At 35.2% G+C, this 72089-nt stretch overlaps 1 protein-coding gene across 1 annotated transcript; it reads right to left on the reverse strand.

Annotated features, from left to right (window-relative positions):
• Positions 1-386: 386 nt before the first annotated feature.
• Positions 387-39379, reverse strand: LOC123670820 (autophagy-related protein 16-1-like). Its single transcript, XM_045604380.1, has 6 exons — positions 39360-39379; positions 38920-39040; positions 20071-20250; positions 12496-12580; positions 4363-4509; positions 387-1083 (listed from the first exon to the last, which is right to left on the reverse strand). The coding sequence occupies exons 1-6, from the start codon at positions 39360-39362 to the stop codon at positions 990-992; spliced, it is 630 nt and encodes a 209-aa protein (XP_045460336.1). The 5' UTR covers positions 39363-39379; the 3' UTR covers positions 387-989.
• Positions 39380-72089: the final 32710 nt, after the last annotated feature.

The raw sequence follows: 72089 nt of genomic DNA on the forward strand, positions 1-72089 counted from the left end.
AAACCAAGAGATCTAGTGATCGAATCGCCACAAGAACCTTGGCAGCCCCACGTTGGGCGCCAAAATTATGTGTAAATTTTTTGTTATCGTTGTGATCTCTTAATTCACCACATATACAGATAAAAAAAAATTTTCACAAGGATTAGGACTTCTCTGAAATGCAAGTTTTGAAATAAAAATTGAGTAATTTTTTTCGTTCCTATTTATAAGTAATCTCAATGATTTCCTACTTTTGGTAGACTCAGAAGCCAAATGTATGTAGATACATCAATGATGAAACCATCATTGTATGAAAAGTGTTTTTATTTGACTCTATTGGTTTTTTGAATTTTATTTGAGGATACTTGGATGTCAATGGGTAGGTACCTTATGAAAAACAATTTACAATCGATGAACGTCCTTTATTGTTACAATGATTTATATCTACAATTAATCACAACGTTTCAAAGTATATTTCCAATATAATGTCGAATGTTAAAATGATGTAAAATTTTCAATAATACCAATTACAAAGGCACTGTAAGGTACATTTTTAGGTTGAGAGCCAAACGTCAGAAATTAAGAAATCTTAAAAAAATCATTGATTAATTGAAATACTCAAGAATTCTACAATTAGACTCCTCGATTCCACATTCACAAATAATGTACAAAAACGATCATACAAATGAGAAATAATTCACAATATTTTTTTCGATGATCGATTTTTATTTATTATCACAAATAAAAAATTCGCCATATAAATAGAGCTCAAATTACAATAAACGAATATTAAAACAATTAAATCAGATGATCGATATTCGTCCACTTATACACTGATAAGAAATAAAAATTGACCCTTATGGTATAGGAAAACAATATATAGACATCTCGGTTTACTCAAAATAATTTCGATGGATATTAGTGATCTAATTTGTTCGTGATGCTTATTTCTAATGTTAGTTCCTGGAATTATACAAAAATTGTCGAGAAAACTTCTCTCAATTTGAACATCATTGGTCTCCCCATACTATTAGTTTTTTGGATCGATCCACCGTTGCCAAATAAGTTCCGTACGGTTGCCAAGCTGTTGCTGTCACTGCAGACCTGGAGAAGAGGCCAACAGATCTTCAGGGATCATGTAAATAAAAATAATAACCAAGCACGCATAAAAAAGCATAAATAAAAAAAATCATGCATAAAATCAAACCATACAGAATAAAAATAGGGAATGAGAGGAGAATGAATGATAGTGGATTCAAAAATGTGTCTCGAAAGGTAGTTTGTATTTGTGTAGCTTTATGATAGCCTGGCACTCATTGAGAATAGAAGAGATCGTTGAACGGGTTACTCAGTTCATGATGATCCCGACCTCTGTGTTTGAAAACGTACAAATTTTTTGAATGTGCATAAAATGACTGCTACATTGCAATTTGCACATTAATCTTAAGGCACTATAACATTCAATTGGTGTAATAATTGAAAACTCTTTATGCCATTCAGAGATTTTTCCAAGCTAATACTCTGGAAATTCAGTTTTGTATTCAATGAGTTTCGTTCACGCAAGGGTAGACATTTGGACGACATTTTTTTTAAGTAATTAATTCCCAAATAGTGTATTTCAATAATTAATGAAAATTCTTTTGACATACGATTCAATTTTTATGAAACGCTTGTTTACATGACACTTTCTTTTGAGACATCTTGTATTCATAGACCCAAATTTATTTCATTGCCACATTTTCTTAATCTAGTTCCCAACTGAATTACTCGAGGTAATAGTGTAATTTTTGAATGAAGAAAAATCTGCTAGCGCCACATCAGCCCAACATGGAGGTTCTTCAATAAAATTTAAATATTATGCTTGAGATTATTCATGTTAGTTATTTTTCTTTACGACTCGATATGAATGCCAAATTTGGAATCTCTAATGCGGTTTGAAGTACCTACATCCCAAAAGTTTCGATTATTGGAACCTAAAATTTGGCCATTGATTCAATTCGACAATTATATCAAATCTACCACCTGTAAATTGGGGAAATTGGTATTCGAATTTTCTGCTGAATTATTAATATCACCGCACAAAATACATGCATAATGCATATTCATCGTTTCAACCGATAACGATGAGACCCAAAAATCCACATTACTGTCGGAATAGTCCAACAGATCCATTAGTTTCTGGCATTCATAAATGGATGATATTTCATGATAATTAAGGACGAAATTGGAATAATTCAATGTTAAAAAACAATTCTGATGCGTGATTGAACGTGCGAATAACGCTGGCAACAAATTGAATTGATGGATGTGGTGCTGGAATGAACAGGGTCAAAAAATTGGGGCTGTAAAGCGAAATCAGGATTTTTTGAAAAGGTTTCCCAATATCATTCAATATGGAAATTCTTCATATAACTTATTGACATTTTTTGTGTCATTGATGTACAGTTATGCCAATACTGTTTCAATACTTTAAATGAATACACTAAATTCTTATGTTTATAGCCTGAATTGATCCAGGATTCAGAAATTCTTCATTTCGTAGAAAGTAATTTATACTTTTGATAGTAAATTAGGAGGTCATATTTGATTTTCATTTTCATTTGCTTCGTATCCATTTTATTGATTCACCTACTTATATAAAACATATTGTGTTCAAAGCGGACTGAATTGAATATTTGTATCGACTGATTAAAAAATTTCTTTGTTTCAGATCCTGCTCAACAATTCTCAAGGATATATTGGACTACCTGAAAACGTCCATAATGTGGCTTAAATTTTAGATTCAAAACTGGTTTGCACATAAGGGAAATTTCCAGTTGGTTCAAAGTCCGAATAGAAGGGTCTACAAATTTCATCTATCGACAGTCCTTTTTAGTACAAAAGATATCGGCAGTGTAAATTCAGTAGTTTCACAACAAATTTCAACCCATTTTATAGTAGCAGCATTGTATATTTACTCCCGAAGTGTTAATCAAATAAAATATTTGGATGAAACAGCTCCACAATATTTTGATACACCATAATGGAATTTTATGGGGATACAATTAATTGTAATAGTTTATCTTCAATTATGGGCACACAACAATATTTTATTTCGATTTTAGTTGAATGTTAGTTAGGTGTATAAAGAGTAATAATGAATTTTGCAAATGTATGAGCCATCGCCAATTTACTTCAATGAATAAATTTCAACCAAATAGCTTAGTTAGATTTATTTATTCTTCTTCTGTAGCTCTACAACCCTGGGTGGGTTTTGTATTTTAGTTGAAAAAACCCAATTAAGCATGAGGAAGTGAGTGAAGTAACCAAAACGTTTAACTGTTTGATGAGAATGAGAATTTTTGAAGGAATCATCGGAAGTTTTTTTCAGAGACCTCCAAGGTATTTTATTTTATCATGCAATGATAAACCAGATAATTGTAGTATGAAGTGGTTTCAGCAGTACTCTGCCAAGCTACAACAAACAAATAGTTAGCTGTCTTCCTTCCCAATTGTCATCTTCTAATTTGTGACAAGAATTGTCTGTCATGCTATTGAGATTTGATATTCTTGTAATTTTCATTATGAGGTTATTTTGAGTCAGATACTTATACCACCAAGGTCGTAACAAGGTATTGAAGATCAGATTCTTTTTGACCACTAAAAGGTGATCCACGTGTGTAAATGGATATTGTTATCGGAAAAGAGATTACACATCTGTTAGCATAGTCTTGGGGGCGCTCCCAAAGATATATTGTTTCAAGAATATAACACTGCTTCGCTACAGAAATTCAATAGACCACTAGATTCCCAGACTCTTTGTTTGGTTATCCCCGTATCAGTTGAGTTTTCAGAATCCTGAAGCGAATATTATAGGAGAGAGTCTTAAGAAAAATACTCAATAATCTGAGTACTGGCTTGAAATATTAAAATTGCATGTTCAAAAGGGTTACATGAAGTGAATAAACTAACAAAATTTGAACAAAATCTGATTGCCAAGTTATAGAGTTCAGAAATTTAGGCCAATACTCATGAATCATTCCGCATCTCCGAATCTAACAACATAGGATACAAAACAAGCTACTTTTCTGAAGGTCCTGGATGGCGAGTCACTCATGTTACACGCTGTTGTCACTTGATTTCTAATGCCTTTTGAGCAGGTTGGTACTATGCTTAAGAGGATAATCGCAAGCTCAATAATAGGCAACACAAGATGTCCTCCTTTATCTTTGAAATTGGGGTTTATGAAACATAATGGGATATTTGCATGCATGGAATTTCTAGGTCTAGTCAACTTTATTTTCTCAAATTTCTACTCGCAACCCAATGAAAAAATCAGCTTAAAACTAGGATGATTAAACCTCAAGCAGTTGCAAATGAAAAATAACCATCATTAACACTTACACATGTTCCTTTAAAATGCTCTCCACTTTGGCAGTGTTGACTCCCCACAGATAGACGCTACCATCCGCTGAGCCCACAGAAACATACTGTCCGTCCGGACTGAAGGTGGCCCTCGCCCAGTCACAGCCAACTTTGAATCCATCACAGCTGCAACAAGAGAAAGGAATATTTATCAGAGATTACGCTGCACGACATCTGTTGATCTCGATATCTGAATATCGAAACTTTGAATTGGCGAAATTCGCAATGGGGTTTGTGGAGATTGGTTTTGTAGAAACTTTTGACGGAAATATGGTTGTTTTAATTTGCTAAATTACGATTTCGGAAAGTTCACCCGCAGTATAGTTCATTTCTGGGATCAAATGTGCCGGGAAAAGCAATATACGATATACGGAGTTCATTGTATTGGTGGAGTTCATGATGTATATCGTTTTGGGTGAGTTGAGGTGTGGTTGAGAGTTCTTGAAGGATTGGAATAACCGCTCAAGTTTCACACTAAAAATCAGAGTGCTGACACAGCAGTAGAGATGCAGTTGAAAGAATTTTCGTTGAACGAATATTATGATGAGTGACCGCATGCTCAAAATGTTTAGTAGGTGGACGCCATTTTTCTGGACGACTTTAAATTATACTCACTGAGCGAAACACGTGAAAACTGTCGGAGCAAATGGTTTTGGAAGTTAGGTATTTTCCAATCATCCTGAAAAACGCTCGTTTATCACTTTAGGATATTTGATATCTCAGGGATCAGATTTTTATTTATTTATACGGACAAGCCATTTTACATTATAATAAAAAAATATGAAAAATACTGTTCAAAACATAATATCAAAAATGAACATGAATTTCCAAAATTCTAGTTACTGAATTTTCATATAGTAATCAAGCCTTGAGATTCAAAATATCGCTTCAGTGAAAAAATTGATCAGAGAATAGATCCATGTAGCAATTCAACGAAGTGCTCTATTGATCGGACCATTCATAGTGCAGTTGGTAGGGTTGAACCTCACGTGAAACGTTTCCCTGGATCTCAACAATGTTGGCTACAGTTTAGTCCTATTCGATTCAATAGGTAGATATTCACTTTCGACAAAGTTCAGTTCGGTTTGAACAATCTCGTAACTTTCTGTTGATAAGGGAAGATCCAACTTGAAGGCTATCCATTTTAAAAATTTTCTTTGTACACGTTCGATATTTGCAGATTTTTCGCTGAACGAAGCCATTAGGTGCACCTGATAGGCAAACAAAAATACTTTTCTCATTCAATTAGTTCCGAGCAACAAATTTATTAATTCTGAACCTGTGGCGACGCCAACTCTCAAAAACAGAAGTGGCCAAGGAGGGCCACAATTTTTTTTTAATTTATTGCCAGAAACAGATTTTTTAGAATTTTTTTTTGTTTCGATTCTGCAAACACGTAATATTATAAGACTTTTTGCGATCTGAACCAAAAGTGTACAGGGTGTTCATGAGAAGATTATGAACATTGACATCTTAAACTCATATATCAAGATTTTCAAAATAGAACCGATATTTTGATTTTTTCAGTCGATTCGACGTACAAAAGTAGTGCGGGTTACTTAAGCAAACCCTTAACCTAAAACGAATACTTCAAGAGTTATCAAAAAATTACTTTAACCGAGGAAAAACCGAAATTTCTCACTGTGTGGAGTAGTCTGTTACTTCGATGTTTGGATAACTGAATTTTTCATTTCATGAATTATAATTAATTTTTCGTTGGGATTGTTGAGGAATCCCTAAACCAATACAATTTTAATCATGAATAATTGATTACAATTCTTGGACTGTCAATTTTAGTTATGAAAACATCGAATTTTAGTTTTTTTTTCTGTTTTCCGGAAGTCACAGACTACTCCACACAGTTAAAAATTGCGGATTTTCCTCATTCAAAGTTCTTCTTCAAAACTCTCAAACGATTCATTTCAGTACTATTTTTGTGCGTAGAATCGACTGAAAAATTAAAAAATATAGGTTTTAATTTGAAGATATTGAGTTTCGATGAATTTGAGTTGTCCAAGTTCATGATCTTCCTATAAATACCCTGTACATTTTTGGTCCAAACCGCAAACAGTCCCATAATACGGCGTATTTGCTGAATCGACAAAAAAAAAATTTCGAAAAAAGCTCTTTCTGCCGAAAAATGGAAAAAATGTGAGTCCTCATTAACTCCTCCATTAACTCATGAACCGTTGAGTTTTCACTCAAAGTATGGCATATTGCCAAAATTGTCGTTAAAAAAGCTATCTAATGATGCAATAACATACTGGGGGTGCTATTTGAAATGAGGAAGTAGTAGTCTGTTTCCGGTATAACCGGAAGTTGTAGAGATCTAAAAATATTTCAGGGAGAAAGATCATTGTCTCAAACCCGAATATGCAAATTTCCAGCTCAAAATTATGATTAGTTTTTCATAAACGTCTAAAAGGCCATCCCAGCGTAGTTTGCGAGAAACACCAGTGGGTGTAAATTTGTATATTTTTCTTTAATCTCAAACCAAACAAAAAACGAACAAAAAACTGTAAATGTAACAGTAGAGAGCAGAAACAAGACGCTGAACGTCATAGCAAACACTGATAAAAATCTCTAGTGGCAATTAAAATACTGAAATTCCTTCGACGCCGCATAAAGCCAGATTTATGTCTCCGCTGAAAAATGAACGAGTACAACGCAAAAACTAAGCCCGACTTTATGAAAGCCCCGTCTAGCGGGATAATTACAAACAGGAAACAATAATGCCCTTCCTCGGAATTTTATCAAAAGGGAGACAAACACGTTCGGGCCCTTGATGGGAACATTTGTCTGGATTTGCGGGCGACGCGGCCAGATCTAGATTAATGTCTCGCTCAAAATGCGGCCACTATTTGTTTTATTCAGATGAAATTCGGATAAAACCCGATTGAATTCTCGGAGGTAATTTGTTCCGGTACGGATGCACCGTCTCTAGGAGACTTATTTTTTCTTCGCGTTGCTCTAGCGATATTTCAAAAACGTCTTGCTGTCGAATCGGGCGATTACGCGGGCGTATTGGGGTGATGAATTATTTTCTTGGATCGGTTCTTTGCTTGGATGGATGGAGGGTGGGTTTGCACACCGCGAGCTATGAGGAAATTGATGCAAGCGTCGCCTAGAGAAATTGCTACTTTGGAGTTGGTTCCAGCCAGTGGCGGATATTTTTCACCATATCTAATGTATTTCCTTCGTTCCGTCATTGCTTTATGTCTAAGACCACTTTGAAGCTTATTCGAAGTGAAAACCTAGTATACTTTCTGCTTTGGATTTATCCCCATAACTACCTTAGACTTGTTCCATGTCCCGGGAATTGTTACATAGTGGAAGGTTACCTTTCGAACATAATGTTTTTATTATTGTTCAGATTGAGATTGGGGCTTCTCACTTGGACTCTCTATTGGTTTTCCCCCTTGGAAGGCATTTATCTTGACATATCATATCTTGCCAAACTTTTTTTTCTCCAATGGATAAAAGTTATTCGTCATTACGAGTCTGATGTTTCTTCCACATTCTTCACACCTTCTTTCATCTACCAGTCCACTAAGCATTAGTATAAAGATCAAATTGTCTGCTGCAACACAGACCACTTCTACTTCCTGCTAGGTCTGTTTATAATTTATGAGTTGAATCCCAATAATTGGGGTTTTCGTAGGCTACTCTTGTCATCCTGATCATTCTGTCGGTTGACACAGTGGTCGAATATTGAACATGAATTTTACGTCATCTTTTATCGAGTAATTTGAATATTGTCGACGGGATACTGTTGGTAACGATATATTCTGCACTATATAAATTTGTTAGCCAATAAAATTTTTATACTACAAATTCGAAGCAATTGAACATACACTCTGCAAATGTTCAGAATTATTCACGCTAAAGAACATACTCCTGGATGACCCTGTTCGAAATAATAACAAAGTTAGCAGATTTGCCGATATGGTTGAATGGTAAGGTGAATGGTAAGTTGGCAATCAATTTGCCAATATGTTCTGTGAAGAATGATCCAACTGATTGCGGGTAATCTTCTAGCAAATCGACATCTTATTTCAATTTAATACAACCTAATCAACATCCCAATCAAAATTCAGTTTCAAATTCAATTGAGAGGGTTCTTCAATCAGATGGTCTATTGTGACCCCATCAGAGCTTTTCTTGCAATAAGTTGGTCTATAGCTCGCCTTCCAGTGCCAGAATTCTAATGTTCGGTATCTGTGATGACTCTCAGAAGTCTACTTCTCACTTCTACAAGTTTCTTGTACAAAGCAGATTTTGCATTGGCTAGTGATGGCGAGGCATTCCGTTACCAAGTGATTCGTAGTTTCTTCCTCCTCCCCACAGAATCTGCACCTGTCATTTTCTGCTACAACCATTCTAATGAGGTGTTAAATTCAATGAGGAGGTGCAGTACATTCTTGCTACGATTCAGATACTTTTGGGATCTCGCAGTGTCAAAGTTTCAAAGAGTCTTGAAACTCTTTTTTGTAAGTAGGTCTAGAATACTAGAAGATTCAGATTCTAGACCGGTCCCTTCAATATTTATATCAGCATTCATTTCTTACAAAGAATCCCATTGTTGATCATTTTGACTGAGCAAAATCTCTTCAGACACTTCTTCTTTATTCTCCAATGTTGGCAATTTGCCTGTTCATTCTTCGTCTAGTACTCACGTCTTAGGTTGAAGTTATATCTTTTGCTCGGTCGTCCAATACTCCTACGACCTAAAGGCGATTTTCACTATTCGGTTATCGTTCGTTGTGTCTGTTCCATTCGAGCTTTCTGTTAATTATCCACTCGTTTATACTCCCCATTCTACATTCTCTCGATCGTCTCTCCTCGCTCTCTTTCCAGCAATGTCTTCCCAGTAAGTAATTCTTCTGAGCAACCGCATTTCTGCCGTTTCTAATAGTCTTTGCCGTATCTGGTCGAGTTTCAGCAGTGTAGCTCATTATCAGTTTTATTGTAGCCTAATGAATTCTTGAATTTGTCCGGAGATATTTGTTCCACCAAATGGAATTCTTAAGGCATTATGCTAGTTTAATGACTTTGTTGGTCTGTTCTTGTAAAGAGTTTTTTTTTCGAGGTATATAACTTTAAGTTGGCATTACTGTTCAAGATAGCGATCGATTTAACAGCTGTCAAGTGATTTGTTCTCAGATTGATTTGGCAATTCATCAAATTCAGCCTAACGATCATCAAGTTAGGCGTAGATTTGTCGAATGGGAACAAAATGAGATTGCTGTTGTTCCCGATTTTCATAAGCCAATTTTGTTTAGCGATAAAGCGCACTTCTGGTTGAATGGCTACGTCAACAAACAAAACTGCCGCATCTGGAGTGAAGCTAATCCTCAAGTGTATGTCGAAACACCGTTACAACCAGGTAAACTGTGTGTTTGGTGCGCTTTATGGGCTGGTGGAATCATTGGTCCGTACTTCTTCAAAAACGATGATGGCCAGAACGTTACAGTCAATGGTGATTGGTATAGAGCCATGATTACTAACTTTTTCATCCCTGAATTGAACAACCATGATGTCCAGGAGCTGTGGTTTTAACAAGACGGCGCAACATGTCACACAGATCGTGCCACAATCGATTTATTGAAAGACACGTTTGGTGACCGCCTGATTTCTTTTCACAACTTTCTATGGGGCTATGTAAAGTCATTGGTCTATGCGGATAAGCCACAAACTCTTGACCATTTGGAAGACATAATTCGCCGTGTTATTGCCGATATACGGCCACAAATGTTGGAAAAAGTCATCGAAAATTGGACGTCCAGATTGGACTACATCCGAGCCAGCCGTGACGGTCATATGCCAGAAATCATATTTAAATTGTAATGCCACTAGATTATCTTGCGGATAGATAAAATTCATGTCGATCGAATAATCCATCGTTGTTTTATTGCAATTTGAAGTTTTATAGCTCTAAAAAAAACATACTTTACATCCGCATATATCCTGGCATTTTTTCACTTTCATCGTCAAAAGCCAGCTTGCTCCAGAAACTCACCACCAAAATGCAGACAGGCACTCTGTGTCTCGCCCTCTATCTTACATCATCCAACCAAAAAATACGAAGCATAAATCAGCTCCCGAATTGCCGTAAGTTTATGGACCCATTCGCCAAAGTGCGAAGTCCCATAATCGTCGAAGTTTCGCAAAACAGCCACGGTGGGCCGCTCGCCCGTCAAACCCCCGATAAATCATGCGGGAAGGGGGGGGGGCTCGCTCATTTTCCTGCGTACTTAACGCGTTAAACACTCGGTCCTTTTTTTCCTCCCCGGAAAAGAAGAAGTGGGTTAAGTGGCGACGCCAACAGGTCCTCTCCTTCGAACAGGCGTTATTCGATAAGTTGCGTAGGGCGATATAACGATATCAAGTCGTCGTTTTTATCTGGGGTAATTTATCTTGCGTCCGGACGTTTATGCCGGTTTTTCGTTGCGTGAGTGTCGGCGGGGCAGGTTCGAATCTGAATGAATTAGGAAGAGATTGGTCTTTTACGGCGAAACAAGAGTTTTCGTTAGCGATAGGGATTTGGAAAATTGAATATTCAAAATATCGAATGATTTCAGAACTGCACTCATAAATCTATAGATACTTACAGCTTTGTCACAACGTTGATGTAATATTCAAAAACGAAAAGTTACGCAATGTTTTATTTTGTGTCTTCCAATTGACAAACGATGAAGTGGATTTCGCTATTCTTCGATTGCTGTATAATAATTAACATGAAATATATAATAAATTAGATGGAATACAAATATGATGGAAAAGATATGAAGGAAAAAAATTTTTCCATGAAAATATATGATGAAATAGAAGAGAGGGAAAGCAAATAGTTGAATCAAACATAATTCAGTTCTAAGAAGAAAACATATATAAAAATACATTTCTATGAAAATATATGATGAAATAAAAGAGAAGAGGGTAGTTGAATCGTGATGTGATTCAGTTCTAAGAAGAACCATTTCGTCGACAGTTGTTGGATACCAAACGCTCTCAATATTCCTAACAATCCCCGTCCAAGTCTAGATACGCAATGAAAATCGGAGAGCGTAGCTCGGTATTTATTCTTATCAATGATCACGCCACGCCCACTTCATTTGTAGTAATGACAATGATAATACTAATAGATTTCCAGATGCAAAGATGATCAATCGACATGAAAATATAAAATATAATGATTTGATGAAACCTCACTTAGTCACAAGTTGCGGATTTTATAAGAATTCCAAAACCTATGCCAATTCTTGTGTTGATTCATTTATTCAATTTCAACTTTTCCTGAACATGTAGTTTATATCCATTATCTGCTTCGATTCATATAATAGTTAGGTCATTGGTGGTCAGCCACAGTGTGATAACTAATCACTTCCCTTTCACTCAGTTGTGACGTTAGTTTCTAGCGTAAAATAAATCAATCGTTAAACCGATTTGGTATAAAATTCGATTTCTAATGCAACGCATCAAAAGCATGTGAAGAAATATGTCTTCAAGGTTCAGTACTGCTGAAGCAGTTGAATCAGAAACCTCAATCTTTTTTCAAAATCATCCATGCAATCCCTGCGAGGTTATCTTTTATGACTCCAAAACTGACATTTCTTCAATTGATTAATAATTGCAGGTTATTTTCTGTTTCAGTTGTCCACATCCGAACAACTCTACTACTATCATAAGTGATACTTGATGTCGCTCAATGGAAATTATATCCAAGTGAAATTAAGAAAATATAAGTTGTATCGGTATTGAAAATCATAAAAATTCAAAGAGTTGGAATTTATCACAGAAAATATGTATGTATCAAAAAGAAGGAATCTATATAATTCAATTTTCACTGGGACTGTTAGTACGTGAATATTCAGTGTCGAATTATAACATGAAGGAATCTTTGAAATATCCAACGTTATTATGTAGACGAAAGTTAGGTGTAAAAACATTTGCAACTTCTTGATCATTGAAATTAATCAATTATTCTATAAATGAATGATTTATCAAAAAAAAATAATAATTTTCCGAATGAAAATAACAATATATCTTCAGATGGAAATTTGTGGACAATTTGTGCCGAATTTTCAATCAATTGAAAAAATTAAAATCGCTCACCTGAAAGAATTAACTATTTGATTCATCCTGAGATCCAATAGTTTCAAGGTGTCATCTCTCACACAGCATAGTAAATATTTCGTATCTGAAATAAATGAATATAATATAAGAAACACAGCTATTATTCGATCAGCTACTGAAAAACTTCGACCACACCACCTTTCAACCATTATAATTATATATTATGTTCGTTCTATTAGATATTTCAACTCAATACATTATTACTCAAAAATATTCAATTAAAGAAAAAACAACACTTTCACTTTGCTAGATATTTTCATTGGGTGAATACTCGATTCCTACGAATAATATAGAAATTTAAGAAATCCATGTTTACGAATGTATATTATAGAGGATCAACTCCAAATATTCCCTTATATAATAATATTTATTTATGTTTTGTCTTATGTCCGTTACAAACTCCACGCACATACTCAAGCTAGCAGTCAGACATGTAATCTAGTTCGGTGGAGAAGAATTGAAACTAAAATTGTGACAAAGAATTATTTGGTGGAAAACGGAAGCGGATGATGAAATGTCCCCATCACTTCAATAATTCCGACGACAGGGAAAACATTGGATAGTCATATCGGACTCCAAATGAAGCCATATTAAAAACAAAACCTGTAGAAATTATTTCCGATTTAGTAGTCTAATTTTTATGATTTACACGTATTCATCGTACAAAATATCATAAGGGCACTAATAAAAGAAAAACGTTGTAATTAATATTTCAACAAAAAACATGGTGGCACCAAAAATTCGAGTCCAAGACTTGGATTTTTGCACGTGAACGAATGCATTTTTAAAAAAAATAAAATTGTGTAAATTACTAAATTATTGCAATAATTTGATGAAACTTGAGTTATGGAATACGAAACAAGCATTTATTTCATTATGAATTACGAAATGAATCAATATTTCCATAAAATAAAATAACAAAATTGGGATATCCGCCATGATATGTTGAATACCAATCAGAGCGAATGGCGTCATTCAGTAGTAGAAAAGTAAACAGACGTCTCGTCCTATTGTCTGGCAGATCAACTTCAGGTTATATCCATGGTGGAAGAATATTCTTCCAACTTTCTTGTAACTCTTGGAATTCATATTCATCAACTCAAAATGACTAACATATTCAATGAACGTCTTAACGTCTACAGTGTACACTCTGTCCCTCCACAACGTCCAGTAATTACGTTTCATTTGACTACATCGTCCGCTACTACCATTTGACTTCACTAGTGACGCCATGACACTTCCACGCGTTTTGGTGCAAATTTTAGTTCTGAAAACTTGTTTCCTACTAAAACTTTACTATCTGCAGGAAGATGTTCGTTCTTATGAATAATCATCATTTCTGAACATTATAGGATAAATTAACAAAAATTGTCATCATGGTTAACGACAAAAGATTCCAGACTCTGCTCCGGCCAACCAACTTCCTTATAAATGTAGAAAAACCTCCAGCACTGTAGAAATGTCGTGAGATACCTTCTTGGAACCACGCTATCAGAAAAGAAGAACTCTGTCTTCTCAGCGTCCAACGACCAACTGTCCGACAGCAGCGTTCTCCACGCGCTTGAAAAAAAAACTGCCTGATCGAACATTATTCAACGATTACTACACGGAGGCAGGGGTGTTGAAGACATGACCGATAAGCCGAACGCTTTCGATGCCTAATTAATGCAAACAGAGTAAAACGACCTATAAATCACCAGAGGCGTCACAATTAGATTCGCAGGGACTTAATGCAGCGAGCAAGGTGTTAATGAGGAGACAAAGCTAGGAATGGTAATGGCTTCGATTTGTTTGAATAATTCAATTGTTGTGCTGCGGGGGCGGGAGACGAGGATAGGGGGGGAACACAATCGTACAATAATGGTGCGGATCAAAGTTAGACCTGGAATATTGAGGGGCAACTGCTGATTGAAATTCTGAATCAATGCTATGGTATTGATTTCTGAATTTTCGGTAAGAATTTTTGGTACAATCGAAGTGTTATTCACCAGGCGGTTTTGAGCGAAATTAATCACAATTGTGGGATGGAATTTTTAGGACATATTTCAAAAATTAATTGTATTTTTTTCCATTCAAATACGTTTGAATTGAGCTTTTTTTGTCACTTGGTATCATCTCTCACATTCATCAATTTCGAGCTGATTGCAGCTGAATGTTGACAAGTTTGTTTTTTCGTATTATTTACGGAATGTATCAGGACAATACTATACAGAAAATAGATAATAGTGAATATTAGTATAATTGTTGTTTTATTGGGACAAGGGGACTTTTTCGACAAGACTGAATGCTTTACAATTCGATTCAAATAAAAAAAAAATGTTTTGCTCTGAATGAATGGGCAATTTTGTTACAAACAGCGTTAGAACGAAAAATTCTGAGAGAAGATCTTCAAAAAATTGAAGAACAGTAGCATTACTGGAGTTTTTAGTTTAATGGCTTTTCAAAATCCAATCTCGAATACAAAGTAAAAAAATTCACATGAAAATGTGAAGAAAAAAAAAAGGAATTTCTCGAGTAAAATCAAACCAAGAAAATAAGTTCACGAGTGAAACCTCAAAAAAGATTACACAATACTTTTTTTGATCATTGAGAAAGTATGTTAAGAAATATACTCCACGCTACGATAACATTTTAGGTCATTCTACTTTGTATTATTGATACGATTACAAAATGGAAGCTGGAGCAGATTTGATGGAGATCTTCTAGGTGATGATTCTACTGAGCGCATTGGAACACTTATAACGAAGAAGATCCCCTCAGCTTGAATTCTAGAATTATTTGACATATATGAAAGAATATGAACAGCATCGAATATAATAGTCTTTTCAAACTAATACACAAAGGTGCTCAGTGTTGTGGAAAAGAACCTTGAGGGAATTCAATTCAATCAGACCTGCTGCCACTGATCATTTGTTTTAGTAAACGAAGACTCAGTACTTGAAATTCAAAGAGTTTTATAAACCAGTATTTTACTTTTCATAATACATTCGCGAAATGAATACCTCTGTAATTTGTTTTTGTTTATAGTGAATAAACATTATATATGATTATTATTATTATTATTATTTATTTCGAATGTGATGACATATTCGTGTCCAACTGTATTGACTGAAACTTTTATTCATAAGAGAGTCAAGCTTACTTACTTATTTTCAGTTGAATCAATACTCCTTCTGTCTATTACGTATTCTATATAACACTGTATATAGCATACGTAACAACACCATTTGACAGAGGAAGTGTCAATTCTCCTGAAATTGTTGTGATAAGTTTGTGTAAAAGATGAAGAAAAAGAAAAATCTTTCTTGTCCCAGAGCGCCAATGTCGGCGCTTTACGAGATAGCTTTGCTTCCAGACGTCTAATCGCCAACCAATTATTTGGTAGAAGAGGGAGACAATAACATTGTGTAAATTTTATAAGTCGTTCGAATTTTTTTATACCTCGCAACGAGTATTTCAATTATCACGAGAGAAGAAAAAAAATATTTGACTCGAAATCTCGGTTCTTAAATTGTTCAACGATGCAGAATAACATAACATATATCAATCAAATGAATATAATGAGGAAATTAATATTATGTGCTATTGCATTAATGATCCTCTAAATAACCGCCCTTTTAATAATATTTATCTATTCTCCACCTGAAGCAAACCACTTTCACAACTTTCGAATAATCCAATCCAAACCTGAAATTACGAAGCGTCAAAACGGACCGAATCGATATGGGAAAATGTGCACGAGACCAGAACGGGAATAAAAATAAAAAGGGCACGGAAGAATACTGGAACGAGCTAATTGTAAATGTAAATTCCTCCTAATGCTGGGAAAACTTTGCAGTTTTAGAGGCGACCGAATAAAATCGCCATTATTGGAGAGCTCATTGTCTGTGTTTGGAAGGAAGGGATGGCACTGCTTCCAGATTCCGAATCTAATGCAAACCAATTATGTAAATATTGTCACCTGATAAAATAAATCCTTCCTCCGGGCTTCCTTCTGGCATTCTGGAATATTGGAGAGAGGGGGATGGAAGTTTGAAAATAAGAAGATTTTCAATTTGATACATAATAAAACTTGAAGAATACCAGGAAGGGGAGGTGCGTAGGAAGGTTTGTTGTGAGGGGAAAAACAATGAGGAGTGTTTCATAAGATAGCAATGTTTGTTCTGTTTTGAATTGCCGGCATGGTTTTGTCAGGTACTTAGAGTGACTAATGTTCTTGAGAAATTCATTCAGATGGAGATTTTATGACAATCCTAATTAATGAAATCGTACTCAAATTAACTGTTTAGAACTGAGACATCAAACAGGAAAATTTTGAATAATAACTTTCAAATAGCAATGTGCTTATCTCAAGATAATGTGATTTGACGTTTGCCAAAACAATTCTCTAACGAAGGAACTTCAAATTGACACTCCTAATAAAAAGATTGAATTTTGGCCCCACGTAGGGCGCCAAAATTATGTGTGACCTTTTTGTTACAACTTCATATAAAATACAAATTATATACGAGTGAAGAGGAGAAAAAAATTACAACTTACACCTTTTTTGAGGGTTTTCTGACTATAATAAAAGAAAGTAACTATATAAATTCCGCTGCGATTATAAATAACATTCATTCGAGGGAACCAGGAAAAAAAGTTATACAGGGTGGTCACTTTTTCAATGGGATTGTATTGTATTGGTAACTTTTGAACCATAAGAGTTAGAAGGTCGGTCAAATGAAGAAAAAGTTGCATTCATAGAAGCATTATCGAGCTGTTCAAACAAATCGAGATTATCAGGGCCAATTATCGAGATATCATAAAAAAAGTAAATTCTGTCATTTTGATTTTTCTTTTTTTTCCACTTTATTTCAAATATTATCAAAAAATGTTACAGGAATTTTTTATTCGACAGTAAATTGTTCTCAATTTGACGTAATCAGATTTCGTATCCAACTTTTCGTACTCTCTAGACCACCCTCAACCTCATTTTTTTCAATACGGACCTGCATATTTTATGACATTTTTCGAAATAACTTTTTTCGCTAAATTCGACGATATATCATACAATGTCAACTTGATATTCAGGTGATTTTGACACTTATCCAAATTTCTTTGGATCGGATCTGTATTACATTTAGGTACCTTTAGTTTAATTAACAACATGCAATACATTTCGATGAGAAAATCAACATACCCATCTTGAACTAAATGAAACATATCAGAATCAAATCAGAAACAAGTAATAATTATTTACATATTTCAATTCATAATAATTAAACGAATTATCATTTAATGAAAGAAAAATCGAATGATTATTCGAAAGTAAATGAAGTGAGTGTTCGAAATGTCCACCATTTTATAAGATGCACTTAACGGTTCTGGAACTCATACTTCTTATACATTTGCTTATTTCGTCTTCTTGAAGGTATTCAAGAAGAAGAAATACATTCTCAATCTTCTCGCGAGAAATCACTTTTGTTGAATTTGTCATTTGTTCCCTTGAAACAAATTACAGAATCGAACTTTATTTTGATATCATTACGATATAAGTTTTGGAAGGCTTGGTATTCAAATTTAAAATCATTGTATTCGCGTCTCTTGACTATTTTATTAACAGCAGTTTTGGATAATTTGCATTCACTACAGATCCGACCCAACGAAAATTGGATAAGGGTCAAAATCACATGAAAATCAACTTTGAATGACATTGTATCATATATCGTTGAATTCAGCGTTAAAAGTTATTTCGAAAAGTGTCATAAAATATACGGGTCCGTATTGAAACAAATGAGGTTGAGGGTGGCCCAGAGAGCACGAAACGTTGGATACGGAATCTGAATTCGTCAAATTGTGAACAATTTACTGTCGAATAAAAAATTCCTGTAACATTTTTTTGATAATATTCGACATAAAGTGGGAAAAAAAGAAAAATCAAAATGACAGAATTTACTTTTCTTATATCTCAATAACCGGCACTGATAATCTCGATTTGTTTGAACTGCTTGATAATGCATGCAACTTTTCCTCCATTTAACCGACCTTCTAACCCTTATGGTTTAAAAGTTACCAATACAATCCCATTGAAAAAGTGGCCACCCTGTATGTCAGTTTGTTTTTATCGGGTACACATGGAGGAATATACACATTGGCGTATGCCCATACATTCTTGTTTAGTTGACTATTCAATTGTAAATGTATAGCACGCTACAAAGAAGGAAAATAATATAATAAATCGCATTTCATTTATGCTCATGTGGCCTACTGGTGTGAAATTCAAGTATGAATTCTCATTCCACGCTTTCCACAGTTCTAATATTTTATACTTCTACCATAAAACCTGTACAAATCGCAGATGATGAAATTTTCGTTTCCTTTCTCCCTGCCCACTGATTGAATATACGATGAGGAATCGATAATCTGAACGGATGAGCGATGAAACAAAATAATGCTTCCACCCATCCCGTGATCATTTATCGAAAAAAATCACGGAGAAGGTAGTAATGAACCGTTTGTGTTCACGTCTGATACAGCCCAAATCGCTAAATTAACCGTACAGATCCAATTTCAAGATGGAATCAGCCCGGCTGATTGTGAATGTAAATTTCGATAATGCTGTCGGGATAACGAAATTTTTTCATTCGGAGCTCGGAAGATCCTGAATAATGAAAAGGATGAAACCCTCGTGAATTTGAATAAACGACAACGAATTTTCCGAAAAATATTATCATATTATCGGTGCCTACATTGATTCCATTTTGAACTTTTTCGAGAACGAATCAAAATTTAAATTCATTGCTGTATAATAAAATCCTCACCCTCATATTCGTGTTTTATCAAGTTGAAGTGCTTTTGAGATCTCGTTCCACGGCTAAAGCACCATATCATATCGTTACTGTATGTGTATTTCCAGATTTTCAAACCAAGAAATGATTCTCGTTTAAGGTTTAAGGTGACAAAAAAATTAATAATTGTTGCTATGTTTTTGATCGCAAGTTCCATATTGCTATCGTTTTCTTCGCGATGAGGGATTGCATTATGCCTTACAAATTTCGTATATAATAATAAATGCCAAAACAAAGGTATTATTTTTCGATCACAAATAAAGTATTGGTTGTTCACTTTATCTTTCAATATATTTCTTCATCTACTCCTTTTGAATTATATATTCATGATTCTACTGCTTTCGAACAAACAACGTGAGTTATAATTTCATTCCATTATAACTTTTTATATGTAACTTTTGTAGTTTTTCAATAACGTTTAGTATTTATTGTTATAGTCGTAGATTTAGTATAGTATTCAACTTGCGGTAATGGTCATATCTCACTTGATGAACTACAGCACATGCCTGCGGCTCATGCTCCAAACTTCATCTGCGTGAGTTATGACCTGCATTACGCTCGTTGAATATTATACTATTATTTTTGGCTTCTATCACAACTAACATCAATTTATCTTCATCTCGAAAACTAGAGATACCTAATCTAGTGGCGTGTTTGGAATCCAGCACCACATTTTTTTAATTTTGGAGGCTTGTGTTATTTGTACATCAGAACACTAGGTACTCACCTCTAGTGAGATCCAAAGAGGTCACTTTTCCATTGAAAATGATACTATTGGAACACGCTTCACCTCTTGTATCCCAGAATCGTATACTCTTGTCGAAATGACCGCTTATGATTGTGGAACCACTACTGTCTACAGTCACCAAGTCGTTACAACTTGAACCAGCGAATTTGGTTTCTGTACCTGTAAATAAAACACACAATGAAAATGATTATCGGTTATTCTTTCGATTTTAATGCAATCGCTATATTATTTGACTCCGGAAGTCCTGCTATATACTGAGTTGGCATTTCATCCCAAATCTGGTGTCTTTCTGATACATAATCTTGTGAACATTTTGTACTGTGAAGCGCATTCAGGCGGTAAAAAACCACAAAACTTGTACTGAAGAATACTACAAATTTCTGCGGTCCCAAATTAGTAAGTTATATTCTCTGTTACTCAAATTGACAGTGATTTTTCCTTTATACACCCAGACAATTCAGAAACACGTTTCATTAATAAAATAATGTGTTTTTTTATGAATAGTTATCAGGTTCTCCATTAAAAAAATATTATTTAAGAGCTGTGGAGAAATACTTTCCAGAAAACTTTTACGGAGTTAATTTTTTGAAGTATTAGAATATATACTAATTCCATATGTAAGTATAAAAAAGAAATGATGAAAAGCGATGTAATTCATCATGATGGAATGGAAATCATTATCTCCTTAATACAAGTGCTGATTATGAGCATATGACTAAAAATATTCTCTATACATTCAGAAACTAATTTCAATACGAAAATACAGGAAACGATATATACTTGTCAGTCTATTGACACTAAATAGTCTCTATCGGATGGAAATATACCTATTAACGAATAAATGTAAACACTTTTTGCTTCTTCTTCTTCTTGAAGCGCCTATCCGTTGGGGATGTTGGCGATCAAAAGAGCACCTTATACTTCATACATATATGAGAGAACCTTGATGAGTTGATCCAATTCCAATATTGGCTGCTGAAATTATTATCTGAATAAGTGTTCTGGTAGAATTAGAACCAGTATTTTCTTCGGAGAGTACGATGCAGAGAAACAGTATGCGAAAAGCATATAACCTTATATCAAGCATTTTCTTCTCACATAGATTGCTACCTATCAAAGCTGAAATTTGACGAAACTACTCTTGTGGAGAGAAGGCCAGAAGTGGAATCTGGTGGGTTTATGTCCATTTAGTCAACATAAGCTAGAGTTCATAGATGAGAAGGCATGTTTCGAAAAAAACGTAGTCTTAATAGATAATTTTCCTAGATCACACCTCAAGCATGTAGGTTTGTGGCGAAAAAAAGCAATTAGACATAATTTCTGTCTGTAGCTGCATTTTTGTAACAATGTTCTTTCGTGTTACTTGTGCATACAAATTTCTCATTCATAGGGTTCTCGGAAAGATAAAATAGAGAATATTTTCGTCCTACCTTAATAAGTGTGCAGGCACCACGATACCATTGCGCAGGCATACAACTTAGAGAATAAGAAAAGGAAGATGAAATTTGATTTCACGTTTGTAACCCAGGTATATATATTCTTTTGAGAAAGAGCAATACAAAATATTAATTTCAAATAATCAAGCATATGTGTCGATGAAACTCAGTATTAGCAGAGGAAATGTAACGGGGCATCATACATTTCAACGTATGATACAAGAGAACAGATAAAAACCTCAGCAAAAACTCTGTCTCCCCGTATCGGTGTAGTGACTGGTTTGTGTAAACGTTTACAGAATAAGCTAACATAATTTATATTGAAGGACTTCCTCTTCAACCAAAACAAAATTTTCTTCATCCTCTCTTTTCGGTTGACGACTCTATAATCTCCAATTGGATCCTAAAACAAAAAAAAAAGAAGCAGAAAGGAGTACTAAATATAACTTTTCATTATATCGATTTGAAGTTAACTACCCATTCTAAAAAAGAATCTGAAACTGAATGGATAGCTTGGAAACCATCATGAAATTTATAAATCGGACAATCATTCACCAAGTGGTCAATGGTCTCTTCTACACCACACTCGCATAATGGGCTATGAAACTAGGAAAGGAGAGTTCAGTGGAATAAGGTACGAGGTGATGACCAGTTGAGTTAGTAGAGTGTTCAAGTATGTTTCAGAGTGCTACACCACAATTAAGTTCCACCCTGTCGACCATCAGTGTTTCAATAATCTCCACAAAAACGTGAAACCCCAAAGGTTTATTAGGGAGTTCTGGTCAGATATCTGAGATGAACTATATATAACCAAATAACTATCTATAAGGAAACAAGATGAAGATGTACCAAACAGATAATGAGCAACGTGAAATGGAGATACTGAGATAATTGGAAACTATAAGACTCTTTGAGTCAGACAATAATATCATGAAAGTTATGATCAGAAAAAGTGTAACCCGATACATAAGATTTTCAATAATGCCCACGTTCTGTACAGGGTGGGCAAATAAGCGAGGTAAGCGGCTATATCTCAGGAACCACTCATCGTAGAGACTTGCGGTTAAAAATTTTACCACTAAAGTAAACAAAAGAAAATACTGGAAATTATTTTGAAGTTCATACCTCCACCGCTAGGGGGCGTAATAGCTATCGTCGAGTAGAAAAATGCATTTTACTCGAAAAATTTTCGTATCACGTTGGAAAAAAAATATCATCAGTGTAAACCTTGAAAAATTCTCTATCTGTTTGAATTGTCACTTTCGATTTGGCGACATCAAATAAGGGTGGGGGAAAGATAGAAATCTGACTGATTGAAATGTCTGTAACTTCAGTTTGGCTCAACATTTTTGAGTAAATTAGATCTTATTTGAGAGACAACATCTTCTTGATTAAGGAAAAAATATACTCATGATGAATTTGATTCAGCTGCTTTCGATAGGGAGCGCTAAGTCAGAAGTTCATTGTTTTGTTCATTTTTCTCTGAAATTTCAAATGTAATGATAGGATTTTCTCAACAGAAACAAAAATTTCATTGAATTTGCATGAAAAAACCTGAAGGTTGCAAAGCGATAATTTCAGGCGTTCTGAAGTTATGGCCGAAAGAAGATATTCTTCAACTGATACACTGAGAGAAACCAAATTGAGTTATCGCTTTGCAACCTTTGGTTTTTTCATACAAATTTGATGGGATTTCTGTTTCTGTTAGAACTTGAAGACTCAATTTGGTTTTTCTCAGTGCATCAGTTGAAGAATATCTTCTTTCGGCCATAACTTCAGAACGCCTGAAATTATCGCTTTGCGACCTTGAGGTTTTTTCATGCAAATTCAATGAAATTTTTGTTTCTGTTAAGGAAATCCTATCATTACATTTGAAATTTCAGAGAAAAATGAACAAAACAATGAACTTCTGACTTAGCGCTCCCTATCGAAAGCAGCTGAATCAAATTCATCATGAGTATATTTTTTCCTTAATCAACAAAATGTTGTCTCTCAAATAAGATCTAATTTGCTCAAAAATGTTGAGCCAAACTGAAGTTACAGACATTTCAATCAGTCAGATTTCTACCTTTCCTCCACCCTTATTTGATGTCTCAAAATCGAAAGTGACAATTCAAACAGATAGAGAATTTTCCAAGGTTTACAGTGATGATATTTTTTTCCAACTTAATATGAAAATTTTTCGAGTAAAATGCATTTTTCAACTCGATGATAGCAATTACGCCCCCTAGCGGTGGAGGTATGAAAACAATTTCCAGTTTCTTTTTTTGTTTACTTTAGTGGTAAAATTTTTTACCGCAAGTCTCTACGATGAGTGGATCCTGAGATATAGCCGCTTACCTCGCTTATTTGCCCACCCTGTACATTAAAATGTTCGAAAAAATAGTTTAATATTCGACCAGAATAGAATAATGAATTGTTTAATAAGTCAGCAGTTGAAACAAAATGGCAAAAATAAATGAAAAGAACAAGAAAATGATCCCTACTAGATGGACTAGTATATGTAAAATCAGAGCACACTAATGTAAGATCAGTCAAAGAACGAAAGAAAATTTGGGTGGAGATCAAAAACCACAAAGAGGAATAACAAGGAAAAACCTAGTCATGTGAATGAGAAACATATCTGTGGGTTTTTCTCAGTCGGTACACTCAACTGCGCTGAATCTGCATACTTAACAATCTCGACATCTAGAATCATAATTCGACAAAGCATAATAAACCCTATTCTAATTCTTCCAGTCCTAACACCCCTTGTCAATCCACCACAATCTGCTCAAACCGAACTTCCTCTAATCCAAACTTTCCACCACAAAAGGAACCAACCTCGCCGCCGAAACATCGCCGAAAACTCCCGAAGAAATGCAAATTGCGTCCGCTCATTTTCCGACCGTTCTACTTTCATATTCGACCCCCCGCCAACTCGGAAAAATTAAGAGTGAAGAAGTGGAAATTGTCTGGTTTTCCAACGTCGGGCCCGCTCATCGCCCGGCTTTGTGGCCTCTTCCGGCGACAGGATACGTCTCTCGGTTCCCGTAAAAACTTCGGGATCTCCCGAATGTCTTTTGTATGTTAATTTCGAGTTTTCGAAACTATACGTTATTCCCTTCCCTCAACCTTTGTGCCGTGAAATATCGTCTCGGAATTGAAAAAAGTTGTCCGTACTTTGGGCTCGGAACGGAGTCGTGGCGGTTAATGAATTCAGGGAGCACTAGATGAAACTCCACTTAGCCGGAGTCCTGGCTGCTTCATTGGGGAACTACGTGGTTGAGCTGAGGCAAAAATGCGAGAAACGTAGCTTCTGGGGCCCCCGCAGGGTTCAGAGGATGAACCTGACGGTTTTCGGAATGAGCTAGCCTACTAACTGTCGGAATATTCTATTGTACTGACCTACATACACGATTTTTGTAGTGGAGTTATTCCCTTACACGATATAAATATTAGAATTTTACGTGTAATAATTGGTTCATCAGAATATAGTGACTACAGTCAACATTGTGGTTTATTCCTGACGCTACGGAGAGTCCTTAGAAAAAGGTAGTCATGCGGAACCAAACCTAAAATCTTTGAAATATACACATAGTAATTTAAATATACATCTTCAGTTGAATGTCGATTTTTCATGTAGTGTGTGAGGTCTTTGACCAAGATGAATGAACCCCGAATAAGCAGCATTTTTCTTCTGTATAGTGTATCCCATTTTGGGTGAGACAGCCAGGTTTCTCGCTTGTTATTCAAGATAGAGACTTGCGGTTTTCACGTTACTGTTCTACTTTTTCGTGAAACTCAAGTTGGTCTAATCAGATTGTGCATAACTGTTTCCGTTCGAAAGATACCGGGTGATTTTGGAAATTGATACTTTTTGGACCCCTTCTTTATCTCCGAAGTTATTAGAAATAATGCTGAGGTAAAAACTACGTCTGAATCAGAATTCTGCGTAGAATCCAGTGGCGTACTCAATATTTTTTTTCGGGGTATGGTTTTGAAGATTCAACACAAACTTATGTTTTTTTTAATGGAACACCATGTGTATCATTACTTATCGTTGAATTCGTAATTTTTTTCCCTTCAAAATGATATATGACACTATGTGGGTAGGATGTTCAGAAATGTTAAAAAAACACTAAAACATCAAATAATGATGATTTTTTGTTAATGGGCAATGGATTTCCCATAGAAAAGAAGAATCAATAATGATAACAATAATTTATAGCGATGACAGCTAGATCAGATTGGTTTTTTCCCTCCAATGCCTACTTGATAAAACAATGCTTCCAAATGCATAGTAGCCATAATAACAACAAGGATGTTTATGTCATCAATGACCTACTACTTTTAAAAATCGAAAGTAATAATCCTCTTATTGAAACATAGAAAATTCATGGCCCATTCACAAAAAATCATCATTATTTGACGTTTTAGCGTTTTTTTTTAACATTTCTCAACATCCTACCTACATAGTATCATATATCATTTTGAAGGGAAAAAAATTACGAATTCCACGAAGTAATGATATATAGGGTGTTCCATTAAAAAAAATATAGGTTTGTCTTGAATCTTCAAAACCATACCCCGAAAAAACATATTGAGTACGCCACTGGATTCTTCGCAGAATTCTGATTCAGATGTAGTTTTTACCTCAGCATTATTCCTAATAACTTCGGAGATAAAGGAGGTGTTCGAAAAGTATCAATTTCCAAAATCACCCTGTATATCTTGAACGGAAACAATTATGCAAAATCTGATTAGACCAACTTGAGTTTTACGAAAAAGTAGAACAGAAACGTGAAAACCGCAAGGCTCTATCTTAAATAACAAGCGAGAAACCTGGCAGTCTCACCCAAAATGGGATGCACTGTACATACACACCACAAAATGGTCTAGGGGACTTCTGGTTATTTGATATTTTCTTGAATGAAAGGTATCTCAGGATGGAAATGTGGTAGATATTGGCTTTCCATATTGTTTTGAAAATGCAAGAAACGTTTTTTTAGAAATTCGTTGTTTTTACTGATTATTGAATTGATAGCGGTAAAAGATGTTGTGTAAGTTCAACTGATTTCAGATTTCATTACTTCAATATTGGAGTCATACGCGTGATTTGGTTCGAATAAGCTAATTTTTCACAAATAATTGGTATCACAGTTGAACGCAATTGGTAACATACAGGGTGGCATGATCATGAAAAATGTTGCTGAAATGGTAAGCTCCTCAAGAAGTGAGATTAGTTGTCTGTGGCAACGTATTCAGGAAACAGAAGATGTCCAAAAATGACATGATGGGGAAGAAACCTAAATTTGACTGGTAATCAATTAAGAAGCGAACTGCAGGATTTTCATAACAACAACCCAGTGTTCTTTACCTGTGGGAATTCGTATACTAGAATGAGGAAGAGTATTGTTCACAGATGACTCCACATTTAGTTCGAAACCAGTTCCTAGAAGAGGAGGAGTATAGAGACGACTTTATATTGTAGCTCGTTCCTGTACATGAGGTACCCAGGTGGAACAGTGGTGGTTTGATGTGGCGTTGCAATAGGCAGTAGAGAAAATCTCGTTTTTGTAGAAGATTTTGTGACAGCTTGGTTATACCAAATCGACATTCTGAAAACTGTTATTGCGCTTTTGCTGATTTCGGTGAAAACATCCTTTTGATTCACTAAAATTTTTGTCTTCATATAGCGCACACAATCACTAGTTTCACAAGCCTCTATTCTATTTATATAATCTTTTCCTTTGGTTTGCCACAGGCAAAGATTACTATGAATTAAAGCTTGTTGTGGCATTGTAGTGACTGTGTCTGCTCACATATGACGTTATGGGTTTTCGCGCTATACATACTACAGAGTCACTTCTCCACGATGTTGTGTGAGGGTGTGTGTGTCTTAGACAGAGATCGCTGGATTGCCTAACTGGAGAGTCCAAGAGCGATCTCGGGACGAAACACCAAACGCCTGGAAGAGGGTGCACCTCGTAAGTGACGACACGGCTCGTCAGCGTTTTTATTGGTTGCAGCCCTGTCGGCCATTAAAGGTCGAACTTTCATCAGAAATCTCTTATTTTCACTATTCACATTCGAATGCCGGGCTGTTTCACATGCATTGAAGCATTCTTGTTTGACTTGTTGGTGATTGTGACTGGTTTAGGGGGGTTTAAACCCCCCAAAATATAAAATTTCATCAAAAGAAACCAGCAATCGACCAACCTTCGCGCAGGCGCAGTCGATAATCTGAAACTTGAAACACCGCTTAATGTTTGAATCTATTATTTCTTTTCGACCTTTGATGGCGGATAGCCGGAGTTGTCGTCACTGTAGTATATACAGTCACTGTAGTTCGAGAAAGACTCGTCAAAGCATGTTTCAGGCCAGTCCGTAATTACATATGTGTATCATACATATGTGTTGGTTTTCATCCATACACTGTCGAGCATCACCGACCGAGCAAGAATGACATTCAACTGTGACGAATCAATGAAAAAAGAAACAAATTCACTTAAAATAAGTTTCAATAGAAGCTTCTATGATAATATCTTCTCTCCCGAATAATGCCTTAACATCATTGCATTTTACGTAACAACCAACCTATTTCCTGCACAACTACTATTAGAAGCCTAATTAAACCTCAGCGAAAACAGATATTATTATCTTACATGGAGATTTTTTCAGCTAGCGTCACTTTCGCTGATGTTTTGACAGCTGAATATCAGCGGAGCTCAGATAGGTGGGTCATTTACGTAATAACACGATGAACATTTTTCGGTACATGCAAGAACAATCTCGTACTGTATTAAGCTGTCAAATGATAATTGCATTCCCTGACGAACGGAATTCCAATATTTATTGCGTTAATGTGCTACATCCGACAGTTGCTTAATTGAAGGGGGAAAATTCGAACTGGAAAATATAACGCGACAATCAAATGACAGTGGCGGCTCGTGAAACGAAATGTTTTAATGAGAAATAGCTCCTCTCCATATTAATGCTATTAATCATGATGGACGCATTCTATGGTTTAGACTATGTAGAGGTTAACAGCCAATGCTGAACTGATGTGAAAAGGAACTATTTTTGGATGTTTGGCTCTATTCAGGAATCAAAGGGGAAAATTGTTGAGGGGTGAATTCTTTGAAATGAACGGTCAGAAATGGAGGTTTCTTGTTAAATGCTGATTATCTCGAGCTGTTACTTCTTTCTCTCCAAGTGCTCTCCGCGGCGTAGGTCGGCAATCGTCATAACTATCCTGACCTTTGAGGCAGCTGCTCTAAAGAGTTGTTTTGAACTGCACCCATACCCTCAGATTTTTCAACAATGAAATGCTGTTACTGATACAGGATAAAAAAACTGAGTAACGCATTAAAAACAGATGTCTCTACTGAGAAACGTCCGAGCCTGGACAGACATTCGAAATGCTGGTCAACTTTCCCATATTGTAGAAGATCGAGAAGCCTTTGCTATGATGATCGCTAACGTCGGATAACTCTGATTAGCAGAGGAAATGTAACGGGGCATCATACATTTCAACGTATGATACAAGAGAACAGATAAAAACCTCAGCAAAAACTCTGTCTCCCCGTATCGGTGTAGTGACTGGTTTGTGTAAACGTTTACAGAATAAGCTGACATAATTTATATTGAAGGACTTCCTCTTCAACCAAAACAAAATTTTCTTCATCCTCTCTTTTCGGTTGACGACTCTATAATTTCCAATTGGATCCTAAAACAAAAAAAAAAGAAGCAGAAAGGAGTACTAAATATTAGTTTTTATTATATCGATTTGAAGTTAACTACCCATTCTAAAAGAGAATCTGAAACTGAATGGATAGCTTGGAAACCATCATGAAATTTATAAATCGGACAATCATTCACCAAGTAGTCAATGGTCTCTTCTACACCACACTCACATAGTGGGCTATCAATAGAATGCCATTTGAAGAGGGTACTATTACAACGACCATGACCAGTTCTAAGTCGATTTAAAATACACCAAATTTTCCTAGGAAGATTGAAACCTAGAACTTTTTCTGAGGGGTCAACGATAAGACTTTTATTGAAGACGTTAGAAGAAGTCCATCCCGAACGCCAAATTTCCTTGTCGCTTTCATTGGATTCAAGGAAGGTGTTAGTCCAAAAAGGTTTGCGTGATTTCAATCCAGCAGTTCTAGAATCTGGGAAATAGGATACAATTGGAAATGAGTTCGGGTAGAAATGAAATTCATCCCAAGATTTCTTGACTGCAACCTGTCTACGAATATGAGGCGGAACTATATGTGATAGCACCGGTAACCAATCTAAAGGAGTAGATCTAATAGTCCCACTAATAATTCTTATAGAAACGTTAAGCTGTGCATCAATTTTATGAACATGAGCACTATTAAACCAAACAGAACAACAGTATTCAGCAGCAGAAAAAACCAAGGCCAATGCTGCTGTATGAAGAGTGTTAGCATCAGCACCCCATGAAGATCCTGCTAATTTTTGGAGGATATTATTCCTCGACTTCAATTTCAAACGCAAATTTTCTAAGTGAACCTTGAAATTCAAAGAAGAATCAAGTTTAACTCCAAGATATTTGGGGGCGAAATTATGATTCAAGACGGAATTATTGAAAGTTACTCTCAATTTTCTGTGTTTTTGTTGATTATTCAAATGGAAACAAGATACTTCTGTTTTATTTGGATTAGGGCATAAGCGCCACTCAAGAAGATAATTTTCCATAATTTTTAGATCTTCATTGAAAGTATTTTCAATAATTCCAAAATCAGAATGACGAAACAAAAGAGCAATATCATCGGCATAAATGAATTTCTCAGATGAAGTAACTGGGATATCACACAAATAGAAATTGAAAAGTATGGGAGACAAAACCGATCCCTGCGGACAATTATTCAATGTTTTAAAACTACTCCTTTTATCATCAACAAAAACACGAAGTCTCCTATCAGACAACATGTTTTCGATTAAACGAATCATTTTTCCACAGTTCAAATGATCATGTAGTTTTTCAATTAGACCATCCTTCCACACAGTGCCGTAAGCTGCGGACAAATCCACGAAGACAGTTTTCAACTTATCATTGAAACCTGATTCAATGAAGGTAGTTAAACTAAGTACTTGATCGGAGCAATTTCTATTTTTCCTAAAACCTCCTTGTCAATTTTGGCACATAAAGAAGAAGAACGCATTGATGTTTTGTTTGAATATTTTGAGCGCTCGTTCATTCACACCACTTGCGCTTTTCGCAACCACGAAATATAAATGGACGAGCACTTGAAAGCTTCTGATTTCACGTCAATACTCACTTTTATCCTAGGATATTATGCTCGAAATTTCTGCGAGTTTGACAATACGATGAACATGAAATTTTGCATGTAGCTCTTGTTCTTTTATGTTCACTAACGAAATCTCAACTGTGTTATAACGGAATTGGTGATAAATTTTTTACGATATTCCGTTTAATTTGAGATTTTGAGCAGAACTTGAAATCTTGAATTGTTCTCTATTCACCTATAGAATCTGAAAAAGATCGCAACTGTAATAACGCCAATATTATGTATTTCATTTGCAATATTCTTTGTGAATTTCCTATACTTCTGATTATGTGATCAGCTTAAATTCATATGAAGGTTTCATCAATATTCAAATTCTCGACTGCGTTGGTAGTCACGGAAATATTGAATAATTTTCTTTATTTTTTCAATAATTTTCGTTAATGCTGGTTGAGGAATCAAAATTAAATTTTGCTCGAAGCTTGAAATTGTTATTTTTCATGAACAATCAAAATCTGAACTGTTGGTATTTCTCAATATTTAGACATGATATTCAAATGTAAATTTTTATGAAGATTGAACTTATGAATTACGAGATCTGAACCTACACTAAAAAAAGATTCGACTACTCCGTCTTCTCATGCTTCATTTCCTGACAATATAGAAGTTTAATGCAGGGGACGAATTGGTTCAAAGAGATGATATTCACCAAGAAATTCTCCGATTCTATTAATTTTCCGACGAATATTGGTTCAATGTATTTGAATTTGAACCATAAGTGTAAAAATTGATATATACCTCATATCGAGTAAGATTCAAATATATTTATTTATGTTCTTTGCCTGAGATCTTTCTTCGTTTTTTTTATTTTTTGAATGAAGTTTTCATTATTTCAATGGTGAGTTTATTCGTTCAGTATGTTGCAATTTTCTGGAATATCATAGCGCCAATTTGCAATTTGTTATCTCTCTCAGCTGTTTGAATCTTGTGATATTTATATTTTGAAATTATTGCTCCAATTATGTAATCATTTGAATGATCTATTCTATGAAGGAAAATTTTGTAATCAATTATTTCTTCAGATATCTCTTTCATTCTTCAGATCGAACTATATTATGCTATTATTCTTGCTAAGCTATAATCATTAGTGATATTGATAGTGATAATTATATAAAATCTGTATATTTTTGTATTTTTAGACCGAAGAATGCTCAATGAAGGAGCCGAAATGACGCTGAATAACTGATACTAGTGCTTTCAAAATTTATTCGAAACGATACTCATTGTGACTTAGATAGATCGTTCAGGAATTGTGGTCCAAAATTTTTTTCTTAAGTGGATTGGAAATAAAATAAATTTCATCTTACTCCAATGAGAAGCATTCTTATCTTGATACGTCGATAGAAGTTAACTCAATTATTAGTCTATTATCTCCATTCCAGCTTCCCCATGGATTACAGACGGCTTTCAGTAATGGAAGGGGGAGAGGAAGAATATCGAGCAGAATATGCTTGCACCCCAGATCGTCTATAAACTCTCTTTATTAAAGCTCAACATAATGGCTAGATTTATAAGCGAAAGACATTAATGTAAAAGTAATAATGGATGGGGGTATAGATATCATTAAATGTCCCCGTTGTTACCTAATGGAATTCTTAGGTTCAGCGGGAATAACAAAGGATGCAGAAAATGTTGAATCACATTCTGCGATCCTTTTTTATATTCAACTGAATTTGTATAAGATTTGTTTCGAAGGAATCGAAACTCACACCCTCAAATAAATGAAAACCAAATTTATAGTTTGATGATTTTATTTTGATGATACTACTATTTATGTTGAAATTATACAAATTCGCAGAATCCTAAAATTGGAAAATCTCCATTTGAATAAAAATTGGTCTCAATAATTCAGTCATTAATTCTGAATTCTTCTGTTTTGTATTATAGTGCGCTCATGAATTCAACAAGCAGATTTCCATCAATTCAGAAACAATTGGAACGTTAACATAATGATTGATGCTTTGTCAGTCCGTTATTTATATAGAGAAATTATGATGTGAAGTCTAAAAAGCTTTCTTGTTCTTATTGGATCTCAAATTCCTGATTATGTATGTATTTATCGGGGATACTCAATCAACAAGTTATATTGATATCACCAAGGGTATTGTTTTCCTAATACTAGGTTGGGAAAAAACTATTTCATATTCTATCTAATTTTATTTATTTGCATTATGAATAATAATATAATGGACCAATTCAAGTCTTATATGTGCCAATATGTTGAATAACTTGTTCCCAACTAGAACCAACTTCATAATGCTCTTTTCGTAGAAGGCCTATAAAAGCTGTGAATGCAAGGAAAAATAGAAGATAAACGTGGAATTGGCATGGATGCAAAATATGAAGAACTGGAAAGGATTGAACTTTGAGGTCCATTGATATTATCCGAAACGTATCGTTTCAGACACCAAGCGAATCGATTGTCGGAACGGAGAGCGCGTTCATATACTCATTCAAGGAGCGTTTCACTTTGATTCAGGCATTGAATTAATTGAGGTGCAAAAAAATGTTAAAACTTTCACGTAAAAAACTATGTGCTATTGCATTATTACTGGATGAAGTAGAAACAAGAGAAAAGTCAGTAAGAAGGTTTAGTGTACACCCAATATTCAAAAACAGAACCATCTTGTTTCAATTTCAATTTCAATTGCCCTCCAAATTTTTTCCTTTTCATTAGTATCAGGATACAATCTTTGATTAAGAATTTAGATTATATAGAATTTCCTGCTCACGCACCAAATATATTAATTTTCCGGAATCCATTACCAACGAAAATTACGTGTTCTAGAACTAAGCGCAACTGTCTGCTAATTCATATTATCCGTTCAGACACGTTCGGACACGGTCATACAGACTCCGCCCATAAGACATCAGACAAAATATTCACTCGAGGAATACTGAACAGAACGGATGGCGAATGACACGATCGGTGACGGACAATGTGAATTACTTCAAATGAAACGCATCAAATGATATTTGTCGTAAACGATTCGCTTGGTGTCTGAAGCGATACGTGTCGGATAATATGAATCGACCTTTATGGCGTGATCGCGCTAACGTCCAATGACAGATAAGGCACTAACAGAAGAAAAACCAATTAACTAAAAACTGCCGAAGGATCACTCCAACTGAAGCCAGATCGCAATTCTTGAACAAGAACTCATCAATCGAATTCCATCAATAAAATAGACGATCAAAAACGCGAAGAAATTTTTTATTGCCTCACTTCTATAAATTTCAAGGTATTCCATTTTGAGGGACTCCGTCGTAAAACAGGATACCTCCTCGCTTCAAAATCCCCATCTTACAGGTGTGCAGATACAGATGAGCAGTGTGCGACCCCCAGACACCCACATTAATATCGCACTTCTCGCCCCCTAGAGGGCGCGCTCCGTCATAATTCAGGATGAAATTGCAATAAGACTCGCAAATCGACCCTTCGAATTTTATGACACCCGTGAGGGCAGACGGTGGCCTCTTCATTGAACTTTTATCATCTTCCAGATATATCACACACCCCTCCTGCAGAGAGGCCATTATGGGCTCTTTATCAAAAAGATTGTCCTTCTTATTGACATTCTCATTAATTAGACTTTCTTTAATGATCTGAATCAATTTCACACGGAAAAATTCAGAAACCACTGACGTGAAAAGAGCAATTTTAAAGCGCCCCTCAGTTTATTCGTCAAATTGTTGGAATGAAAATATTTAAATATAACTGCTCTTATTATCTCTTTACCTTTCGTAGCATTATAGAATTATTGTACTGAATGTCAAGTTTTAATTAAACAATTTCGAAGTTGATCAATTCGTACTCTATCTAGTACTTAACAACAGGTTATGGGACCAGGCATTCATTTTAGTCGAAATGAATGGCGTTCTGACGCCAGTTATTTAAAAAAAATTTTTCTGTAAAATATTGATGTGAATTATTCATCATAATATGTGTTCAATACACATCTCAGTATAATTTGAGAGTATTTGAATAATTTTTTGGAAAACCTCATGTTATGGCCGCGACAGTACGACGCATGGACGGACGTAACTACGGCAGTATAATTGCGTTATTTTATATCTGGAAACGGTGTAATTGAGTACCTGGGGTAGCTTCGTGGGAAGTAATGGCTGTTTGATAGTTCCATACGACTCTCGATTATCGCGGATTAATTAATCGGTCGTGAAAATGCCGCGCGTGAGATATTGTCTAGGGCGCATATGAACTTACGGGAATTACGATCAATTTTCGATTTTCTATTTATGAGGTATATTTTATCGCATTTCCTGGTGCCGTTTTCTCATCGTTTCTTGTGGTCATAAAGTTTTGGATGAGTAAAATTCTTGAGCAGGAGGAATTTATTCATATTGAGTTCATAGTGTAAGGTACTGTAAGGCATATTAACAACACTCTAATCCACTTAAGATTAATAAGCGTTTAACGATATTCCCAACAAAAGTTTGTACATTTGCATAATCTGAAAGTTCCTCAGTAATTTCTAGTTTTTAGAGAAGACAACATCGTTATCCAAAAATTCGTTAAACGCTTCTAAATCTTATGTGTATTAGATTTCAGCTTCTACAACTTCAATTCAATATAATAATGTTGATAATGTGGCCTGGCGTTGCCCTGATGGAACACAATTTTCTCCTATTGGCCAAACCTGGCCGCTTCTGGGCAAACCGTTTTCACTTGACGTTGTCGTAAATGATCCACTTTTCATCACTACAGCTTCAGAAATGGGTCGTTTCTTGCGATTACGCAGTGATTCGCAGATGGAAATTCTGTCCATGAGATTTTTTTGCGTTTACTTGTGTGGTACCCATACATCTAGCTTCTTCTTGAGACTACCAATATGCAAATAGTTCCTGACGGTTTTTGTGCAATCTTTAGCTCTTGTGCAATCGAAAAGGTCTTGCATTCTCACCTTTATCGAAGAAAAACTGTTAAATATAGCTCATTTTCTCTTTGCTAGTGTCCATCTTTGTCGCGCTCTCAAACTGAACTGAGTCAAGTAATATCAAAACTGTCGAATAAGTTTTTGTAGTATGAAATCTCATCTTTCTAACGCTATCTAATATAACTCGTTCGCACAACGCGAGATAGAGATAACTGAGTCCTGAAAGAGTTTTATAATTCTCTCATTCATGACTTCTACACATATTTCTTCATTGACCGAACAGCTTCTTTCATCACATGATCTGTTTGCCTGTAATTCTCAATTTTGAGCAGAAAATGATCCAAAATGATGAAGTTCGACTAAATGATTACGAATTTTTCTTCAAGTTTGAGTCAGTTGAAAACACAAAATCTCTGGAATGGAAAGACCCACTGTGAGTTCGATCGAGAGGAAACTTTGCATTTGGACATAAACGAACAATTTTTAGCTTCATGAGACATTTTATGCTGTTCGCATATATAGAACCATTGAAAAAAAAAGGAAAAAAAAAACGATTACATCCGTGACTACGAAACTGACAGAATTTCAAAGGTTGATATTAACAATTTCAAGCTCTGTGGAATATTTCAAGCTGATCGTATCATCAGAAACATAAAAAAAGGAGAATATAGAAAAAATACGCGATATTTCCGTGATCAGACATCATATTTATGTAGGTATAGAACCTTTCAACTTTAATATCTTCAACCCCTACAAGAAGGTTGTCACCCGTAACATGCTCTTAATGAGAAAAAAACTGGTCACCATATTCAATAATACCATGTCTGAGATGGCATGGTCTTTCAGTTTTCCAATGATGAGTTAAGTGTTAACAATCAATATTAGTCAGTAACTTTTAGAAGAAGATTTTGATTCTTCTTCGGAAATGTTCGATTTGTTCGAACCTAGCATAATCGAAGGTCAATTCGAGGTCATTTTTATTCATATTCATAGAAATGCTCAAAGCTAGGACTAAATAACAACTATTACGTGTCACCTTTGTCATCATATTTGTTCTAACTGTTGCACCATCTACAGCTCTATGTCCAGTTCCAGAGTTCTAATCATGGCCTGTATCTGGCATGGCTTCAATGAGGTTAGCTCATTGCATTTTGGAAACAGGTGATCTGGAGTTTCTTCCTCATTCCACCTCAATCTGCACTGGTCATTTTCCAAAAACCCTATTCTATCTAGGTGCTTTCTAATTCGGCAAGATCCAGTAAAGGATCCAGTGAGGAGGTGTTCTAACTGAGATCTAAATACTTTTTGGATCTTTAAGCACTAATGTTCCGAAGAATTTTTTTGTAGAGATCCATCTCTGTAAGATTCCACCAGAGTATTTCTTTTTCGATTTCTCTATCTCTTAAAGATGCATGCAACTAGGACCAGAAAGGTGGACAAATGGAGCTAACATTCATATCCTTTACTTTGTTCCATGTGTCTGCATCGAGGACCCTCAACGAACAATCAGCTCCGACACCAGGTCTTCGATTACACCCGGAGAATGTGACACTATTCTAGGTCAGACGCAGAGACCCGTCCAGAATCGATAGCATCCACAAATCATCTTGTCACCGGGGTGTCATTTGCTCCCCGTAAATTGATTCTGAATTAAATTATGTGCAAACATTTTTCAACGCTTATCTACGCTTCCCACACGGACTCTCCGGTGTTGCGAGTCCGACGTATTCAAATTAATTGTTAGGGATCAGACGACCTTCGATATTGCTTCTAGTATGCGAAACATCCATTCGGGTGTAAGGGCGACGTGTTCGGTAAATTGAGTGAAAGTCTATGATCTCATGCGATTGTGTCGGATGGAGATTGACTATAGATAAATTGTTTGATATTGAGGTTACAACTGAAGCTTCGGTTGAGAGAAGCTTCGGTTGAGAAGCTCGACTTAATAGTATTAATCATAAATGAAGGGAGCAAACGTAATTTTCAGTAAGCCAATTTTGTCTCCAACTATCAATTTTGACATAAGAAGGAAAAAGAAAACACATATACAGGGTGATTCACTGGGATGGCCTATTAGACGTTTATGGAAAACTAATCATAATTTTAATTCGCACATTGGGGTTTGAAACAACGATCTCTCTTCCTAAAATATTTTCAGATCTCTACAGTTTCCGGTTATACCGCAAACAGATTAGTGCTTCCTCGTTTCAAATGCCACACCCAGTATATTATTGCATCATTAGATAGCTTTTTTGACGACAATTTTGGCAATATGCCATACCTTGGGTGAAAATTCAACGATTCATGAGTTAATGAGATTTCTATGAAAAAAATTATGGCGATGAGGACTCAAATTTTTTTCAATATTTCGGTAGTATGTGACGAAAAACATAGAAACAAACTAAAATTCAATGTTTCCTTAACTAAATTTGACATTTTAAGAATTGTAATGCATTATTGCTAATTGGAAATTGTATTGGTTTGTGGATTCCTTAACAATCCCAACGAACAATTCATTATAATTCAAGAAATGTAAAATTTAGTTATCCAAACATCGAATTTTAGTTCCTTTCTGTGTTTTACAGAATTCACTGACTTCTCCACACAGTGAGAAATTGCGGATTTTCCCCATTTAAGGTTCTCCCTCGATAACTCTTAAATTATTAATTTTAGGTACAGGGTTTGCTTAAGTAACCCCCGCTATTTTTGTATCTAGAATCGACTGGAATAATTTAAAATATAGGTTCCAATTTGAAAATCTTGAGTTTTGATGAATTTGAGTTGTCCAGGTTCATGATAGTCTTATAAACACCCTGTACATTTTTGGTCCAATCGAATTTCTCGAATTTGGTAGAATTGTTGATTCTGGTGATACGATCAACATGAAATTGGGTGTGAGGTTTTAAACTTTCATTTTATATATAAATGCGGAATTAGACCTTGCTCAAATTCGCTTTTTTGAAATTATCAAGTAAACAAGTTTTCAGGGATTCTGGAATTCCCTCATCATTCAGCAGAGAACCTGTGGTTTCGAATTAATGCACCCAAGACAGGAATATTTTGGTGCCAAGAACACTCGCAAAAGCCGACATATAAGACTAGGTACAATGTTTAGTCATTCATCTCAAAAATAATTTTGTGGATTGGATATATGAACAGATAATTGTTACTCACAAGCTCTACTCCTCAAGTCCCAAATTTTCAAAGTCCTATCATGACTTCCAGTCACTACTTTTGATGCTTCTCCCAGGAACTTAGCAGCCATAACTTTTCCGGAATGTCCAGTTAACGTATGCTGTAACATAAAAAAAGAATGATAAAAACTCGTCATTATCAAGCTATTATATTTCTAAAAAGAGAAAAATACTCCAGAAGGACCAAAATAAAGGTCAGAAAAAAGGAAGAAATATAATTCTTATCTTATTCCATTATTAATAAGTTCATACCCATTTGGAAAATTCTGACCATTTGATATTTTTTTTGTGTGGAAACAATTCCTCATATTGATTTTGAAGCATATTTTCTGATTCGGAAACATCGAATGTTCAAGATACCTTAATCCTACCCAACTAAAAAAATGTTCATTTCACTTAATGAAGGAATATTGTTGTTACCATTGAAATGGACAAGAATGGACCACCCACGTTCCATCGTTCGATGGAGGAAGACACGGCACTTATGCCTGCAGTGTTGAAAATTACTAATTAACTAGACTAATTACAAGTTATTTAGGTACAGGTTCGGTTCACTCTGTTCACAATGTTAAGAATGACTTCGTATGAAGGATAAATAGATGGACATTTCATTCAGAAAAAATTTAAGCTAAAGTATCACTGAAATGTAACCCTTTCTCCTTCCTCACATCCTCCTCCAAAGATGGTCTCTTTGGAGAGGGATTTCAGAGATAATTCAAACATACATAATAAATTTCTGCGGTCTTCAAGAGGACATTGTTAAGACCACCGTTATGTAAGCACAGATTCGATTGCCCAAGAGCTGAAGATTGCACAAAAAATTGTTTTGAACTATTTGCATAAGGCAATTCTCAAAAAGGAGCTCGATGTATGGGTAGTTACCCATCAAGGAGGTGCATGTCTACATCACCACTGATAGCCAAGCCACGCTGAGATCCCTGGAATCGTGCTGCCAGGCGACTTGGGAGTGCCGTAACACCATAAAGCAACTGGCCAGAGGCAATAAAGTGACTCTACTATGGGTACCAGGGCACTGTGGTGTTGAAGGAAATGAAAAAGCTGATGAACTTGCAAAAAGTGCATCAAGGTTAACACCTGCTGGACCTGAGCCTTTCTGTGGGCTAGGAAAAGACCAATATAAAGCTGCGGTCCAGCAGTGGGAGTTGGATAATAGGATAACCCACCGGACTAACTCTCCTGAACTTGCTCAGGCCAAGAGATTCGTGATGATTTCACCTACATATGCCAAAAAGCTCTTGAAGCTGTCACAAGCCGAGCCTCGGGTGATGGTGGGACTGTTGACGGGACACTGTCGGTACAAACATCATGTGTACCGTATGGGAATGTCATTGCCGACCTCCTTGGATTTCCATGAATGAGTAGGGTAGAGAACAAAAGATCTTCATGGTCGCAGTTCCCGGAAGGCTTACCGAGCCACAACGATTCCGGTTCAAATAATAATGGGAAGGTACCACACGAATTAACGCAAAAAAAATCATGGACCAAATTTCCATGTGTTAAAAACTGTTAACTGTATTCTCAAAAATTGGACTGTCTGGAGGGAGTAATGTCTTAGAAACGGCCAGCATTGCCAATAGGAGATGAATTTTGTTTCATCACAATAACGCCACGCCAGGCATTATACATCGATAGTGTCTCGCCAGAAGCTCTAAGAGCTTGGTTGGGAGGTTTTTAGGCATCCATTTTATGGCACCAATTTCGAACCATCTATTCTTGTCTATGGGGAACAATTTTCCGGTTAAAAAATTTTCCTCGCGACAGAGGCATGTGAAAATCTTTTGCCAATAGGGACGAGAGCTTCTATGAGAAAGGTAAATGATATTACCATCAAATTTGCAACACTTGGTTGATCAAAACGGCTCATTTCAGACCTAAATCGGATCATTTCAGATAGGCTAATTAAAACCTTGTTTTTCATTCAAAAATATGGATTTCTTTTCACTACACCTTATATCCTAGATGGTGAACAAGGTGTTCAGAAACGGAGTAAATGGTTTGAGATATAACTGCGGATATGTACTTGCAGTTTCATTCAGAGCATTATCCACTGAAGGCAATTAATGGTAGTAATTGATTTGCCGGCTACAATAAAGACGGTCAACATCATAATTTACTACTTCTTAATTGTTTCGAAAAAGCTCAGTATCTACCGCTTAAGAAAATAGTTATTGCTTGCAACGGGCCTAATTTGAATGTTCTACGACTTATTCTGAAGATCGTATATCAGTCAACGATACTCTTCGAGCGACAATTAGGGCGATATTACTCTAATTTTTACGCTAATTAGATAATTGCTGTTTTTATTTGCTTAGTAATTTGAAGGAGGAAGATCTTTGGGTGAGTAGTTTAAATCTTCAGTTGACTGGCACAACATATCAATTCATAGGGGAATGTTGGGCTGTTTCCGACGTTTCAGAAAGTATTCGCCTGCCGTCTTCAGGTTGGTCCTGAGAAGGACTAATTGTTAGGTTCTGAGAAGAAGCGTTTGCCAAACTTGGTCTGTCTGGAGTGTTTCCTCCAGTCGAGTTATTTTTTGGTGCTCTTTAACTCTTGTGTTCATGGGGCGTTTGGTCTCTCCAATGTAAGTTCTGCCGCATTCGCATGGTATTTCGTATACGCAATTTTTCGTTCTTTGATTTTCGTTGTCAGGTTTCACCTTGGTTAGGTTAGCCCTGACGGTGTTCGTAGTTTGAAATGCTGTATACAAACCGTATCTCCTCGAGGTCCTCCTCGAGTTTCGAAAGACCAGAAAAAACCTACCGCACAGATGATGGAAACAACCCAATAAACTGTCTAACCTTACAAATAGTCTATCATCAATATCTAGAAAACAATTAAGTATACCTAATATCATTCTGAAAAATTGAATAAAATCCTCCAACCGGTTGCTGGGATCCATAATCAGTTAATCTGCAAGTTTCACAAACGTCAATTCCCTAAAAATTTGTTATCTAATGAGGGGATTGCAGAATCTCTTTGAGCTAGAAAAAAATGGATGCCATATTTTCGGGTTCGATTTTTGAGAGAATTGATTCGGTGGAAAACGAAACCTTTAATTTCAGCTATTTTTCAGTTATAAGAGAAAAATGAAAAATGGCGTGAAATGAGATGTTGTCATAACATCTTTATTATTGGTGCTATCAACATGAAACCTACACTGAGAGAACAGTTTATTCATATATAATGAAGTTCTACAGGCACTTTCTCAAGTAGAATCTATTGGTGTAATAATCTATTTCTTATTGCAATTAGTTTTGAAGTTATAATACAAACTTGTATTTTTTTAAATGTAAACCAAATGAATTTCTTTAACAAATGAAATCGCATAATTTTTTCTTTTTCAAAAATATATGGCATGTCTGATATATGCCTCACATCGACTAGCTTGAAATTCAGTTTGCATATTTGTAAAATTAGAATGATTATTGTTCATGCCGAAATTCCAAAGGATCAACTGAACCTCTCATCTAATTGATATAAATAAGTAAATGCATATCGCCACTTCCTCAGATCTTCTGCTGTAGGATTATTATCTAAAACTGTACCCATAATTATACTATTATAATTATAATCATCGATATATCTTAAGATCCTCAAAAACTCAAACTTCTGCATTCCCTTCAATTCAATAAAATGTATTTTTTTTGGAGCAGCAATTATACAAAGCTGCGCTTCATCTGGAGCCATCTAGTTCTCACATAAATCAGCCACTAACGTCAATCCAATTGATAGCGAATCGATATACTGTAATTATAGCGCCGCTTCGAATTGAGAAGCTTGCAGATGATTTTCAATTCTCCATATCACAAGTTAAAGTCTGATAACATCGGTTCTAATTAATTGTGAAGACTATGACAGGCACATATGGAGGATGCTTCCAAATAGATAGCTACGAGTGGTACAGAATGCAAATAATTGCATTATCTCAAAACAATCACCCGATGTAGATTTTGCATGAAAAATACATGATGAAAAAAATATATGCATATTTGAACGGATCGATTTTTCCCCTTAAAATATAAAAAATAAAATTTATATAAAATATAAAATTATGTTAGATATTATAAATCGGCTCCAACACATGGGAGATTGAAATAATACAGAAAAATCTCTTTCTTTATTGAAAACAACAATTTTCATGGAAAATAATACTACTGCGCCCGCTTGCATGATCATGAGAATTCGTTTTTTTTTTCGTGTCTTTTAGCATCTTAGCGTTTCTTTTACCCGATATTCTTTTTGAATTTCCTATCGTTCTGGTTATTCTATTAATAGAAAAATGTGCTCGTATGCCATGAGAGTTTTCCATGAGTTTTTTCAATGAATCTCAAAGAATTTGTGATGTAATCATTGAAAAAGCTACTACAAAATTAGTGGTTGATTTAGGGCCACAAATATCCCGGAATTACAGAAAGAACTTCATGAAATTTTATGATTGGTGTCTAAAGAAACAAATAGATGAATTTCACATCATCAGGAGTGGGTTACTAGTATATTTTGTCAAAAAGACGAACCATCTTGAGTATTTCACACTTCGCATTATTCAATAATAAATCCACTCTTGAGGTGAAAAATATTATTGGCCTCAGCAAGCATAAACAATTTCGAAGTTTCAAATGGAAAGTAACCTTACAATTGTCCAAGAGACTCTAAAGACTGATTTCTAGCGGTGGTTTGGCTTATTTGGCAACAAAACTCCAATCCAGGTTTTTAAGAATTCAATAAAATTAAAATATACAAAGATCGATCATTTTCACTTAACTTGAATCAGTTTTTAATGAATTAATGTGCTATTAGGATGGAACCTCTTCTGTGGATTATTTTCAACCTTTCAAACAGAAAATTATCTCTGTTTCTTTCTCTAGATTCGCGCATCCGTTGGCGCTTCATCGGCTACCAATCACCACGAAGAATCGACAAATTACCGCGTCTTTGAAAATTCCAGTAGCGTAACATGAATTGAAGCGTGCAAAATCGTTGGAAGTTCCTAATGGCTAAGAGTATTTAAAAAATTGTAATTTTTGTTATTTCAGGTGGCAACCATTTTGGGCATTGCTGGGGCGTTAAGATCAGATCAACTGATATATCTGACTGAAGTGACGATATCCTGTACTTCCGATCAAAGTATGTATGTAGGATCCAGTTATTGTTCCCTGTAAATAATTGAGATGGTCAACCGGATGCTTGGAGACATATTAGTTTCTTCAAGTTTCGAGGGCATGACAGTGTCAATGAATTTACAGGGACCGAATTGTTATTGTACATATAATGTAAAAAGGATGTGTTATTCTTCGAGGTGTCGAAGATATGTCAAGAGTTGTAAATCTTGAAGAGATTTACTGGGGGGTTGTGAAAATTCGGAGACAATACGGTCGTACCAGATGTGTACACATCTGTGTATCAGGTTCTAGTCCTTCGAGAATATTCGATTTCCAGGAATCCGCGGAGATCTTTGTGGACGGTACGGCAAAGCTCTTATTGGACTAGGGGATGGTACTTTCCCTAAGGGTGTGGTCAAGCCGAAAGAAGGGAGGTCGATATTCGAGACAGGGTAGTTCCAATCGGCAGAGAGACAGTTGAAATTAAGCCGAAGACGGGTACAGTTCAAGTTAAGACGAAGACGAGTAAAGTTCGGTCTAAGTCGAAGTAAGAGTAAGTTCTGTCGGTTGAAACTTAAGACGTAAGACGAAAAGACGGTTCGCGGACTAGATTAAGAAGAGTCGTGAACAAATCAAAGACGAGACGACCGAAAACTTGAAGTACGACAAAGAGGTGATAATCGAAGACGTTTCGAGTAATTAAAACTAGAGTTAAAGACGAAATTCTGTACCGTAGTGAGTAACTTGTAATTAGGACGTTATTAGGATCTTCTCAATACTAAGTTTGTACTGTATAATTGTGACTCTGTAAATAGATGTAAATAATTCAAAAGAGTTTAATTATTACAAATCCAACAAAATCACGGAGAAAAAGACGAAAGGCCAGGTAATCGAATCATACCTCTAGACGATCGATTAACCAAGCCTACATGTATATAAAGTTTCTAACAAAACATAGACGTTTTCAGTAAATTACTGAAATAAAAAATGTTTTACGAAGACAGTAGGTAAACTCAATATATAATATATAAAGACTAAATTTACACCAGATTTGGAGGGAGTGAAATAGCTCCTCATATCAAATGGGACGTGCAAAGAAATCAATAAAAGGGAATTATCAAACAAAAATGTAGTTGCGAATATTTTACTGTTCTTCTGAAATAATTTGCCGAGCAAAACGTCGGTTATTTCTCATAGGGTCGAAACTCCTTCTCGGTTTTCGAAATTGAACCGAGAGAGGAGGAAATTGGGAGCGTTAATGTTTCTTAATTGAATTTTCAAATCACGCCATACTCGCGAATCTCTTGATATACGACTAACCTGATTAAAATATGAAAGATGTACGATCCAATTTAGCCCTGGACGAGTAACGAGCCTCTGTTCACGAGGAACGTATTTCAAGGGATCTATGCTGAAATGACTCCATATAATATTTTTTGTTTCTTTCGAAGATGCATTCTTTTATTACAAGGTGTCATACAAGGTGTTCACAAGCTTCCGTCAAGAATGAAAACTAAAAATTTTTAGGCCCAATCTTTTGCTGATTTTAAACTTATGTTGATAACAATCCATAACTCAAGAAAAATTATTTCACATGATGTCACAAAATGAAGTTTATATATAAAAAAGCGATCTAAAAAGAAGTCGTTCGTCGAAAAATTGTACTTATATTATTCATGAAAATACATTATTGGGAATTTAATTCTGACAACACTCAATCTGACACTAAAATTCCTGAATTTCTTGAAAAAAAAGAAATGTGAAACGTCTTAACTCCTCTTTAATTATTGTTTTTCAGTTGTTCTTCAGATATTTTCTCGATGTTTCGATTGTAGTTCTGTATTCGGTAGTCCAGCGAAACAAAAGTCATGAAAATCTGCCCAGCAGCTCTAAATTATACATATAAGACGACTTTTTGTCATAAAAGAATTGTGATATTCGACAAGACTCCAGAGATTGAATCAGATCCACCTGAAATTATTCCTGGCGTGTCAAAACTACGGTGACTCTTTTTAAAACAAGTCATGCTGGTTTTGATACACCACGTGAACTTCGATTGGAGTCGGAAAACATCTCCTACACCTCCTGTCAAGTGTTTAGGAACGATTGTCGATCAATCATCAAACTGGGATGCAGGAAACTCACTAATATGTGCTATTTTCTTTATGTGCTCAGTAATTACCTAGAGACAGGTGCACTCAAATCTATCTAAATAGCCGTCTTTGAATCGAGAATTAGATATGGTGCAATACTCTTCGGGAGTTCATCGAGGTTAGAAGATGTAAGTAGAGCACAGAAATTTCTAGGCCTAGGATGAAGGAGTCATGCAGGAACAAATTCTGACTAAATGGTTTTTTAACAGCTGCTGCCATACATATACTGGAATGCCTGCTTTTTCTTTTCAAGAATTGGTCCAATTTCACTGAACTCTCCACTGAAGCTTATAACTAGGGTTGCCAGATGTCCGGTTTTCGACCGGACAATCCGGATTTTTTCATGTTTGTCCGTTCGAAAAAATCTGGGTAAACCGGACAGAAGATTGTCCGGTTTTTAAATTTCGCGCAATATCTGGCGCGACTGCGCAATATCTAGCGCAACCGCGTGACAGCCAACAGTATTGTTTGTAGTTACGTAGATAGATATTGCGCATGTCAATGTTATGGGAAATCTATGGACTGACGAAATCGTCTCGACGTAAACACTGTAAAATATGAATTGTGTGTTTATGTCAATATAAATGCTAGTTGCACGGAATTTAAGGATGCCATGTCAAGCAAAAAATATTTGTTGAAAGCAGTCTCGTCAAATGCTTAGTATATAAAGAAGTAGACTGTGAGCTTTTCGTAATTTTTTGTTATTTGTAATAATATGAACTAATAAAAAATAAAAATTTGTCCGGTTTTTTCCTCATATACATCTGGCAACCCTACTTATAACACAAGTGCAACGCTGATGGAGTATCCCAAATATAGATTGACTTTGACTGTGAAATATGCCGAGTACTGTTGCATAAAATATTTCAAAAATCTTCCAGCTTTCTTCTTCCTCATTTTCCTTCCCCATTGCGGAGATTGGCTTTCACCTGTACTCTCCCTGTTGCCATCCAAAATTGAATCTAAATATTGAGATGACTCAGCCAGTTCCATACCAAAACTATGAATCGTAATGAGCTTGAAGTGTGCAACATGATGCAGCTAAAGCTCTCCCAATACAAGTATATTCTTATTCTCTTTTTCTGACTTCCGACTTGTAGCTATTTCCAGTCTATTGGCTGCAATGAAGACTCAATAAAACTCGAATTATGTAGATTATTCACAATAATTCGATTAATATTCATAGGGTACCATGTTGAACGACTTTTTATGACAGTCAAACGGTACTACTGATTGGACAACTGTTTATTTGCACTTAGAAAAGATGGGAAATATATTGTAATCATAACATAATATGAACATGTAGATTATTTTTTGTGGTAAACTACTAGCATGCAAAATTCATGACATTATTCATTTCATACATCATTTGTCGGAATGTCATTAAGCATTAGATTTGATTATTTACATCTCAGATATAGAATATAGAGATCGTCAATGAAATTTATACAATATACTGAATGAAATAATTAGTAATTAAAAAAAAAAAAATCTTCTGGAATTGGGGGATTTTGAAACACCCTTCTTCCTTTTCAGTCTAAAGTTTTTGGGCGCCCAATTCTTTAAATGAAATTTGCACTCTTAGAAACTAAAGTACTGTATATTGTTTCATGATAGGATTGATATGTGATATGTAATTTGCTTAATACATCGTTTCTGTCGGTTAGCTGAAACAATTTCTGTCAATGTTGGAAACCCTCAATGGTTACCGAAGGAAATACTGAGGAATATGTTAAAAATAAAGTGGACTTTGGATGGATGAAATATTTAAAGGGAAAGTGTAGAAGAAAAATTTCAACGAAGAAGAAAATAGCAGGTAATTTAATGAATAAATTCAGAACAGCTAGAGAGAAAGAGAATGACGTTTCAGGTAGAGTTCTAGAATGCCTCCAACCGAAATCTACTTCGAAATTAGAAACTTTGTCTGTATTGATTGTCAGTCATTTCAGGAAGAAAACACGAACGATAAGACATTAAAACAGGAGAAGAAGATAGAATAACATATGTGAAAAAACTGATTTTAATGAACAAAACTGCGCGAAGATTCTTGTTTACTGTCAGGCAACCGTTAGGTTCATCCCAAGGCGTTGGTGTTTGTTTTTTGCAACTCGGAAAATTAACCGCATAAAAAAAGTATTATTAATTGGCTGACGCATCATAACTTACCTGAAGTAATTATTGTTTTAAAAGGGTCTTATTTTATCGAGCATATACGTCAAAGTGGCAAGAGATGCATGTAATAGATTAGCTACTTATTTGTTGGTTACTTCGGATGGTGGGAATGGTGAGAAGAGGAAACTCTAGACGCTGTTTCAGTATAAGAAGTGGAATTAATGGATATTGCATTATGTACTTATGCATGAAAGCCTGAATAATCTTGCAGATACTTTTAAGTGTTTTTTTTTATAGGTGCTGAAACTGGATTCGAGACAACAGGTGACTCCCACGAAATGTAATATAATTTGATCGAAAATTAAGAATACAAGGATTTACTTGAAATTATGTAGGTACTCTAGTCAATTTACGTATGAAGGAACAGATTGTCGAGATAGGGAGATTGAAGCAGTGTAGTAGTAGTCATTAAGGCCCAGTTTCACCAAACAGCACTTGATCCCAGATTGATTAAACTCCGCTTGTTACTAAAGCAGGCTTAACAGTGTTTTCTGTTTCACCATGCATCAACCCGTCCGAAGATGATCGCGATTAACCAAATCGCGATTAAATAGTCAGACCATTTGGCAACGTTGTGAACAAAGAGTTATAATAGTGTTCTGTATCGTATTAGCAGTGATGACCACCATTGGCGCTAGGTGTCAGGTGTCATTCATTCATAACTCATAACATTTCAAAACATTTGTCATCTTGTAAACAAAAAACAAAGTTAATTTTTGCCGAAAATGTCGAGTGATGTGCCTCGAAATATCGGAAACTTGCAGAAGTTAAAAAGAAATTATCCCATTTCACAAAACCACACATTCTGGAAAAAAACTATATAAGTAATTTTATTAACTTATTTATTTTTATTAACAAGTTTAACTGCTTCTTGAATAATATTTCAATCAAACATATCAATAAATTATTCTTTGCAATAAATTTCATAAAACACAAAAACAAAGTTTACTTGTATTTTAAATGGGAAATATTGAGCCTATACATATAGTCATATTTTGATAAAATTGACCCAAAAATTAGAAATTTCGGGAAAAATAATTACATAGAAAAGAGTTCCATACTGATAAATGATTATTAATCTCAACTTGAAAGGTAATAATCCTCCAAAAATGGCCGATTAGTGCTAAATCGCGATTGGTCGATTAAATGGCGCTTTGGAGTGTGGTGAAACGCTACATTACATTAATCGTGGTCTAAGGCCTCACTTAAGAGCCAAGTCAAGATTAAAGCATTTGGTGAAACTGGGCCTAAGTATACCACAATTGATTCCAGTAGCTTTCGTAATTTCCAATCAAAGCCTAGATAAGAAGAACAGCTAGAAATGGCCATATTCAATTCTGTACGCAAGATCTCAACTCGATCTGTTGTCATGGGATTATTGACTTTACTTAGTAAGGCATATTTTGTATCGATTGATATTTTTATTATAACAATGACAATAGAAAGTGCATATTAATGATTTATTAGTCTACAATGGATTTCCATCAAATAATTTCTGTTGGCAAATGGTTTTTATTACTATATGAAGTGTTGAAGTTTTTATCAGACTGACTATAGAGGTAGTTTTTGTGCTTTTCGTCAACAAAGTGTCAATGATTAGATAGTTCTCGAAATGTATCATAGTTGAGATGTTTTATTTCAAATTGCAAGAGAGAAATTTAAAAATGAATTTTAGATGGAAATATCTCAGTGGCGTATACCATTTTTTTTTCTCTTCCGAAATTGGGAGCAATAAATTCTGTGCAATTCTGATTCTGAGCAACTTCAGTAAAGTATTCGCACACGTGAAATGTCGAATCTTGGATTTTCAACATGGGTTCATGAAAGGTCGGTCGACCATCACGAACTTGACGTGAATAACTCACTATAACATCACTTCTGCTTCAGATGATTCTTCTGGAGTTGTAATTTCTACAGACTTCTTTTAAGCGTTTGACCAACTAGACTTAGAAAACTACTTTGGATTGACTGTGAGTTTCACTGGGTTTTTTGAGTCTTATCTTACGAATAGGCGGTTCAATGTATAAGAGTGTAGGTTACAGATCGGCTGAATTCATTGCGTGTTCTGGTGTTCCCCAAGGATCTATACTGAGTCCACTGCTATTCATTGTCTTCATAAATGACATTTATTCACATTTGTTTTCCCAAACTCTGCTTTATGTTGATGATTGCAAGTTGTTCTGTCGAATTCAGTGTGTTGAGAATTGCTGGGATCTCCAGAATGACATGGATGGAATTAATGTTTGATGTTGCAAAAACTTGCTGCCTTATAACATTCTTAAGTGTAATGCGGTGTCTTTTAGTCATAAATAGTCACGTTCTCGACAGTTTTTCAGTATATAGATAGAGAGATTGAGATTATATTGTTCGGAGTGGCTTTAGGACTCCTGGTTTCATAATGAAAAATTCAGGATGGTTCCGGGATACAGGGACATATTTGATTTTATTCAAGGCGCTTGCGAGGTCAGAGTTTTAGTATGGATGCCTAATCTGGAGCCCTGGATATAATGTACACATCAGAGGTATATAAAATATACAGAGGTACCATATGATGAGTTGTTGAGTAGATTCTTAGTTGATTCTCTAGAGCGGGATTGTACCTACTTGAGTATACTATTTCTTAGAAATAGAGAAACTCGTTAATCGACTGTCCCTATTTGCTATCACTATTGAACTGCATGTTTCCAGACTGCCTGTATGCAGCCAAATACATTCTACCTTTCATTTCCACGCTCAAACGTTCTTCTTTTTTCGCCTCTGTTTCGTATATGTCATGACTTCATGTATATCTAGCATATTGAGAATATTTTTCATTGTGATCAATTTGATATAAGGAGAGGGCTATTCTGGGATTACGGTTTAACTGTGAGTAGTTAGGCGTGAGTTCTTTTTCAATATGTATTTTTTCGCTCAAGCCTGGCTACATTTGGTTTGTTTTGAGTATAATTTTCAAGTTTCATTTGTTGTATAGTTATTTTCCCATTCTGTATTTTGCCATGGATTATTAAAGAAAAAAATAAAGAAAAAGAGTACGTTTTTAAGAGAAATTTTAACACCCTTTAGTTCGGAATACAAAGCAATTGTGAACAAAAGTAATAACAGCAACATGCCATTATTTTTTCAAGAAAAATCACTCTCTGTCGCACTTATTTACTAATACCCCGTATATGTAGTCTATCAATTTTCAACACCTCACATGCGATAAATAATTCCATGACAAAATTGAATTGCGTTTCCGATTCCAGCTAATGACAATTGCCGTCTCTTTGTATACCGGATCGAGCATCACGCATGTACATGCATGGCAAATGAAGAAATTCCTGAGGAAAGCCGTTCCTTAATCATCGGTAAAAGAAACGATTTCTCCGGCATTGAGTCACGTAAGCAATTTGTTTACCTTGGGGCAGTCGTTTAATCAAAAGCTTTCAAAGAGACCTTTAGGCAAGGTCGTCCACCTTGCATTGTATAGACGTTGAATCGTTCAAAAAAGCCGACGACAGCTGCCCCTTTATTTGCTCTCGCATTATGATCTACTGTTAGAGAATCTCCGTTGAGTTGTTCGAGGGAGATGATATATCGTGAACTTGAAGGCTTTCTTTCAATTACCGGTGGACGTTCTGGCTTCTTTCACATCTGTGGTAGTTTTCTAAGAATTGGAAACATGTTCAGAATGGAAGTAGAGATGGCTAACGGATTGAGATAGTACTGATCCAGCTCGGAAATGGAGAAAATTGAACAAAATCAGTCAAGAGTTTTTGAATTAATTGAATTTGACTTGTTCGAATTTCGACAAATATTACATCTCCTTGTACTATTGTTTTTTTTTTTTTCAGGAGCCTCATCAACCTTTAGTAGGCCGGAATGCATCCAAACATGGTAAAACGCTAATAGCTATCAATTTTCAGAAACTGAAGGTATAAGGAACTGAGGTTTAAGAGGAAATTTGTTTGAACTGACTTGAATCAGGAAATGCAATCTCAATTTGTATGATTTTATTATCAATAAATAATAATAGAAACTCATTAGTTGCTGAGCGAATAGCCATTGATCATGAGACCCTCATCCTAGTTAAGTACATTAAAAAAAGTAATGAATTGAATATTGTGTTGGGTGTTTTATTATTGAATGATTGTTATCACTTATTGATATCTTGGTATAAGGTAAAACAGAGAGACATGACGCGTCGGAAAAGAAGACGCAATTCGATAATTCACATTTTGGTACAAGCAGCGCCGGTTGCCCAAGATTGGAGAGGGAAAACCGTAAGAAGAATAAAATGATAGAAAAGATAATTAGAAAAACATTACAAAAACATCAAAAAAAACATACTCAAGAAGTTGATGACAAACAACCTTGCCAGAATAAAACGTATAAAACGACCTTCGGTAAGTTGTGCCTCTGAAGAAAATGGTGCGATGGAAAACGATTCCATAGACGACGAAATTTTTGAAGGAAATGAATGCTTAGGTTGCTTGGAGCGCTACGAAAATATCAAATCTATAGTGGAATGGATTCAGTACGTGGAGTGACGCAGGTGGCTTTATGACATGTGCACATCCTTTAAAAACTACTGTATGCCCTGTGAGAATGAAACGATTCCCGAGAAGAAAGCATGGTGAGCCCATTGAGCAATCTCTTCCGAACCCAATGCGTCGTCTCACCTATTGGATGCGGGAGAGATTGCCAAAATCAGAATCTTGTATTTTATTTTTGAAAAATGTTTGAGTTTGTTTTCATGTTGATGTTATAATATAAAAGATTAATAACCAAAGCATTATTAATGATTTTAGGACCACGAACAGTTCAGAATAGTAGATTTCAGGCGCATTTTACAAAAGGTGCCTCATCTCTCCCTGTTTTCCTATATATTCTTTTGAGAAAGAGCAATTTAATTTGTTAATTTCAAACAATGAAACATATGTGTCGATTAAAATCAGTAAAGTGTTGATAATATTGTTTCGTCTTGATTTTTCAGATAACTCTAGTAAATAGGGTTCTCAGAATTATTGTTATTGGTTCAATACTGGCACTCGAATACAGTGAGCTATTCAGTAGATTCGGGAGTATATTATATGGCTGCCCCATTGTTGTGATGCTGTTTCCTATACAATTACCATAATATAGGTATTAGATGGCATCTCTACTTATGGCGGCAAATTTATTACATATTTTTACTACCGTTTTAGTGTACCTACCAATGATAATTATCGTTAATAAAATTCGAATCTTCAACTGCTAGTATTTACTCTCACTGTTTATTTGCTGTTATTTCACAGATATTATTTTAATGTCCAGCAGCAGAACCTACGGTATCTGCTCCAATCTCTAGTTAACTCATAGCTAGGCAAAGGAAGTCAGTGAAGTATTTTTCCTATTGACAAAAAAAATACCTCAAATAAGAAATTTGTTTTTTTTTCGTCAGTATTAAAATGAAACATCATATAAAAATGTGTCTATACTTGGTACATTCGTATGTTTCAAGAATTTTGAAATTCAATAATTTTTCCTTTCAATTTGAACCGTCTTTAAGAGGAAAAATTATTCACCAAATCTATGTTTATAATTCAGTAGGGCAGATGCCTAAAGCTCAAAATCATGGATGATTTTACAGGCAGGTGACAGAATATTCACTTGAAATTATTTCAAAAGGTATTTCATATTTCTCAATCAAATGTGAATTCAAGGAATCATGCCTTCAAATCATTTCTAAAATCAGCATTTCCATATCCGTATCGAATTACGTTGACCAAAAAAATACCAAGCTAGCTACATATGCACGTTGAACTGTAGAATTGATATTGGCTCACTAAATCAATCGTTATCATATTTAATGAGTATTTATATATTGGTCATGACGTCATTAGAATTATTATTGTATATACTTTGTTAGTTTTACAAATAAACGTTGATCCTTCGAGCTTAAGACAAAAACTACCAGGGACTTTGGAAATACAACCTCTGCAACCTAGACATTGGTCTTTCGAGCCGAATATGGAAATGATGATTTTACAAACAATTTACAAGGCCTACTTCCTTGAACTTACATTTGATTGAGAAATATGAAATACCTTTTGAAATAATTTTATGTGAATATTATTGGTTTGGAAGAAAAATTATGATATGATATGATGATGATTTGAGGGATTTTCTGTACGTTTTATACAATGAATGAATGGTTATTTATGATAGAACAGCAGAAGGCGTTGATATTATTCTACAAACATGAATATAAAATGAATGATTCCAAACACTTCAGTTCTAACCAGGTTGGCTGATTTTAAGTTTCAATTTACCAGTTGAAATATCTAATAAAGTGGAGAAAACAATCAACCCGTTTTTGTCCATTTCGTACCGTTTTTCCGCCAAAATCGTGACCGCAAAAAATTTTAATCGACACGCAACGCAAACGTTGCCCTATCGCTTTCAATCTAACCCGACCCCATGTAAAATATGGCTCCGCATTCCTCAGACCCAGACACATATTATACCGCCGAAAACGAATTAACTTTTTTCTCGCCGATTGCCACGCCGCGAACAATGGCCCCCGTATCAGTCGATGTCCCGTCGAGAGAAAAAATGATCGATTTTTATCGGAAACGGTTGGATCGCTCGCGCGACCGCAAAAACCCCCGCCGAACGAATTAGTCGAGTAAACTACGCGAACGCGCTAATTTCGCGCGATATCGCTTTTTGCGACGCCGCCGACGATCGGACGACCTGTGTGGCCGATGATCGGCAATAAGTGAGGGGCCCCGCCGTCTACGCGGATCGCGCCCCTCAAATTGAATTTCCTGAAAGAGACGCGGGCGGCGACATTTTTCAGCATTGTCGCGGCGATTCACCGCGCGACGGTTTCTGAGAAGTCGCCGACCGTGAAAATCGCCCGATAGTCGATCATCGGTCACGCCTCGAATTTCATCGGACCGGTCCCTCAAGCGCACGTTGTACTTTATTGGATTTCTGATCGCGGAAGTGGATGCCGGTGGTTTTTTATCGATTGTGCGGTAATAAATTTGTTGGATTTACTGCGTGAAAGAGCAAAAGTCGAAATATTCAGAATTTCGTTATTTCAGTTCATAATTTTGTAATTTGATTACACAGACGTTTCTTTAACCTATGTTTTACTGTCACCAACTGAGACTTCTATGAATATACCATGAGAGGAAAAACCAATATCGTTTCACCATACAACTCAATGAAGAAGGCATAGCGAGGCCCTAACCATATTACGGTCAAATTATACACTGTGTCCGTAAAGTATGGAACAAATTCATTTTTAGCTAAACAGACCATTTTAAGAAATAATCCCGAAACACGTCGATTTTTGATTTCAATTTATCGTATTCCAAAATAATAATCAAATATACAGGATGAATAACCTTCGAGTGATGACGTCACCGTCATTTTTTTTGAACGGAACACCCCCATTTTGTCTCAATTTTCCGATCACTCTAGCTGAGCTGATTCCAAAAATGTATCACATGTTGATTCCAATTGGTAGTGTGGACAAAAATAATAAATTAAATCTAAGCAATAATTGAAACATTCACGAATACCAAAAATATTGTAACACTAAACTGTCATTGAACACCAATAAATTATCAAACAAATAAGGACATTTCACAAAAAACTAGATGACTATGTTTTTTTTTAAATTGATAAGAAATAATTTCTTTTATATTCTGTCTGCTAGATCACAAGTACAAAACATGTTTGGAAACAGCTCATTTTTATTAATCTACAAATGTAACAAACTACAAGGTGTTACATTCAAACCAACTGCCGCTAGACAATAAGTATTTTTGATAATATTGTTAATTTCACTAATGAAGAATGTTACGCGTTACTTTATGAGCACATACAAAACTATTGTATTTTTGTCCAACCTGTACCAATTGGAATCAACATGTGATACATTTCTGGAATCAGCTCAGCTAGAGTAATCGAAAAATTGAGACAAAATGGGGGTGTTCCGTTTGAAAAAATGACAGTGACGTCATTACTCGAAAATTCATCCTGTATATTAAAATATTATTTTGAAATAGGGTAAATTAAAATAAAAAATCGACGTATTTCAGGATTATTTCTTAAAAGGGTCTGTTTAGCTAAAAATGAATTTGTTTCATAATTTAGGGACACTGTGTATAATAAATTGACGTAGGACATCAGGAGCTCTACACCGGCTGATAAAATAAAATACAATTCTGGAGTCCGCAAGATAGTGTACTAAGTGTCAAGAACATAACGCATATGTTACCGATAGCGGATAATAATTATTGTCTGACATTCGAACATGTCACCATTCGTGATGCTCATAGAGTTTTTTGAACGATCCCATACCTTTTCACTTTGGTTTCATTGAGACGTCAGATGTGACGTTTATTTGAAAATGATATTTCTCTAATTCTGTGGTTATTCCGTTCATTCTTCCACATCTTGTAGAACAAAATCGTGCGAGAATATATCAGAAACGCACAGTTTTCATGGTTATATTTTATTATTCTATGTTGGTACTCCGAACTTTCCGCCACGGCTTTATCTGTCAATTCATCAATTTGCCTTAAAGAAATCAGTTCTGCCAACCAACATTTTTCAATGCAAAAATCACTAAATTATATTCATGGAAATATTTCATTAATTTCAACGAAAATGCAATGAATTAGAGAAAATAATGTATAATACTCGTACAGAAGGCTCATTCTACCACTCGTTCATTCCAAAACTCGCCACTTCGTGGCTCGTTTTTGAATTTTGAACTCGTGGAAGAATATCAATGCCTTCTGCACTTGTATTATAAATAACTATTCTGAAACAACAAATTCAGTGAATACCAATTCCTATATGGATTATGAATTCATATTTCACTTCAAACTAATGAGAGTGACAAGGAAATTTGGCTATCTTCAACAAAATTCTTATCGTTGATCCTTCAGAGAAAGTTACAGGTTCCAGGTTTCAATCTTTCCAGGAAAATTTGGACTACTTTATATCGACATAGGATTTGCCAGAGTTGTTGATAAAGTATGCTCTTTAAATGGCATTCTTTTAAAATGAGTGTAGCGTAGAAGAAACCATTGGCCAACTTCAAATCGATAAAATGGAAACTATAACTTTTGGTGGAAAGAAAGGATGGAAAAGATTTTGGATGGATGAAGAAGCCCTTCAATATAAATGTTCAAAAAAAGCTATATTTTCATTCAGTGTGAACCTTACACACTTCTTGAGTTTAGGAACTGTTGTGGATTATAAGTGTAGTATAGGTTATTATGAAGAAATTTTGATTTGTTTTCTTTTGTTACGTTCTAGAATTGATTATAGCTCATAAATGGTATATAGTTAGTGTAATATGTTTCTAATTCTATTTTTTGTAATGTATTTTGACTTATTTTCAATTTGTTGTGTACAATTATGGAAATATAAATTATTATTATTATTAAATATGTCAGCTTATCCTGTATACAAATACACAAAGCAATCACTACACCTATACGGAGAGATACTAAACTAACTTGTCATGTTCCGTTCGTTCTCCCTATGTGGTTCAATATTCTGCATCATAGAATTCGGTTCAAGTGAAAAATATCTTTCATCATCGAATGAAAAAAATCTGAATGTTGCTACGATATTAACCGATCTTATTTATATCTAATTGTATTTTAGTGAGAGACAAACATAAACAGAGACAAATTGAACATTTAGAGCATAAATAATTCAGAGCAATTTTCCAATAAGCGTTTGGCGCATGTTTCGATAACTAAGTTGTCATCTTCAGAAACAACAGCTGCGTCAAACGCTTAATGAGAATTCGATAGAAGCTCGGACTGAGACTCATTATCTTTTTATCAATCGCTCATTCGCTTGAAATATCATCTAGAAGTACAATACGATAATGACGTAAGTAGTAAATGCAAGTCTGGTAGCTGAGAAAAATAAAATGCAGTGGAATCGATAAAGAGCTACAGGAATTTCCAATCGAAATGGATATACTAACTCGATATGTAAACATGAATGACGGAATGTAGATATTTTCCCCAAGAATAAGGGTATCACGAGATGGTCAACAGGGTAGATACTAACAATCACTCGAAAAAGTAGGGAAATAATAGAATCATAAAGGATTACAGCGCTCTACTGCTGGAAAATATGAAATAAAAAAACGGATGTAAAAAACGGAATAAGCGAAACAAAGAAAGTGAACAACACGAGTGGACGTAATCAAATTGAGGCAAACAAATAAAGCTAGATATGACAATTGCAGAAGGCAATTATAGTTATTCGTATCATTAGGCAGCAAAGCTGGTAGATCCACTGACGTGGCTGATAATTCATAGCCTAGCATAGCGAGGCCAGGAATTCAGCTAAGGCAGTCAATCTACTTTGCTGACGAGCTGAACATATAATTTTTTCTCCGATTATTTGCAGTGAAATATGTAGAATATTGTATTTGCACATTATATTAATTCCTACAATATTTAATTTTTTTTGTAGTGATAAATTAAAATGAGATTTGATAAAAATCGCAATTGTTGGCGCCCGCTACACTCAGCTAGGATGTCAGCTCAGACAGTCAATCTCTTATGCTGCAGAGTTAAACATATAGGTAATTTTTTCTCCGATTGTTTACAGTGATATATGTAGGATCTTGTATTTACAAATTATTTCAATTTTCACAATCTGATTATTTTCCTTGAATGATGAATTTAAACAAAATTCGATAGAAATCACAAATGTTGAAATGGTTGGTTGCTATGGAAATATACAGGGTGTCCCGTAAAGACCACGTCAAACCGAGGGAGGATGTAGATCAAAGGATAACCCACCTGCTATGACAAAATTCCCATTATAAAAGTCTTACCGTTTTCGAGATATTTTTTTTTGTTGAAAATAATGAATTTTTGCCCCTTTCAATAGTTTTGCCCTTACGGTTGGTACAATTTTACATCTTTCTGGTTAATTTTTTCAGTAAAATATTGCTGAAGAATGGTTTTAACGTTTACATTAAAAACATCCTCCGAAAATTCTAAAGGCGGGCTATGAGAAATATTTTTATTGGAAATTTTGGTAGTGGATTATTTTGTTCATGAAGTTTAGCCCATCGTAGTGGAAAAAAAATGTACCGAGTAACTGCTGCACATTACACCAATAAATTGTCTATTTAATAGTGATTTCAAAAAGTTATCACACAAGTCATTTGTTATTTAAAAAAAAAAAGATATGGCTGTTTTTATCCAAATGGGTACGTTTCTGACAAAATCAAGTTTGTCAATTCTGTTAAGAAATCTTCGATGTTGCATTACTTAGTGAACAATGGCAATTGTTTACGTGCGAAAATATTACTCGCATAATTATTCACCTCAACGAAATTCAATTTTTCCGGCAAATTTTGGAAAACATCATGCAGATCCAGATTTTTTTGATAAGTAGTAGGCCGGAAAAGAATCACGTCGTTAGTTTCATTGTGAATATGAAAATCTTGGTAGGTATATTTTTAATAAATGCAGTTGATTATTATAGCCACCAAGATAACGACTGACAGTTCATATGAAATTAGTTGTCAAAAATTTGCATGTTTTATCATCGCAATCGCAATAAAATATGGAAAGCAGCAGCAAAAAATAGTGTTATTCTACACGGTTGCCGAAAAAATATTGTACGCAACACGCCCGAAAATGGTTTTTTTGGACTCACTGACTTCCAGGACGAGCGTAAGCGAAATTTGTCTATTCGTCCAAAGAAACCTTATTTTCCGGACTTGTTACGTGAATTACTATTTTCCGAGAACGATTCCAAATGTTTTAAAATGACAATAATGAACTGAAACTAGTGAGAAACAAACTCTAAACAACTTTTTACGGCTGTATAGCCAACCTTCTAGTATTTTACCAACCTAAACCCCTCTCGCCGTTCTCTGATTTGTTACGATTCCAATTTCCGGCATCGGATCAACGTATTTCGGCGATTGCCGGAAATGAGATTAACATTTATATTAGAAATGATAACAAATAATTCCCCCCCGAATTCCCAATCGGCATCGGGCGGGACCGGGAGCGATTTTGCAGCGGCGGGACGCGGAGGGGGGGCTGGAGGTTCATTGATATGAACCAGTTTTCGCGTCAAATCAAACTGAATTACCGGTTGCATCAATTTCCGGCATCCCGGTTTCGAATTAAGGGCCAGGTCTGTTCGTGTTTATTATGGATGAACAGTGATTTTCGGCGTCGAAATTTCTGCCGATATATACAGGGTTAGACATTCATAAATACATTTCCGGTGTGACGAACTGCATTCGGATCGGGTTCCGGTGGGAATGTAACGAAATTAACAATTACAACTACGTGATTGTCAGGATGGATATGCTGGTTTTTTTTTTTGGCTGATCGTAACTGAACTACGAAATATGGAATCTGGTGTTCGGGATTGGTTTGTGCTTGTAACAATATACAATTGGCGTCAGTATATTTTCAGCTTCCTTGGAAACCCCATAGGTAGTTACCAGAAAGTTTTTCGGGGAAAAATCCTTGTCGTAAATGAAAAGGGGGGCTTCCAAAAACAAAAAAATAAATAATATTTTTTCGAATTGCTGGACAATTGAATAATATGTCAATAAATTTCTGACGTCACCTACTGAAATAATTTCATTTCATTAACACAAGATCCGAAGAACAAGCAACTGTTGCCACTGAAATTTCGAATTTTTTTCGATATTCTTCTTGATTTTTCGGTGGTAGAAGTGATGCGATCAAGATAAAATTCTCGATAAAACTTCAAATTGTTATTATGAGTCAAGATATTTTTATCTATTCAAATATTATTTTATATATATTCCAAGAATCCATTTCGAGCGAATCTGTAGTTTTTGAATTAACTGAATCCCATACACTTAGGAGGTCGCCCATAAGTGCACTCAATCAATCAATTTAGGGTTATTTTTTGTTCAATTAGAAACGTCCGGAGTTATATCTATTGATATAACTGTTTTTCACAATAATTGAAAGGTACAATATAATGTAGAAACGAAATTAGTTGTGAAATTAATATTGATGCATATATCGTGATGATCGTATAAATGTTTTGGATCTGATAACCCTCTGTATCAAATGAGATCTCCTTTATGACGGCCTGACTCTTTTCCGAATGTGCTGTCTGGATCAACAAAAAAATTCTAAAGTTCAATAAAACGATCGATTTATCCGAGAAAGAAGAATTTGAAGATGTTATTCTCTTGTTAGATTATGTGTTGCAGATTTTTAATAACATATATTGAGAGTGGAAAAATCGAGCATTCCAGTACGTATTCGTCATTTTTATCAGCTTTTTCGTTTCTTTGAGAAGTTTATTCCAAAAATGTAATGAATAACTTTGTGCACCACGTACTACTTTTTATGACATGTCACTATGAAGGTGAGTTTTTGGTAATTTTCAGTCCAGCAATATCTACAAAATTATTATAAATACGATTCAGCAGAAATCTATTGCTCACTTGTGAAATAACGGTTCTAACTTTGAATTTCACTGTTTTCCTCGTCTTAATTTCCACCTATCACAAAATCTCAATTTTAAATTAAGTACAAATGGTTGTTAAATGGAAAAACTGTATGAAAGCACCTTTCAGCAGTTTTTCCGAGTTTACCTGAGGCAAAACTTCAAAGAGGTCAGCAAAACTTATAATAATAATGTAACTGATAATGTCACTAATGAAAAAATGGGTAATGTGAGAATTCAGCTAAAGCTGTTTCGCTTAATTTTCAGCGAGAAGCTCGTGAGGTTTCTTCGATTCGTTAAGATATGGACGCTAACAAAAAGGTTTCTGATCATTCTGAATTCTAAATATTACGAGTATTTTGTGATTAGGACAAAGGACTAGATCTGTGATTGATCTCTGATTCTTGAGTGCAGTTACTTCCGTTTGAATTATCAATATATATTTAAAATAATATGGATAAATTGTCTTGGGAGTGGAATAAGTTTGAGACCAGAGAAGTTAAGTCAGTGTTAGATTTATATTTAAAATATAAGTTCTTAATAAACAACGGCTTATCTTCTTTTTCAGTTAGGTCATTACTTTCTCAGATTCCTCAATAAGTGCTATGCAGTAGCATCGAATTCCACTCAAGGTCCTTCTATATATAACCCAGCCATCACATTTTCACCAGTTACATTGTCCGAGTACAAAACCGAACAATCACCAAGTAGGCCTAATGACCACTCCTCCAGGCCATCGAACTAAAACAGCAGCCTTTTGTTATAATAATAACTAACATTCCCGATGTAATAGATTATATTATGCATTCTCGAACGGGGATCATTTCAGACCATCGCCCATCAGTAATAGATATCGTACAACGCCGCATTCCCCACCGTCACAATACAGATAGAATCCGCCCGTGCACCTGAAAAACTGAAAATGATAATTCCCGTAAAATTGAAAGTGAGCCACAGCTTTTTGTTCGACGATCTGGTTTTTCGCCCTTTTTTTCTGCGGACTCACGCAACGACCGCGAAATTGACAGCTCATCTTCTTATGTTCTATTCAGTCTGGATCAGATCGTGCACCGTCTTCATCATCTGCTGGAGGGAAAGGTGAGGTGCGTTCCGATAGAGATATTCAGCGATTTTATGTTGTAGTGAATAGGAATTTCTCACCAGTTCGTAGAAGGCAGTTGTACAGAAAAAAACATTGTATTGAAGTATTGAGCATTATGCTCCTTTTCAAACTTGTCGATAACCTCATCGATTGTAATTATTTAATGAGCAGAATAAATCTCAACTGTAGTCCAACGCTCCTTAGAACTCTTCGAGGTTTCTCACATTAGCTTTGCGCCAACAAATTATAGTGTCCACAGTCCATTATCTAGAGCTCTTCGCCTAGCTAACAAATGTCAGGTTGATATATTTTCAGTATTTATATTCACCCTGAAGAAGCACTACGAATCTCACTAGTCCGCTGGCATCTCGGATCTGATTTTGCCTAATGCCCAAAATCGATAAAAACATGTTTTGTTCATTCCTTGAAAATTTAACTTTATGAATGAGTTGTGATACTTATGTGCTTTTGATTTATGTTCTTATATATCTTAATGAAGATTTGTGATTGTTGTGTTGTAATTTATATCAATGTCAATTAATTAATTGCGTATTGATAACTGAATATATCCTTAAAGACGTGTTATAATCGTTTTGGTGTTTTATCTCCTGTCATAATTACAATCATTTCCATAAAACGCTCTTAGAGGTTCGTCAAAAAAAGAAAATAAAATCGAAAAATGTCATTGTTCTAGTGGTGAAACAGATCAACAAAATTTGACTTCAGAAAATACCACAAAAAGTCATGATCATATTTGAAGATATGATGCTTTGGGAACATCAGAATTACAAACTTCGTGCTGATATTCACAATGAAGAACTAGCGGATATACTGAAAGATTAGGCATTCAACATGAAACGTACAGACGGCAAAGAATTTATCTTCTTTCCCGTACAGTAAAAGTCTTCTAGAAAATCTCTGCTAAACTATAAAAAAATGTTTCATGAAAAATTCAACACAGAAATGTATCCATTTAAAGAAATAATTTTTGGAAATGCAAGCGAATATCGTGCAGCTGAAAGAACGAAAGCAATTCCCGACAAAAAAAAAGGAAAGCTCAGCCGCTCTCAACGAGAAAAAAATAACCAAAATTGATTCAATTTTCGTTGAAAAGACCAGACGATCCACAAAAAAATATACCAAATTTGCGCTGTGGAATTAGCATGGTGGGGAAATGAAGCAGCCTTTTGCCTAATGGACTATTTAAAAAAATATCAAGAAAATGTCGTATTAAGATATGATAATATAAAATTTTGAAGAAGTTCGACTTCAGATTTGATAAAAAAAAGCAACTATTTAATAAGTAATAATAATAATAGTATAAATATATTTCAAGATAATAAGTTCCATGAAACAGGACAGAATATGGTTAACGGTCTCTTTTTCGCGTTCTTATTTAGACAGGATCCAGATTCATCATTGACAATGACGTGTCACAAAATGAGTCTTGGGTTTGACACATAGATGCAGCACTGACAGTGTCATAACACTTTTTTCTCGTTAGTACCAAGCTTCAGGATTGTTAAAATTTCGAAACTTTAATCTGGACCCAGAATTTGAAAGCTGAGTGGCGCTACATTCGTTGTTGTTTGAAAAAAATGGTTAAAAACGAATGATGTAAACCATATGGTCCATTGAACGAAGTGTGCTTCCAATTGCTTGGTCACCCAACTCATCCTTCAAATCTGCCTCCCAGTGATTATTGACTTCATGAAGAGCTCGAAAGAATACTCCAGGAAAGGAATTCGAGTCTAATGAAGGCAAGGATGAATATTTCTAGAGAAAAGTAATAAAAGGATGAAGGAGCATTGGACTGAATGTATCACCCTTGACAGTGACTATGTTGAGGTAAAATGTTCATTTCGCCCATTGGCAATTATTTTCACATCTTCAATTTCAAGGAATTGTAACAGCGTGAAAAGAATATCAAAAGACATCAACTGAAAATATCGAGTGGTTTCTACTCAGAGATTTTATTTTATATTTGTTAGAATATTACTTCATCCGAACAGATTACGAGAGAGACAACCAACCCTACACTTGATAGTGTTATTGCATGTCGTGCGGTGGCGCTACGAGTCTGCGCGTGGCGAGGCCATCGAGAGAGAAAACAAGAATGGACCTTCGGTGGTCGAGAGCGAAGGTCGGGGACAAGACTTTAGAGTGACAGTCTCTTCTAACCTGCCTTCTGTCAGGTGGTTCTGCCTTGTGAATTGTACTTGCTTTTGAGATAGAGTTAAGACTTACTGAGTGTCTAGAGAATAAACGATTATTATCATCATCTGTGTATTAGTGAATACTCTGTATTTATATAACCCAAATATATATAATCCAATAGGTTATAGGCTCAGTGCACGCTTTAAACTGCGCAACAAGGTAAACAACAATTATTCTGAAAATATGTTGTGTAAACAACGAGAAAAACATTGAGGTAAGTTGAATTTCAACTTAATTATGAGGCTAGAGATATTTTAGTTAGTTCGGTGAATGGAAATGATTTATTTCATATTCATTCCTGAAATAGAGAATTCCTGTTATACAGTATATACTATATTTGGTTAATGTGTTTACCTATCTATTAGACAAGGAATCAACTTTGATTCTTAACGGTTATTGACAGTTGATGTTTAGAGAAACGAGATATTTCGCTATACACAAGTTTTATAGATTTAAATGATAGATTCAGATTAGAGAAACGAGATATTTCGCTATACACAAGTTTTATAGATTTAAATGATAGATTCAGATTAGAGAAACGAGATATTTTGCTATACACAAGTTTTATAGATTTAAATGATAGATTCAGATTAGAGAAACGAGACATTTTGCTATACACAAGTTTTATAGATTTAAATGATAGATTCAGATTAGAGAAACGAGATATTTTGCTATACACATGTTTTATAGATTTAGATGATTAAGATTCAGATTAGAGAAATGAGATATTTTGCTATACACATGTTTTATAGATTCAGATGATATTCAGATTAGAGAAATGAGATATTTTAATATACACATGTTTTACAGATTTAGATTATGCAGATGTAGATTCTGCATACTCATTGTATCAAATTGATTTAGATGTTTGTAAATTTAGAGATTTCACATTCATCATTTGAGAAAGTAATATTATGTGAATTTAGAGTATTTTTCAGAGTCATAATTTGAGAGATGTACATACATCATTCGAGAGGTTTACATGAGGAAATTTTATAGTGTTTATTGAAACCTTTCAGAGCCTGAGATTATGTAAACTTTAGAAATTGTGCTAACATACTTTCTGTTTTAGATTGGATAATATTATAGAATTTACATACCACACCTAGAGAATTGGATCATGTAGATTTGAAGATTCTACATACATTGCTTGGAGCATGTAAAATTGGATGTTTCACATTCCATAAACATAATCCAGAGATTGAGATATTTTGAGACTATATATATTGATGAAAAATTTGGGGAATTATTTATTTCACTAAACTACAAAAACTGCAGTATGGTAAGATTAGTGATAACTATTATTTCAGGGCTTCTTTCATACAATGCTTGCTGTGCTGTGTTGTTTGTTTGTAAGCTAGGGATATTATAGGATTCAAGTATTCATCCCGTATTTGTAAAATGGCCATACCTAACTCAACAGGTTTTCATTGCAGTGCGTGATACCGCTTTTGGAGTAAGGTTTACAAATATGAGGTGGTGATATTTGAAAACTTGATAATTCCGTTTCGGATTGTATCAGATTGCTGTGCGTCTGAGGCAATTCAGAAGCACGAAACAAAATTTTATATCTTATACCTGGTAGTAGATGTACTAAGAGAGCATATAATGCACAAAAATCTTAAGATACATAATATAAATATTTTGTTTCATAAATCCTGAAATAGATGGCAGCCAAAGGAAATCAAGGAAAACCATTGGTGGATTATCATAGCGATTCCACCATTTCCGTAAGTGCAGAAGATATAGGTTTCATGCATTACGAGGAAACAGAGAATTGTCAGAACCAATGTAAGTTTTTCATGCAATTAATAATTGCCCATTTCCTTGATTTTAGCTGACTAGAGCAGTATCAACGAGTGATACGTAAGAGATGGATGAGAAATGCTAGAGAAATTTTAGTCATTACACAAAACCCCTTTTGAGATATTAGAGATTTAGAGATTTGAGAGAGTAGAAATTGTCGACAATAGAGTAGAGTAGAGTAGAGAATATTAGAGATTAGAGTGCGAGAAAACCCAGGTATATAAAAATTTATTCATGATACAGTGGTAATTAGAGTTATGAGAATATTTTCGAGATTAAATCTTAGAGATTTAAGAGTTTGAGAAAACCCAGCTGTATTTAATAAAAATTAATTAATTTCACAGAGGTGATTAGAGTTAAGAGAATAATTTTTGGGGTTAAATTCTAGAATATTAGAAAACCCAGGTATTTAAAAATTAATCTATGTTGCAGAGCAGAATTCAAATTTTAAGATCTGGATGGACAGTCTATGATCAGAGCTTTTTGACAAACGATTTGTTGGACGTCATAGAGCCAAGTACGAGTAACCAAACTTTTTCAGAGGCTAACAAATCCAAGAGAAGTAATTGAGTATGAGATATTATCATAAACATAATTGAGGAGAATTATTAAAAGAAAACGTTCAATATCCTAAGACCCTGTTGAAGTAAGTAGAAGATTGAGGTTCTCCAGGAAGTACAAGTCAAATGCGACACACACACTTCAGGTAAGAGCTCACTCGTACTCCACTAAAATGGAGAAACACTAATCGGTCGATGATTTCTGTGAAAGATTCGACTCGATAGTATGAGAGTATGAAGCTTTCGAGGTGAGATTGAGCTAACCGCTCAAAAGATAAGATCTGCACTTTATCAGGCTGTATTACCAGTCATATCCGAGTTACGAAATACAGATCTGAGCAGGAGACAGACCCCAAACCAAGAAGGTAATTTAGACGAGATCAGAGAGATTAGAGGTTGAGAATAGGTCTGAAATTGAAGAGGAAATTCCAAAAGTTCAACGGGTACATAAATTAAAATGCTTCCGTTGTAACAAAGAGAGACACTGGTCAACTGATTCCAATTTGAGGCAACAGAGTAAGTAAGTGATTCTGCTTCGGTTGTGGGACAATCAAGTAAGAGGATTGCATTAACAATGGTGGCACGAACGAAACGTTAAATTTAGAGGATCGAGTAAAGGTAGGATGAACAAGCCACGTCTCAACACTAAGAGACGGAGTCATGTAAACCAGAGGAAAATGAGAGAGAGTAAGAGATTCAACAAAGAGGGTCGCTCCAAGGCAAGAAGGGTTGGAAGTATAAAGCATAGAGAAACTAAAACAGGTAAACTTGATCCAATCATTAACTTCTTTGCAGATTCTGTAGAAACAGACCATATCGTAAATGATTGTCTGACTTGAGAAACTTTGAGAGATGTCAAAATATGAGTATAGAGAGCGAATAAAACGAGATAGCAGTCATTGTAATCGATAGTAAGGGTGAGTTAATCTTATATTTAGATTCTAGAAATGAGAATACTAAGAAACTGCAAAACGTATTTGCAGAGAAAGAGATTTCTGAGAATTTACTTCCCTTACGTAAACTCGCAGACTCTGGGTTCAATATTTACTTAGATGTCCAAGTCCTAAGAGTTTACAATAAGATTAATAATGAATTTGTTTTAGAGAACAGGTCCTAAGAGTTTATAATGAGGTTAATAATGAAATTGTTTTAGAGGACAATTCCAAATCCTAAGTGTTTACAATAAGATTAATCATGAGATTGTTTTAGAGAGTCGAGCAACGATAAGCGAAGAAGATGAGATGAGCTTGCAATCGCAGACACATTCCAATAACGAGTTATTAGGTTCGGAGGGAGAACCAGAATCTGCGATTGGGAGGGAGAAGTAATATAATCTCATCGTTTCAACTAAAGAGAAAGTTCACAAGTTTCAACTGACAAAACAGATGAAACACAATCTGAGCAACAAGAAAAATTGGGATTGCAGTCATATCAGTAGAGAGGTAATTTAGATCGATAACTTGGAATCAATCCAAAACTTAGAACGTGAAGTATGTATCATATCGACAATGGAGAAATTACATTTTAAAGAGACAGAATGAGAGCTGAGAAACAACAAGTTGACACACACTGACACGATGGAACTTATTAAACCACCATCTCATCCAGGTCAGTAAAGATTCATTAATGTCTACATAGAAGACTATTGGAGACTTGCTAAAGCATATCCATTAAAACAGAAGATGAGTTGGCTGAAGCATTAAAGAAATTCTTAATATCAACAAGAAACTTGATGGAGAAAAATGAGAAGGTATATTATATCAGGTCAGATCAAGGTACAGATTTACCGAAAGGAAATTCCCAGAAGTACTGAGTAGAGAAAATATAGAGAACGAGAGAGCAGAGAGGTTTAACTTGACGATCCAAAAGAAGGTTCGTACATACATTTTTGATTCCAGACTACCTAAGAGTATGTGGGAGATTGGTATTGATGCATCCATAGATATGTACAACCGAACACACAAGTCTATCAGATATCAAACACCGTTGACAAAGTTTGCACCAAATGCAAAATGCCACTTCGATCAAATTGAGAGATTTTGGATGTATTGGAAGTATTTGTAAGTATTATTATGTATTGCGATGTTCGCATACATTAAGATTCCAAAACCCAGCTTGAAATTTGGATAATGTGCCCTGAAAGCTGTCCTAGTGGGTTATACCGCTACAGGATACTTGACGTGGCATTCAAGCTCGAGCTACATGTGAGATTTAACAAGAAACTTGCCTACAAAGATGTTTATAGAAATAAACAACTTGATGACACTAAAGAAAAATTACAGACCCAGGAAAATATAATCGACTGGGACTGGATGAAAAACTCGAAAAGAGCCAAAATAAGGGAACTGCCGATCAAAAGGCCAATACCCTGCTACACTTAAAGAAAATCGTAAAGGACGTAAGCTATGCAAGGTTTCTTAATTACTCAGAGAATAGTATTTTAGAAAGTGGGCTAAACGACCTCGGTCGATTGCCCTTTGGATAACTAGTCATCAATAAAGATCAGCTATTAATATTATGATTTTAGGTAAATATGAGAAAACCGATAAAGAAGAAGATGTGAGGCTTTGTCTCATTTCTTCATTAAATAGAGAACCGATAAAATTCAAGGAAGCTATAAATTCTAGAGAAGGCCACTTATGGAAGAAAGCTATAAAAGAAGAAATTGATTCCATGATACAAAATAAGGTTTGGATTTTGGTAGATAAAAGGAATTTTCAAATATCTGGAAAACAGCAAATATTATAGACTCGAAATGGTATTCGAGAGAAAATTAGAGGCAAATGGTCTTATACGATACAAAGTAAGATTAGTCATACGAGGCTTTAAGGTCAAAAATATCTATGACATCAGACTTCCTGAAATTAGAGCTACATTTGCAATAATCAATAAGTATGATTTACATGCTTGTCAATCAGAAGTAAAAACCTGCTTTTTAAATGGCACTATAGAGGAGATCTATATGAAGATCCTTGATGGAGTAGACATTGACAATGAGATCAAACGATCTTATGTATATAAACTCCGGAAAGCCCTATATGGACTGAAGATAAGTCCAAAGAGATGTAATAAGAGATTCACTGAAGAGATCCAGAAACTTGGTTCAGAGAATGATATACATGGACCGTGTTTATATATACTTGGAGGAGAAATGATATAAATATAAAGAGAAACCGAGAAATGAGGTATATAAATAAATCAATCAAATTATACCATGAATATGTTAGATAGATTGAATATGAATGACTGCAATGCTCAAAATACTCCTATGGTAACCAGACAGGTAGAAAACAGGATTAAGAGAAATCAATCGGAGAATCTACAAGATGACTCAGATAAACTAAAGATGAAAAGAGTTCCTTATAGAGATGAAAAGAGTTCCTTATAGAGAAGCTATTGGTAGCTTAATGTATCCATCAAATGGTAGACACTACGTTTGCTGTTAACTATTTAACGAGAAAACAAATGAAGCCGACCGAAGCTGATTGGAAAGGTGTAAAGAGAATCGTCAGGTATATGAAAGGTACTGTGAATTTAAGTCTTAAATTCACCGCTCAAACTGAATACTAAGAGGCATTTACCGATGCAACATTCAGAGACCATACCGACTTGTCATCAACTGAAAGGTATGTTATTAGATTGTTTGAAGATGTAATAGCTTGGAGGAGCCATAATCAAACCTATGTCACATTGTCCACTTGTAGAGCCGAATACCTAGCCATGAATAATGCCTATCAAGAATTAATAACTCTTAACAAGGTACTTAGATTTGTGATAGGAAAACTGATGTTTCCTACAACAGTCTGGTGTGATAACAAATCCGCTGGAGACTGCACCAAGAAAGATGGTAGTCACAAACTAAAAGTATTTGATGATCATTTAGAGGTAATAAATGACGACCTACTACATAGAGAGAAATCTGGACTTAGAAAACATAGGGCTGAAACACATGGTGATTTCATAAAACAATGTGTTGAAGTAAAGAGAATCACAGTGAGATGGATTCCAACCAAGGAGAATGTGGATGACATAATGATAAAACCTTTACCATCAGACGGTCATAAGAGATTAACTCAAAAAAAAAACTAATGATTTAATACTAACTCATTGAATTTTTGTTTTCAGAGTATTTCTAGGGACTAGAGTATAAACTAATTGAGTTCTGTTTATAGATTAGACTTGGAGTGGAGAATGCTGCATGTAGTTCGATGAAGGGAGGGAGTGTTAGAATATTACTTCATCCGAACAGATTACGAGAGAGACAACCAACCCTACACTTGATAGTGTTATTGCATGTCGTGCGGTGGCGCTACGAGTCTGCGCGTGGCGAGGCCATCGAGAGAGAAAACAAGAATGGACCTTCGGTGGTCGAGAGCGAAGGTCGGGGACAAGACTTTAGAGTGACAGTCTCTTCTAACCTGCCTTCTGTCAGGTGGTTCTGCCTTGTGAATTGTACTTGCTTTTGAGATAGAGTTAAGACTTACTGAGTGTCTAGAGAATAAACGATTATTATCATCATCTGTGTATTAGTGAATACT

The sequence above is a fragment of the Harmonia axyridis genome, chromosome 1 (genome assembly GCF_914767665.1).
Source record: "Harmonia axyridis chromosome 1, icHarAxyr1.1, whole genome shotgun sequence".
Lineage (NCBI taxonomy): Eukaryota > Metazoa > Arthropoda > Insecta > Coleoptera > Coccinellidae > Harmonia > Harmonia axyridis.

Coding starts and splice junctions, on each gene's coding strand:
- LOC123670820 (XM_045604380.1), bottom strand. Junction 4,510..12,495: donor CAAATAGTTAATTCTTTCAG/GTGAGCGATTTT, acceptor CTCTTGTTGCAG/CTGTGATGGATTCAAAGTTG. Junction 1,084..4,362: donor AGCATTTTAAAGGAACATGT/GTAAGTGTTAAT, acceptor CCTCTTCTCCAG/GTCTGCAGTGACAGCAACAG.